A 66,005-nucleotide genomic window follows, 5' to 3' on the forward strand; every position below is an offset into this window, starting at 1 on the left:
AAGTCCAAATGTTGATTATTTTCCTCCTCAGTGTCATATTGCTTCTTGACACTGCTGAGGATTAAAACAATGTTAGTTGTACTCATGGAGTTCTCACCAGCATCTTCACCATCAGTACCTGCAGCTTCAGGAGCAAGGCAAGGAGAGAAGGTGGAGGAAATTCCCATCTTCTCATCTTTCCCTTTGGTTCTTAAGCTTAGATGTACATTTCTGGAAACAAAGCTGAAAACTGTCCAAGCATGAACTCCATGTTCTTCCATTATTAGCATGATTTAATGTACATTACGTGGTGACACTTACAGAGCTCAGCCAGGTTGTCACCCATCGTTTGAGGCATTAAAAGAGAACCCAGCTGGCCACAGTGGCCATGACAGGGATCTGGGGACAATAGCAGCCAGGGGAGGCTCACAGAACACAAAGCCTGGAAAACAGATTTCATTTATTGCAGTGCTCATGGAAAAGGTTTTTTATTTAGGGTTTTGGTAGCCAGTTTTTAAGATTCTGTTCTCTGGTCTTTTCACTTAGGCAACTGCTTACAATTTTCAACTGACCAGAATATATATGGCCTTACAGTTTTCTTTCTCCTCCTGTCTAATATGAAGCATTTGGCCTTTTGTTCTGGACTGTTTCTTGCCCTCATTGCTTTCTTCCATTAATCTATTTCAGTACTGTTTTTCCCTCTCTTAAGTGCAACATTTTCACTGTCTTGAGCAATGGACTGAACCTTTGCTTTTAACAAATTGGATTTTATAACATTGTGACTTTTTGATAGGTTTTAGGCAACTCTTAGATAAAGAGAATTTGGGGGAGTTTCAGATATCCTAGGTTAAGTGAGGCAAGGGAGGAAGAAAATATTTGAACGAGCTGTTGCAGAAACAACTGCAACCTGATTGTTTGGAGGCAAAATTGATCCTAAAGGGTTGTTACTGTACTGACTCTGTAGGAAATATAACAGCAGATCTGAGTTTTAATTTAGTTGGTTCTCCTGTCTCCTCAAGTAAATTTTCAGCTTCTTTTTCAGCTATATTTTTATTACTTATTTGTCTAGCCTCATTAGTATCAGTGCCCCTTCATCTCCTAAAAGCTTTTTAAGGTTGGTTGGTTTTGGCAGGTTGGTAACAGCCTCCTGAGGATAAACTTGAGCAAAGAGGTGCATATTTGTGTATTATTGGGTCTGTCCCCATTCCTTCTCTGTGGTAGGAGGGTTTTTGTGAGCACAACACAGGCTGGTTGTGTCCACTGAGACCAAAGCTTGGGGAGATCACCTGAGCTGCAAATGCCCAAAGCACAATGTTGCAAAGAGCTTAAAACTTCCTCCCCTGCTCTTTCCTTATCGCTGTTCCCAAAGGCAGGAACAGAAGAAATCAGAACCAAGATTAACAAGGGCACACTTAGTGGCCACGCTAGCTGATGGAATGAATGAAAGTTGCCTTCAAGGTGATCAGCAGAGCAACTGCTCAAAGCCTCACTAAGATAATTTAGTTCATGGACCAAGTTATCCATGGGGCAGGTAGGAGGCAGCTACAGATCCAGGAATTTAAGGCTAGTTTGTTTCATAGTTGTTCCTGCAACACTTGGATTATCAACCAGAGCTTTCACCTCTCCCTTGCACTTGTCAGTGCTGACTGTAGGTTGAATGCATTTAAATCTCTTTGTGATTTATTTGTGTTTTAAGACTTTTGATCTCTCCTGAAATGCTTGGTGGGACCCAAATCTGTCAGTGCTGGCTGCAGGAGATCTGCCAGATTTTACTCTCTTTTCCTGAGCAGTTGTTTTATATCCTTTCAGCCTGCACCCTTCTTTTAAAATTTGTTGGCCAGGAAAGTTCAGGCTCAGAAAAAGAACAATTTCCACTTTGACATATTTAAGGGCTGGTTTATGGATGAGGGACAAGGAACTTGCAATTTGACCAGGGTATCATATAGATACCACCCCAAAAAAGATTTCAAATGAACAAATATAGGCGTGTTCTGTAATTGGCATTCTGTATTCTTTATTCAATAAAGTGTAAAGGGGTTGTCTTACATAGAAAAACTACCCTAGCACAGAATAACAGAATTAATAGCAAATAGCTAGTATTTATTTATTAGAGTCTTCTTCCTTCCTCCCTAGGATTTGAATTTCTATATTTGAGTCATTCCTTCTATCCTTCCTAAGGAGCTGTTTGACTGACAGCAGGGAAAGGTGTATTTTAAATAGTTCAAGCAGTTGTCATTGCATGTATCTGCAGTGCACTAACAAGCAATATCAAGAGCTGTTCTAGGCAGGATGGGGGGCTTCCCTGTTCCAGGAGCTCTTCCAAGGCTGGTAACAAAAGAGGATAATGAAGGCTGAAGTCTGCTGGCTGCTGCCACAGCCCAGCCCTGTGTGTCACATACTGCCCTACCTGACAGGTAGAACATTCACAGCTCCAAACTGTATCATAGGGGGCAGGAAACAAGATCATCTGGGGGGAGAAAGGAGCTCTGGAAACAAACAGGCAAAGACTTAAAGGTTTAGAAGGCCCTTGAGTAAATGAACTGCCTTTTCTGAAGTGTGATAGTGATCAAAAGAAGACAACCCGAGCAGCAGAGCTGTCGTCTCCCACCAAATGGACTGTCACATCATTTAACTGGCTGCTTGCTGGCAGCAGGCACTCTGTCACAGCCTGCAGCCCAGAGACACAGGGAAGGGAGAGGAATAGCAGGCATCTGACAACTGAAATGATGCTCGCTGTGTTGCCGTTGTCCCTGAATTTTGAAAGGCCAACATCAAAATATTATGACTCCCCAAATGTCATAATTTCAGTATCTCAACTCACTTGTCTTCCCTCTGTGCCTCAGAACTTGTGTTTAATCTCTTTAACATTCTACAATTACGTCTTCAGTGTGGATCAGTTATCTCAGAGTATGGAAACAAGTTACCATCATTATCTTCAATTGTTCTTTACATTTTCTTTGTCCTTTTTTGTTTTCTGGCTTTCTTTACAAGTGTCAAAAATGTAGCTCGCATTTGTGCTTCTTTGTCATGAATATATAATTGGCAGTAAATCATCTGCCGAGCAAGGATTTGTTCTTCCCTTTGCTGTTATTTCCCAGTTCTCCTTGTTGGGCAACTCACTACTTTCTGCATATTAAAATAGGTTTATTAGAGGTACAGTTCTCTAAGAAAGACTAAAGATTGGTAGCAGACTCTTTTTAGTTTTTCAGGTTCCTCACTAAAATACTTGCTTCAAATTAACATAGGCTACATCCCTAAGAATAATACTGGTATCTGCAGGAGTGGAGTTTATTGTGACAGTAATTCACTGCTCAAAGCTGGCTTCATCTGCACTGATGGGGCAGCTAATGGCTCCTATTACATGAGTGATGGGTGAATTATAGAGTGACTTGTAACCATTCCACCACAACCATAAATAAATCTAATGAAGTTAGTGCTTTGGAAAAAAAAATGCATTAAGCTACAGCTGTGGTTGGGCTGCAATCCACTAAAGCAGAGAAACAGAAATTTTGAATTTCAGCAGCACGTTCTGATTTGATTGTTAGAGAGAAACTGATCTAACACCAAGTATGGTGCTGCTTCATTCTGCACTCCCAAAGGGAAAATCAGCTCTTAAAATTCAGTCTTTGTCGTCCTTTTTGCCTAAATTTTTAACTTCTGTCTCCAGGACAATCTATCTGATTAAGATACACTAGATGTGTATATTATTTGGAATTTGGTGAGGAAATTGTGTCTTGTGTGACACTGGTATATTATTGACTGTTTGGGTCTCAGCTAGAATCTGTGAATGCAGCTGAGGTAACCAAGCTGTGCAGAATTCTAAGTTAGGACATTTTTTTAAGGTGATGGCTTTGCTATAGGGATCATGTCTTATTTCTTCTGAATTGACCAGGCTTTCTTTCAAAATGCTGCACTGAAAATCAAGTTTCATACAATAGGTATTTCTACCAAGAATGGCTTACAGTGGTAACTCTCTTGTAAAACAAATCATGTCTTCCTGCCCTCCTCTCTCCATTTTATGAGGCACCTTTCCCCTTCTTACTGTCTTATTTTCTGTTCCTCACTGTCTCTGCTGCACACCAAGGCAATAAACTACTGAGGTGCAAAAAAAAAGGCAAGTACTCAGTCCAGAATTGTATCCAAACCTGGCTGCTGCTTGTAATTTCCATCAACTGTATTTCAAATTAAAATGCTAAAGTGCTAGAGAAATGGGGTGTGGAAATACTTAATTTGATAGCAAATTATATTTACGGGTTGAGAAAATGATGTCTTTTAAAAATGGGCCCCAGTGTTTGATGCATACCTGTTTTAATTACCCAGGTGTGGAAAATAAAAAAATTATGCTTTGTTGGGAACATTTCAACGACTGCTGATGTCAACAAAAGGTAAGAGGCAGCACAAGCCCAGATGGTTGGCTGTAGGCTTTTCTTAGCCATCCAGACAGATTTACTCAAAACTCCTACAAATCAAGAATCCAGCACAAAGATGAAAGCTCTGTTTTCTTGTGCAGCTCTTTATTAGCTAGTGTTGCAAGGCGTGGTTTTAAAACCGAGGCAATGCACAAGATCTGGGGAAATTATGAACTGCATTTCTGGTTTTCATGTTTCTCTGCTGGTCTGTGGTCCTGTGGGTGAGAATTTGATATGCAAGATGGCACTAAAATCAGCCCTGATCACATTGCAGCATCAGAGGCTGTAGTAAGGAGTCAGCCTTTGAGTTCCCGAAATTAACTTTTTACCAACACTGGGCTGAGCTGCAGCTTCAGAACCCATGAAGTCACAGCGGAAGCAGGGCCACTCCATAGTGGGACTACACAGGAGAGAAAGTGTGGGGTTTTCTCTTTTGCAAAGCTTATAACTTCTGATCTAGAATGTTCTTTAGTGAATTACTTGTTGTGATAGATGTCTGTGATGTCCTGCTGTGCAGTGTCTGTGGCTGTGTCCTAAGGGAGCAGCAGGGATGATGTGAGCCCACTGCACTTATCTCACAGAGGTTAGCCAGTTGTCTTCTGTGCCAGGGAAGACTTTTAATTTCATGATTATAAAGGAAGCTTGGAAACTTGGTATTTGGCAGTCTCAGAACTCCAGTGTTTGGCTCCCACCACAGTGGTGATTCTCCAGGGTGCTCAAGATCAGCTTCTCCTGGATGAGCGGGAGGATGGAGCTCACCCTGTACCACCAGACCCTGCACCCGAGACAGGAGAGGATATCAAATGCTGCCTTCCATTGTGTCTCTTTCTGTACAGGGACTCTTCTCCAAGATTAGTGAGTGCTCTGCTGTGGGGTGGAGTTTGGCCTCTTTTATCTTTAGTATTGCCATGTCTTTATAAATCACCATCCCCTTGCTGCAGGAAGTTCCTTGCACTTAGACTAATTTTGTGAACACAGTCTGTATGACAGCTAATGGAGATGAAGCTCTAATGCCTCTCCAGCATTCTGAAGAGTATTTTTCCCTCAGCCTGCACCTGAACTGACAAACACTTGAGGGTTCTTCTGAGATCAGTAGATGGTATCTGCAGTAGCCCCTTACAGGAACAGCAATGCCAAGGGGACCTTACCAAATCTCCCTGATGAACAGTGCACCAACATGAAATTGCTGGACTTGGATTTTAGGGAACATGAACTGCTTCATGGCTCCAGAATCAGAGCTGACTGGTGGTATCTTTAAATACCTTTGGCATTTATTACTTTCTGCAATGGAAAGGGTAGTTACCAGCATTAAAATAACTGTCACATATTAGGGTCATGGAGAACAATCACATTAGAGAAGTAAGAGAGAGAGAAGCCAGAAAAGCCCAAGCTTAATCTGAAAAATCTCTCTGTAATGAGCTCCTGTTACTTCAGGGATGAATCCATGTGGAAGCACTGATGTTAGTGCAAGTTTTCACTAATAAACAAAATATTATTATTAATAATTGTGTGAATTACTGTACTTGAGCTGCCTTTGTTTTCTAGTGCTCAGTAATACCGGCTGCCAGGCTTTCCAAGGAGCCTGAGGGTTAAGTATTTGTCTTGGGGAAGCTTCCTGAGAGTAGTTGTCTAATAAACACTCTGAGCTGGAGGGTAAAACAAGTGATATATGCTGCAGTACAGCAGTATAATGAATTAGTTAAAAGCGAACAACCCCCAAAACAGTATATTGCCAGGGCAGGCCTGTGTCTGCCAGCCAATATTTCTGTGCCAGCTTTCCAAAGGAAACGCAGCCAAAAATAGGAGTGCTATAACTCATCATGAAGGAAGAAAGCTATTACAGAGTGGATGAAACAGCAGCAGTCTCTCAGTACTAACCCCAGATTATGAGGCTGATTCTCAGTCCTTTACGTGGTGTAGTAACTTATAAACAAGTGCAAACTATGTCACATGCTGAATCAGAGCACTCTCTTGCCTCTCTGCGTAAGTGCAGAGCTGGGACAAGTGGTCAGGAAAGGCCTGGACTCGGTGCTTGTTTGGCTCTCAGGAATGCTGGCAGCTGTAATGGGAATATCTTCCCTGTGCTTACAGGTTTAGTGGGTGAAACAGCACTGGCACCATTCAAGTGACATAAGGAACACCTTTTTAAAGCATTTTACGCCACGGGAGATAAAGTTGTCTAAGGCAAAATAGGGCAGGTGTAAAGCCTGACTTCTGCAGTCTACTTTTTTGCCTGAGCCTGCAAGCCTGGCTGGCTCCCGTGTCAGAAAATTAAGGTGAAACAGGAGAGACACTGGTCAAACACAGCTGATTTTTAGTCACCCTACCAAAGCCAGATGTCCCCATTCACTTCGTAACAGAGAAATGCCCTGTCATGCCCAACAACTAAAATAAGATTCATCAGCAAGATGAAATTCAATTTATTACACGCCTGAGTGGCCATTAGAAGAGGAGAAGGTGATGGTTGATTGCTGCTTGCAAGTGGGTGCTTAGCAAGGAAGAAATGCTGGTACTCCAAGAGTGGGCAATAATGACAAACATCTGCCTCATTTGCAGTTTCACAGACATGCAGGGCATGTCCTCTGACATCTGCACTCAGAGCCAGGCCGTTCTTTTCATCAAGCTCCTTTGCACCATCTGGATTAGTTGAGAAATAATTTTGCAAGGGAAAAAACAGTGGGGATCAGGGAGGATCATTACTCAGTTCTCTCCAGTGGATAATACCCATCTATGCTGGAAAGGTCACAAAAATTGAAGTATTAAGGGTCTGCTATGATGTGAGACACACAGCCAGGCTTCCTGGTCATCACTTGGAAGTTTCACAGTCCTTGCTAGACCTACTGAAATTGAAAACTATTTACAGATATGTGGAAAAAAAGATTGCCTTGGGAATTTTGACTAGTAGTATAGTGGAGTTAAAATGAACTTAGATTGCTTTTCTTTTTCCTTTAATTCTTATTTTTTTCTGAGCCTTACACTCTCTTAGTCATGAAGACTGCTGTTGAGCATTGCACAGGTAACTGCTGCTTCAGAAGTGAACTGAGGCCTCAGCACAGACAGAGGGATTCCTTAATCCAGGGAGGCACCTGAAATAATCCCTTAAATATATGTTTCAGGACCAAAATGTCAAAATTTCAGATGTTTCCCTTAAGTTTAGATTTCTTAAACCAACACACTGAACATCGTGTATTCTGCTTCTTCCACTGCTTTAAGCAGAAGTGGGTTTCAACAGCATAAAGGACTGACATTTTAATGACCCTGCTTTGAGTAGAGGTTGTCAAAATCCAGTCCTTTCTGCAGAGCAAATATAGAGCTCCTGTTCCCCATTATGCACTTTTAAGGGTATTTTCTATGTGATGCTACAGCAGAAATAAACAGATACCTGGTTCCTCCTGTGCTGTTGCAGAGAGCAGGTCACACACAGTGGCTGATCTGAATCAGGTGATTCCTGACTGCATAGGGCTGGGTTGTGTCTCTTGACTCACCCATCACATATTCAGTACAAATACCAAGTCCATTGCCATTGTTTAGATACATCTGGCAGGTATTTTTGTCAAGAGGTCATGACTTTGACCTTCTGCTCCATAAACAGTGCTTTTAAAGCAAAAACAGAAATCCATTTGCCCTCCAATTTTCACTTTGGTTTGCTTTGTTTTCCTACATTTATTCCTGTCTTCACCATTGTAATGGTTCTGTTCAAATTATCACTAACTTATTTACTTTCTGTGAGATAAGAATTAGGAGAAAGCAAAGCAGGCACAAACTTAAAAGAATATAATGTTTATTAACAGACCTAAAAGGAAGGAAAAAAAAAAAATCATACCACACCTGCAGAACACTTCTCCTCCCCCCACCTCTCCCCTTTCTCCCACTGTAAAAAGACTACCCTTGAGATTTTTCAGTCTGTTTACCACTTCCATAATAACCTTGTTCAGTTCACTTAGGGAGAGGAGTCTCTCTTGCTCATGCTATGGAGACATCTCCACAAGAAGTTCTCTCATGGCTTCAGTGTCACAGTGAGACAGCTCCCTGGGTTGGTTCTCTGCTCGCATGTGAGAGTCCCTTCCCCCGACTTACAGCTTTTCCCACAACTGTTTTCGAGGGTCCAGTCTTGAGCTACTGGGGTACCATTTTAAGGATGAGCTCTTCAAAAACAAAAGTTCTCTTCACCCATCTCTGGGAGCATCTTCATCTCTAAGAATAGAGGCCCTCCTCCTTCCCTGGGAGAAAAAGGGTCCTCATCATCTTCATCTCTAGGACTATCTCTGGGAGCATCTCTAGGAACTGAGGTCTTTTCCTTCCGATTTGGAGCAAAAGGGTCCTCATCACTTCCATCTCTCCCTGTTCAAACTTCTCATTAAATTACAGCTGCTTCAGCATTTGCTTATTCTAGCACAGGTGCTTTTGCTCACAAGTACAAGTTGAACGCTCCACCCCCCATGCTGTCGTGATATTACAACGGGTACTCTGATACATCATAGTCCATCACCACCATAGCTTTACAACAGAATTTCAGCTTTAAGCATCTCCTCTTCCTCCTCCCTCAGGTTTTCAGCTCTTCTTTCTTTACTTAATGTCTGCAGCACTTACAGCACTAAAAGGGTTAATCTCACCTGGGCCTTGCAGCTGGAATTTCGCTTATCGCTGTTGGTCACATGATCTTTTCCGGACGCGGTGCAGCTTCAGCTGAATCTTCGGCCGCACCGGGGGTGTGGAGCTGGGCTGCGCCGTCTGCACAGAGCAGGACTGTGGGGGGCTGTGGGTGGAACAGGCCCATCGGCTCCAGGATGGCCATGTACTGGCCCGGCCCTGGCCGAGCAGGTCCCAGCCCAGACCGAGCAGGGCCCAGGCTGGGCCCACTGAGGCCCACATGGGTCGGGCCCAGTTACCTGTCCCAAGACCAGAAGCAAGAGAGGGCTTCCCGGGGTTTGTCCGTTCTTAAATGTGGACCACAGAGGCAGTCAAAATTTTAAGTGGCTTAAAAAATTGTCAATATTCAAACTAGCCAGTTGATAGGTTCTGTCAGGTCATGGAGGAAGCTGTAAGCACCTCTTTGCAAGAAATCACTTCCAGGGCTATGCTTGCTAACCCATGACAACCATGAACAAGCCTGAGAGCTGCAGGATGTGAATTTTAAGAGTCCATGTTTTAATTTTCAACTTTCAAGGCAGGCTGCATTTCTCTGTACATCTTTCAGTGCTTCATCTCCGCCCAGGGTGGGAGCCGTTCACGAGGCGCTGCTCTCCCCGCTCCCCAAGGGCATTAACTCATTGACAGCAGCATTGTAATTAGAGAAGGCTGAAAATCGCCCCCCTGGGCTGCCACCCTGTTAGGAAATATCCAGATGCTGTGTGTGGAAATGCCAACGGGGAGCTGCTTAGCCAAACCCGCAGAAATTGGCATAGTACTCTGTTGCTTTGGATCTTTGCTGTGATTCCATGTGAGGGTGAGCAAGGTTGGGAGACTGGAACAAGCTGCCAAATTCTTTCCACACCTCCTAAGCCAAAACTTAGTCTGAGGACTGGCCTGTGTTCCCAGCAGGGTACAAGCATAGAGAGTGCACCGTGCTCTTCACCACAGCAGACTGGGATCTGTCCTGCTCATAAGGGGCTGTGCCAGCACATCCCAGCCTAGCCGCTGGGATTCTGGTCCACTGTACTTAATTGAAACGCAAAATAGCATGATAGGGTTTTTAAATTTTGTTCCATGTCTGAGAATGATATGGGGAGAGCAGGAAGGATGATCCATACCCTGACAGTAAAAGAGTGGAGAAATGTTCTTAAGAACTATTCCCATGTATATTGTGGCATTAAACCTCCACCAGGGAGTGAGCAGAGCACCAAAGACAGGACTCTGTGGTTCCTCTCCTGCCACTGACTCCTTGCAGAGCCACGGGCCACTCAGTTATGTCTCTGTGCTATAAAGATCATCCCCACTCTGGATAGCAGGTGACTACAGCTGTAAATCCAAATGCAGCCGTTTCATTGTGATGCTGGTTGTCATCCAGGACACTGCAATGTGAAAGGTGCTGTGGCAGCTGTGATGTATTTTTACGCATATTTTGTCTGGCAAGCAGTAAGTTAGTCCTAAATTAATGGGAGAAACATGAGCAGAATTAGAAATTACAGTAGAGCTGGCACCAAACTTGGGCTAAAACCATGGGAGGTCTCAAGCTAGAACCACCCTGAAGGAGAAGGGATATGTCACACTGCCACTAAAGGAGTGTCACTTAAAGATGTGTACATGATGAACCAAGAGATATGTACTGCTGTGCTGGAGAGTTAAATACCTGAAGTGTTTTCTAGCTAAGTACTTTCTTCAGGATCACAGCTAATTGACATGCCTGTTTTTAGATCTATGGCAACATCTTTTATATCTTCTATGACTCCTTTTAAATCCTAGGAATCCTTTATAGAGCCTTTCATGCAAACAGATATGGCCAGAGTGAGTTTATGCAATATGCTCTGAAATCCAGAAGAGAGATTTTCTATTTTCCTTTTTATGTTTGGGGTTTTTTCCTCTATCTGTATCCCTGCTGTTTAGCAAGAAACGGTAGAGTTTGTCACGTAAAATTAAACCTACTTTTACTTACCAGGCACTGAAACACCAGGGCATTCGGGTATTCTTAGCTAGGGTATTCTTAGCTGTGTTTGGAAATGCACCTAAGATACTAGGTAAACACTACAAATGAGATGTAAATGGAATCAGAGAAACAGCTGCCACCTCTTTTGCTAGCTGATTAATTTTTTTCTGAGTCACAACAATTGCATTTCGGCATGGCACACCCATCTGCAGTAGTTGCCACTGCTGCTTGTTGATGGGCTGGGGGGGGGCATCTCCCCAGCAGTGAATTTCGATTAATCTCAGCCCGTTTAAAATGCCCTGCAACACTTCCCCTGTCCCCCCGGGAATCCCTCTGGCTGGATGTACCTGCTGCACTCGGGATCGCAACGAGATGAGACAGGGGTGGGCAGATATTTACAGACTGAAGTTCCTGCACCAAATTTCTCCCGATCTCCAGCTTATTTCCCAGCACCATGGGCTCTGCCATGCATTTTTGAGCTTCCACTGTCCTCTAGTGGTGCTTTGTTTGCAAAAGGAAGATGCTCAGAGGACTGGAGCACCTGTGGAGGCAGGATGAGCTGGGGATGTTCACCTGGAGAAGAGAAGGCTCCGGGGAGACTTTAGAGCCCTTCCAGTGCCTAAAAGTACTCCAAGAGAGCTGGAAAAGGACTTTGAACAAGAGATGGAGTGACAGGAAGGGGGGGAATGGTTTTAAATTGACAGGGGGCAGGGTTAGATGGGATATTGGGTAGAAATTCTTCCCTGTGAGGGTGGGGAGGCCCTGGCAGAGGTTGCCCAGAGAAGCTGTGGCTGCCCCATCCCTGGAAGTGTCCAAGGCCAGGCTGGAGCAGCTTGGGATAGCAGAAGGTGTCCCAGTCTAGCAAATGTAAAGCTTGAATGTGTGTCTCTGCCTCTTCTCCAAACCTTCTCTCCTGTAGTGGTTCCCAAGCCATCACTTTGAATATCCATATGTGCACCCCCGTGCAGACACCAGCACATCCACCCTTCCTGCTTTCCCTTCATTTCAGCAGGAGCAGTTATTTGGTTTTTTGACCAGCCTTTATTTTTTGAATTAGCCTGGATGTCAGCAGTAATATTTAGATGAAATTTAATGGGTTTATTTTTTGCCTCACAAAGGGGCTGCCAATGTGTGGGAGGCAGCTGGGTATTCAGCTGAGAGCTTTGCAACTGGGGTGCACAGGAGGAGGGATTGTACTTAAGATGTTGTCTGCGTGTAGCTTGCAAAATGCTTTAGGGCATTAGTGGGAAAAGATGTTTGCAAATATAAAATATTAACCAGCCTTTGTTTTTAATAAACTTGATTACTCCAAGGGAACAAATAACATTTGTTATAATGTGACTGTTTGTCCTATTTCCTGAGTTCATTTTATGAGTATGTCTTATCCCTCACCTGTAATAGGAGACCAGCTGAATATTTTATAAAATCAGTATTTCGGTAATATTCATATTACTGTATCAGTATTCCTACAGATGGTGCAATATATAACAAAATGAATAATTCTCAGAAAGCTATTTATTCAAGAAATCTAAGCCCAAAGTCCACAGAGACTCAGGTGCACACTTACCATTTCTCAGGGGAGTAATCATATTGGATTCGATGTCAATATTTGCATGAGTGAATGTTAACAAGTTTAAGGCTTTTTTCTTCTCTGATGTCTATTTACATAATATAACAACCTTGAATTAATTGGATGACTGATTCTTTGAAAATCGTCTTTATTTCCTCCTTTGAGGTGCCTGTGGCTGAGCTGTGATTTGGGTTGGTTGGCTGTGATAGCTTAGCTGTGATCTTGCTGATTTGTAATGGGATAAACATACCAACACTTCTAATGAAAATTGTTGTGTGAGAGCGGCTTTTTGCATGGTTTTGGTTGGCTGGGTTTTGTTGTAAAAGCAGACATGGAGAGGAAGGTAAGCCAATCATTTGCCTTGTGTTGAACAAAGGATAAGGTGTTCTTCTCCCATCCTTTATCTGGCTTTCCCAGTGCACAGGCTCTGCAGTGGAGACATTCTCTCCCCATCTAGGCTTTGTATCCTACCTTAAGCCTTTATTATAGAACTTATCCTCTAGCAATAATGAATTTTTTATATTGGCTGTCTTTCTCTGAAATTCCTTTTCTTGAGTACTGGCAAGGAGTGAGATTCAGCAGTGTGACTGGAGGAGACTGGTTTAAGGATACAGTGATCCAAATGCTCATGGCAGTAAAAAAAAGCAGGAGGATATTGACATCATCTGACTTCCAGTACCTGAGGCTGCAGGTTTTTTAACTGCTTTAGGGTGCTCTAAACACAAACTGCTACTGAGCCATCACCTGCCCTGTACCAGTGCTGGCACCTGGGTGCTTGTGTGGGCAGTTCAGTCCAGCCCAGCCAGATGAAAAGCAATTAAAAATTAAAAATAAAATTAAAAAAAAAAAACCAAAGTAGAAACACTGGTGTTGTCTTGCACCAGGCAAGAAAAGACACCCAAATCAAGTGTCCTAAATCCCTTTCTGAAATGGCCTGAAGGTCATAGTCAATGTAGGACCAAGACTCCCAACTTTGCATACTCTGAATTGTATCCAGGTCTGAACTTGGTGAGTGAACTGAGCAAAGTGAAGGCTGTGCAGCCCCTGTTCACTGCCGGTGATGTACCTATTATAGTTAATGATCAAGATCCTGCACTTCAGAGAAAGAGCTTAATTTAGCTCCTCAGACTTATCATCTGGGAGGGCCAATCCTTCTTTATTGTGAAGAGGAGCCTGGAGAGTTTAACCTCAGCAGGCTGCAGCAGTCCTTTTGAACCCCCACTGTGTCTGCATTGCCTCAACTGATGATTAGTTTACTTTTTTGGGTGTCTTTCTACAGTGCACTCCCTATTTGTAATGGAAATTATGTCCTTGGGAACTGCAACAAGTTCTTGCAAGACTGAATACCAGGAATGCAATGGAGATACCCAGCCACAGCACATCAACAGGTACAAGAAAGGAAAAAAACAAGCTGTGCTACTCTGACCATGCTGTTTACCCTCCTGCACTGCTGTTTGCATGTGAATATGAGAGATATTTGTTATGCCCTTCAGCAAATATTGTTCTCGTCAATACTGACAGGTATATCACCTGTGGATTAACAGCACTCATCCTCTCTGGAATGATGTTTTCAGTTCTCACTGGAGAGCCTTCAAAAGGAAGTTCTTTCACCTCTGCAAGCAGCTTCTAAGAAGAGAAAAAGAGCACATGAGTTTTGATTTCAAACAAATTAATCTTTGGGTGTAAATCCACATTTCTGGAAAGGAATCTTGTCGTGAAAGTCCCCAGCTGTACTGCAGAAGCAGTGTCTCCTCTACGAAAATATAGATCTTTAAAATGTGCAATGGAATCTGTCTCACTCGACGAGATGATGACCCCCAGGGGGGTGTCCCCCTGCACTAAGGATTGGTGTCTGTCTGAAGGGTCCATGGTATTTCTTACTTCAGCCTCCAAAATTGTCTTGAACACAAGAAGAAAAACACCCAGATATTTCAGTGTTAAATGCAGACCTGTGTTTTCAGTTTTCTTATTTGCACTTTTCATGCTGCATTTCAAGGAGAATTAAATATGAAATATATCTTGTTATTTAGCCAACACTTTAATGTGCCACCCTTAGCAGCAAAATACTGCTCAGGAGAGTGCTCACCTGCATGTGTGTGTGAACTTTCGTCCAATGTCTATAGATGGGGAGGTAGTTTAGGAGGAATAACAGTAATTTCCCTCACAGTTTCATTCCAGTGGTTTATTTCTCCAGCTTATGCCATAAGCTTCTTCAGGGGAATCTGAAGAGCCAGATTTATAAAGAGAATGGATAATTTCATTGCAAAAAGACAAAACTAGCATTATGCATGTTAAGTTAAGGGTAAACAAATCTCATGCTTCAGGGCACAAAGTGATTTCCTATTGGGCTCAGGAAAGATGTTTTTCTTCATGTAAAGCATTGTATGGTTGGCTAGACATATTGCTAAGAGGTTTATTTATTCTGTTGCCCTCTGAAGCATCAGTTTAGGAGGCTTCGTTTTAGGTTGTGCTAGAGGCAGAATGCCAGACGTTGTTATAATTTTACTTAGCATGGAGAGCCTGCTCTATAAACTTCCTGCTCCAGCAGACCTGTGGTGCCCTGCAGTGGAGTCCATCCAAAGCAGCCCAGGCTCTCCAACCACCTTACCCAGTATCAGTGGGACCAAATGAGGGTAGAGCTGCTACTTCCTTGTACTCAGAAAAAAACCAACGTAGGATTCATCTAATTTCCATCCTATAATACTTATCTGCTGCTTCCATAGTGCAAGCAGTCACTGTAGAGATGTGATTCTCAGGATATGCTCTCAGGGCAGTGGAAATCAGCCACTCTCCGGAGTCTGCCTGCCAGTAAAACTGAAATACCCCACAAAAAAAACACATCCCAGGGAAGGAGCAAGCAACGTTGTGAGACAACTTTTCAGCTGAGGGCAGGGAGCCTCCCTGTCTGCATCCTGCCTGCTCTGTGCAGGGAAAGTGCCTGTGGCTGCTGCCCGAGAACACCTCCACACTGCCTGGATCCAGGCTCTGCCCATCCTCCCGTTCCAGCAGTAATTCAGCCTGTTACTTCAGCACAAAGAGCAGCAGACATGAAAGCAGCTTTGAAAGTCCCCACAAGAACTGCCTTTGTATTTGATGCCTGGAGTCAGGTTCCCTTAAGGAAATGGAAAGAGAGAGAAATAAGTTCTAACAGCCTTGGTAGATTTTCTTATTAGTGGAAAGCCTATGTAATTTGGTAGAAACAGAAGGAATCCAAATCTGTGAATCCAGTGAAAGCCACAGGAACTTAGGTGTATGCATTTGGGAAATTCACTGACAGGAAAGGGAAGGCTTTCAGTTAAAACATTCCAATACACCATCTGAGCTCAAATTCAGTTAATGTGTTTGTCGTGCTTGTTTTGTAAAGCCACCTCTTCTCTCTGTGACTGTATCTTGCATCTGTAAAATAAGGGTGACAACCACCACTTTTTCTCAATTTAGGATGCAAGCTGCTATGGCCTGGAGCAGGTGCTTTATACAGAGTTTAACACAATATTTAATATAAATAGTCACAGTGCTTTCCAGACAGAAATTATTTTATTGTGAATAAGGCTGAAACATTTTTTTCCCATTTGAAATGTCTGGGGTCGTCTTGTTGTCTGTCATTTCCTCCTCTCTCTAGCCTGACTTATGTTTTTGAAAGCTCTGACAGTTCCATGAGTTAATTGCAACCATCATATTGGGTGCATCTATTTTATAATGAATTAATCTGCTGGGTGAGGGGAGCTCTGTCTGTAGGTCACTGGCATTTTGTTTGGGTGACAGATGACAAGTCTGACAGGTGTGTGTGTCTCAGGGTCTGTAATGGTGAGGATCAGTCATGTCGAGCTGTAATTGCATCCTTTGAGATCAAGCCACCCTTCACAAGGGAGCCAGGGAGGTCTCTGCTCTCTGGGATCTCATGGCTGTGGTTCTGCAGCTCAGCCAAGGCTCTCTCTGCTCTGCCAGCTCAGGGTACAGCTGTGTGACAGCTGGAGCAGGGGACACAGCTCTGAGCTTCTTCAGGTGAAAAACAAACTCAAGCTTCACTGCTGGTTTTCTGTGTACAAGCTGAGGTGGTGATGGGACATCACCCCTTGTAGCCTGGTGGAAAAAATTTCATTTTCCACATCTTCACTACCCCTACAGGAGTCTGCAGGAAGAGATCTGGTTTTTCTGGGCACTGGAGGAAGAAGAGATGAGGTCCTTTGGCATGAGGATGCTGCAGAATGTTTCCTCATGGAGATAATGTCTGGGAGATTTAAGACTGTTTCTAAATGTCTGCCTCATAATTATCCCCACATTCCATTTTGCTACACAGCAGAATTGGGGTGAGGAACTGGAAAAGATTTGGTTTGAGAATGGGAAGTACAACTGCAGGTAACAGGATTTACATGCTATGAAGGGAGGTGGCCATGAAATAAGATCAACAGCTGCTTTACTGGGAGGCTGCTGGTGGCTGGAAGAGGCGCCTTGCTTGAAGGTTATATGGGTTACCTTTTTTATTTGAAACATATGTATATCCTCTGTTAGGCACTTCTGGTATCATAAAACTACTTTTTTTTTTTTTTAAACAAGGTAAAAAGCTATAATTTCCTGAAATTTAAAACTTCTGAAGAGCAGCAGATTGCAATTTCAGGGGCACCTTGTCCTTAATAGAGACAAATACTGCATCTCCATTGAGAATTGCTCTTCAAATTAGAAATTCAAGCCTTAATCTCTCAATCAAACAGCACTAAATAAAAACAGCATTTAACTTTTGCTGTCACTCTTCCTTGAAATAGAAGATGAAAAGAAGAAACTGTGCTGTTGGAAGCTCCTCTAGAAATTCCACATTACTTTGTCAAAGCCTTTTAATGTTGTAACACAAGCTTCTGAATTGCAAATAGCTGGGCTCAGAAGTAATTAAAGAATTCCTACAATACTCCAACCATGTGCAAAAATGTTACTTTTGCACATGCCGCTGAGATAAGGAGGAAATTGGGGGGTAGAAGACAAGGTCATCCTTGGAGGAGTTTTATTATCCCTTGAGGCCAGAACTGGAACATCCTTCAGCACAGTGTGATGTAATCACAAATAAAAAATAGTTCCTGTCCAGTGTGGACATTGCCATCCTCACTGACAACGGGACATGGGAGAATTCCAGTTGTCAGGTTATAGGTGGGAAAATGAGGCATGTGGCAAACTCCTGACAAGCGTCTGTAGCAAGAGTCATTCTTTCCTCATGGAATTTACCAGCACGTTAATCACAAGATCTGTTTTGTTGCTTCCGCTTGGGGCACAACTCTTCTGTAAAAAAATGGGTAATATGTAGCCTCCAGAAAATTGGCTTCCAGTATAGAGGATTAAAAGTGTCCATCAGTAGGTGTCTCTATGTAATTGATGTCTAGGAAAACCTTTTAATTACTTGTGGAAACCCATAAATTTACCTCATTTTTATCTCACCTTTCTCTTTGCTCCTAGGCTGGACTCCATAGCAAAACCTGCCAGTCAAAATTCCCACAGCAGCCGCTGTGAGCTCACTGGGGGTCAGGTTTTCCAAGCAGGCCCCTCTCATTTTGAGGCCACACGTTCTGCCTTTACTCATAGTCAGAGCTTAGTAGCTCCTGCTCAGGAAAACACAGTAATGTCTTCTCCACGGTGGTAGAATGAGGCCATAACTGCAGCAGATGTGCCCAGCAGGAAACAACTTCAGTGCATGGAAATACCAGAAACATAGATGAGTAACAGCAGCCCTGGTTAGAGCTCTGCAGCTCCAGCTGCTGCCAAAGTTCCTGCAGCTTTGCCAGAGCAGAGTAAGTTAAATCAGCTCTGACTCGGAGTTTCTTTGTGCCATAAATCAGGGAGGCACTTGGAGACGTGCAGAAGCAAGGGCTGCTGTAAACTTGTCTGCCTTCAGCACAGCTTGGATAGACGAGAAAACTGACATTTTTTCCATTATTATGCAATGCTGTTCTGGATGTTTTTTGCACAGAATTGGTTCTGTATGCAGGAAAAATCAGCTCTGAGATGCAAATGTCTCCCAGTGTAAGAATTTACCTGAAGCAGGAGGGAAACCATTAGGTCAGGAACAAGCCCTGTCTTTTTCTTCTGCCAGATTTTGATGATAAAGGCTTCTTTCAGGAGATGTCAAACCAATTTGACTTCATTTTGCAAACATAAGGAGACTGCTCAGTGTGTGATAGGAGTTGTCTGGAAAATGCTGTTCCAGGAGGATTAGAAAGCATCGAGCAGCCGTGCCAGGTGGCACATTCAGGGGACATTTGCTGCCTGCTAATGTGGAGGGCTTGAGGAGTCCATCCCAGGCATGCAGACGTTTGCAGCTCAGCACTGGGCTCTGTGTGGAAAGCTTGGTTTCTTGTGGGTTTTGGTATTTTTTTCATGTTTCCCTTCAGTTTAAAAAACAATGAACAAAACAAATGGGTTTGAAATACTTATCATGGGATCAGCACTATAAGGAGCAGTACAGGCAGATTTTTAGTAATAAAAGGCTTTCACACAAAGAGTGTGACTGATGCCAGGTAAAATCCACTCTCCAGACTTCCAGTCAGGGACAGGGTGAGTTCCCCAAACCCATACATCCAATCAAAATGGGGAACATGCAAATTTATTTACATTTTTAAGATGTCTTCATGGGTGAAGTCAAACCTCACTGTATTGCTGAGGTGAGAGTCCTTACCTTGGGTCCATCTTCAAGCTCCCTGGAGCAGGACTGGCCTCAGCAGGGACACAGCTTCTGAATTCCTCCTCCAACAAGTGTATTTATTGATTTCTTCTTTTCCTTAACATGATTTTAAAAGAGCCTTCAGGGAAGAAGCTGTTAAATTCTTCCCACTGAAGGAACTCTCTTCTAGTTTGTAACTACCCACAGTAAGAGCTGTTCCTTGTAAGCACAGAGAGCTTAAATTAGTGTGGTCTGGATCCTTCTGGGGTTCGCACATCATCAAAAGCATTTCTTCTGTGCTCTAATTCTTTTTCAGTGTCAGCACCCAGAAGAGATGGCATAGCTGCAGGCCATGTGATGGGCTCCGTGGGCAGACATAGAGCATCTTTTGTTTTGTTACTGGCAAGCAGAATGAAGTTGAGATTTGATTTCCAAAATGGAAAAGTTGATGGCTTGCCTGAAGATTTATGAAACAAAGCACTCCAAAGAAAAATTGAATGGCTCCTTTGGTCATTTCTTCCTGAGTGTTCATTCACTTGACTCTTGCTGTGGTAATCACCCTTGGAAGTGCTCTGTTACCTTCACAGTGTCTTCAGAAATCCTGGTGCTGCTCGTGAGAGCCTTGAGATGTTTTTGGGGAATGGGAGAGTTGTCCTTGTTTCCCCTCTGTGCCAGCAGCTGCCAAACAAACTTCACACAAAGAGCTTTTACAAGATCAGGAGGAATTCTTTGTCAGTGGCAATGAATTGAAGAAAAACAGTCCCAAAAAGAGCCTTTCATCAGAACTCCCTCTTACTCTGCTGGTTTGGGGCAGAGAAATCAGAGCTTGGATGTTCTGGCTGGAGGCATGGAAATTTATTACATCTGCCATCTACTGTGACTGCAATTTTCTGGGAGTCTGCTGTGTGCTGCAAACAGCTCCATCTTGGTTTTGCTCCAAATGTATTAAAAGAAACCCACTGTGCTTTGTCATTGTATTTACTCCTGCATCTCACAATCTAAAAATAACTTAAGCTGAAAGGATATGAATTTTGTTTGTGCATGGAAAAAAACCCCCAAGAAACGACAGAATGGTTTCAACTACCTGTGATTTCAGGGAAACAAGGACGACAATAACTTAGAAAGTTTGTCTGCCTATGTTATCTATGGGTTCAAGAAGTGTTTAAAGCAGTGAAATTTAAAGCCATTTTTTCCATCACTTACACCTAATCAAGTGAAGTCAAAAGCAAGTATAAATCAGTGCAGAACTGTACCAAAGCAAGCAGCTTGAGAAAACAGAAGAAACTGGCAATTATCTCAAAAAGAAAATGGCTTTAGATTTAAATTCAGTAACAGAAGTTGGTGGCAGTCATGGTGGAAAGCCTGTAGTTTTGTTTTAAGCCTCTATTCTTTTTCTTTGCCACTGTAGCAACTCTTTAGGAAGCAATATACTGTAGATGAAGCTTGCTGAACTGGAGAATGGAGTATTCCCCTAGTGTCTCTGAGAAACTGTGGAACAAATTGGACTGAGTATGACAAGCTGCAGAGTGTTATTTTAGTGGCTGCAGATAACTGGATTTCTCCTTCTAGGCATTAAGTGTCACTAGTTCATGTATTAAGAGTCAGATCCTGCTGCTTGCCACAGAAGTGAAGGATCTCCAGTGGAGACTCAGCAGTGACTGGGTAAACTTGGAATTTATTGCTGTGCCACCCCGAGCAGGGGCTGCCCCTCAGGGCTCTGGTACCAGCAAACATGGCTGTGTGTAGTCAACCAAAAACTGCATTTATTAAACAAAATTCTCCACTGTTTAGTACAGGTGTGACTTATTTGTACAGATCCATCATGGTGATAGAGGCAAAGGGCCAGATTTTCCATGGTCCTGGATTAGGACAGTTTGTTGGTGGAGTGATGCTCTGGTGATTAAGTTTCACCTGTGCTGCTTTTTCTCTGCCTGTGTTACAAGTTGTGCAGCTTCTCCAACACTTTATGCGTGCTGGGAAAAGGGGGTGGTTGTGCTTGGGAAGGAGAACATCTGGTCACTGCGGTGAATTAAAGACAGCTGGGCTCTTTTCATGCTTCTGCCATTGATTTCTGGTATGACCTTGAGCAGGGAATTCTACACACTGTTCTAAGCAAGCCTATGGGGAGGCTGCAAGTCAGCTCCAAAACCAGGAGCAAAATAGCTGTGCCAGGGCAATTACCCCTAACTACCCCTGGTTCTTTGAACGTGAGTTGTGTTTTGACATAGCACCATGTGTTGGGCGAAACAGCTTGTGGCACCTTATTAGGCACAAACAGAGATTCCCTAAAACTGGTTTTACCATGCTCCACTGCAAAGTGCAGGCATGTCCTTAATCTCTGTGTAGCTCAATCCCAGGTTATTCTGATCATCCTCTGGTTTGTTATGAGGGGAAGTAAAAGGGTGGTTAAGTGTCTCACAAGCAAGGGTGAGGGGGAGTTAACAGAAATACACAGCAAAATGTACCAGAGAACAACTCCCTGCCCCACTGTTTAAACAGGGCTATATATATGTGCCAAGGGACCATACAGGAAGAAACACGGGACATAATGAGCAATACTTTGAAAATGGATTTTAAAAATTCACAGAAAGCCCTATTGGCCATATTTATAACCATGCCATTGGTCTGTTATAGCAGTGACAGTGTTTAAAAGGCAACACATGTTTACTTGTGCTTAATGGTTGCCTCCAGCAATTTACATCTGCTGATGCAAAATGGATAAAGGTGTCTCACAAACACTGGTGACAAAACCCAGCATCCACTTCTTCTTTAGTACCTAAACACATGCAAGATTTTATGAATCGAGAACAGTGTATGCCATTTCCAAATAAAGACTGCACTGAGTGGAGCCAAATTTTTTCTTTATTGCACCTTGAAGTACTATTTCATTAGTGAAGGAAAGAACAAATTTGCTTTTTATCTCTATTGAATTAAACCAGGTACTTTTAAATTATGGGCCTGAAATTACCAACACTTTGGACTTGTGCAGTTTCCCATTAAATGTGCTAATACTGAATTATGTAATGTGTATTATTTCAGGTGGATTAATACATCAAATCTGTCTGCATCCACTTAGTGTCTCTTAAAAGTGCAAATGTATTTGATCTGGGAGAAGTCATACATTTTATGTGTAATGGTGAGATGGCAAAATTTCTCAAATCTTTCACATGCATTTATCTCTCAGAATGACTAAGGTCAAATAGAAGTTACTGCCACATCTCTCACCAAATAACAATTGAGTGCAAAATTAAATATTTGCAACCAGAACCTACCAAAAACTTGGCTCTGTGTGTAGTGTTCAGACAGAACTGTTTGCTCTGCTCTTGAATTTGTTTTTAGGGCAGACTGATGTTTAAAGTTTTTTAGCCACTGGACTGTGAGAATTTGATAGTTAACAGTGCTTGTTCTCTAATTAACTGTCACTTTTGTGATCGCATGCATCAGGAAAAAAAAAGTTAAAAAAAATTTTTAAAAAAATTCTAAAATTCAAAGAGGCCTTAATAATATAAAATTTCCTCTGTAAATAATAAAGAGAGCTCACACGTAAACAAGAGCTCACCTCCTGGGTGTGCAATAACTCAGGCACAAGCAGGTGGGCCAGTTCCCTTTTTGGGTGATCATCTGGTTTCCCTGAACCACCTTCAAATGTGTCTGTGTCATACAAGACCATGAAGGTACCACAGCCATGGGACCTCTGTGTTGCATCCCATTGTAAATGCACGCTCAGGGAGGGGGGTGGGATGTTAACGCCAGCAACCAGGGGAGCAGCAAAACAGGAATGAGCTTTCCAAAGGTTTATACTTTGCTTGTCATTATTAACTGCTGCTGTTGAAACTTTTAACAGTCACTGTGGAAATTGGATGGACAACAGGGAAAAGCAGCCAGGATCATAATCTTCTGAAGGACGCCATAAAGATGGAACTAAAACTCCTCCTGAATTACCTTCCTCACACATGCACATATTATAATAGAATTAGTAATTCTCATGATTCACTGAAATGACAGTTTCTTGCCCAGCATGATTTAACGGGGTGGTTGTTCCCTGCCAAGGGCTGCCACCTGAAGTACTGGATTTATGAGCTGGCTCAGTAGCTGAAACTCTGTAAGGTCTCATTTTTAAAATCTAAGATCCTTGAATAATCTAGGCTGGCTCTCTCACATTTGAGAGGCGTGGTGGAGAGGTAAAATGAGTTGCATAGAGTAGACCTGCAGAAATGTTTCTGACATCAATATCCTTCCAATAACCAGTATAGCCATTACTGATAACAAGGTATCAGGAAACTGTATTATTTTTCATTTCTGTCCATAAGAATTTAATCAAAAAGCCACTGGAACTTATTTCTTTTCTCTGAAGGACTTCCACCAGGTGCTGTTAGCCCAGCTTTATCTCCTGAAGGTCTGTTACAGTATTAAAAAAGACTGATGAGAAGAGGGAATTTTCCTACTAAAATGAGAATAAATCATCATTTTTCATTCTGTAAGACCTGTTCATACAAATGGGACACTGCTTCCACACAAAGACAAATCACTCTGTGTTACTGCTTTAGTCACTGAGTCCAAATTACCTCTGGAAGGGCAGGTCCCACCCTCCAGGTCCTCCTTCAGCCAAGCTCACAAGCTCAGTGAGCCAGATGGAGAAGAGTAATTTGCTTTTTGCTGCTGCAGAACACTAATGGCTGTTAATGGAATGAGCAGTGGGTCTTGTCTCTTGCTCTGCTTGGCTTGAAGGAATGAGTCTGAGCAAAAGCAACCTCAGACCAGTGCCAGGTGATGAGTCTGAGTACGAGCAGCCTCAGATGAGTCCCAGGTGACACAAAGGCTCCTGCTCTCCTTAGGAATGATGAAATCTGGAGGGGAAGTGGCTTTAACACAGAAGGGAGTTACAGAGTGCGGTGGGTCTGCCATCACTTGCTGTGTAGCCCTGCACAGACATTGCCACGCACAGTCCTCTTCCTTCATTATTTTTCCCTGTAACATCCCCTTCCTCCTCACGACTAGGTGCTGCAAATGGTTATTAATATTTATAAACTGCTTTGTTGTTTTCTGGTGGGGCAGCTGGATTCCAGCTCAGCAGTCACCCGTGACTGTCTCCGTGCCGTCCTTAATTAGTGTTACCCAGCTATACCCTGGATCTCCCCATTACCATGGCAACGTTATTTAATTGCAGAGTCAACTGGTCCCTCTCACAGAGTATGGCCTGGCTCCTTTGTGTATTCTGCTCTCAGTGCTATCAGGGGTAATTTCATGTTTTATTCTACATCAGTAATAATTATAATTTCAAATTATGAAACAAAAAAGTACTGAGAGAAAGGAAAATAAGAATAATTAGCTCCTTGTCAATGTTAGGGATAAAAACTGGGCTTTAAAATAGTAAAATAGCACAAGTGGGTTGTAATTCCTGGTGCCTAAGAGATGTCACAGGGGGGTACAATTCTAAAGAAATACAAACAAGAGGCTTTGAGACTCCATAAATTTAATGGAAAAGTCCCATTAGTTTCAATGGGAGAAAGAAAATGACTGTGTGTCAGAATATTACTAAATTAAAATTAATTTGGGCTAGAGCATTACCTGTGTCTGTTGCTGACCTTGGCTGTGGGGAAGCATTGCATTTTGCAGTACCATAAGATAATTTTTTCAGTAGCATCCACCTTGCACATAGTTACCTTTCCTCTTCTTCTGGCAGGAAAACTGTCACAAGGATTATTTTAATGTCATTTTTCCTTTCTGGAGATATGAAGTTTTTGAAGCAGTATTTTATAAGTTGTTTTTTCTTGCTTTGGATCAGAATCAGCCACCCCAGTTAGGCATAAATGCACATGCAGGGGAACATTGCAGGCAGATTCAGCCTGGGACAGAGTCAAAAAGGGAATTTCAGCTCAAATGGTTTAAATCTGGCAAAGTTACTAGCAACAGAAAATGGCCTTGTAATAAAGAGTCTGACCTGCCTAAGGTGGATATTTTACATATCCAAATAACAAGATAGGCATTGTTGTTATTGCTATTGGATGTGCTGATGCAGACTTGCAGTGGGAGTTGACAGAAGAGTTTTTTTCCCACTCTGTACCAAACCTTCTGAAATCTCATTGGCTCCCCCAAAGGAGAGGAAAAGAAGAAAACTCTTCCCCAGTATTTGTGGTATATTTAAAGAGTTATTTTCCTTTCTTTGTACCTATCTCAGGACTGTCTTCTCTTCAGACAATGCCAGTTCTTCTGCCTGTCCTGATCTTCTGTCCAGAACACGGTGTTATTTCAGATAGAGTGGGAGTTCTCCTAATTAAAGTAGCTATTTGATTTGAACTCGCATCCAGTTGAAACCCAACCAATATGCCCAGAGAAACTAGAATTGCAGGAAAACACTGAGTTTGTCCCTACTCCTAATTTCTTATTTTTCCTCCCCTCCCTTCCATAGTATTTTAATCAGACCCCAATTTGACCCAATATAATACAGCAGGAACATGTGCAGCACCTTGTTCTGCAGTTCCCCATACGAGGGAAGGAAAGCTGGTGCCAATTGCAGATCCTATTATAGCCAAGCAAGGTTGCTCCATTACTGCATTTGAAGCCATAATTAAATTTGCTAACTGTGAAGAGGTGCCAAACCTGCCATTTCTTTGGAACATGGGACATCTGTTTAGTGCTAATGCTAACATGGCTTTGAGAGGAAACATCAAAACTTCCATCAGTTTCTGCTGTTTCATTTCTTCATTTAAAAAAATAAATTCTAATTCATATCTCCTTGGTTTCAGTCTGGCACTTCTGGAGGCATTTCTAGTGCAGACACCCACTCCACCAGTTGCTGTCCAAGCAAATGCCCTGCAATGAGAGTTGCCCCTTGGCATTTCAGCAACCAGGTCCTTTATGTGGGAGATGAAGCTCTGTTCTTTGATGCTCAGTTCTAACATAATTTAAAACAGATTTAATACATGTATCTGTCTTTACATTTTCTTCTTCACAAGCCTTCTACTTCCCTTGCAGTGGTTCAGAGCTGAAATGACTCACTCTTAAAATGGTAACACCATTTGCTAAATGGAATGTCAAAACACATAGGGAGTTGGATGCACTCTCATGGTATAATTTTACCCCAATGAGTTAATGTTTTTATGAGTTAATGTTCTTATTGTTAATATACAGTGTGGTTATAAAAAGTGAAAACAGAGCAAGTCTGTGTAGGAGGGAGAAAAAAAGCAGCAAGGTTCAGGTAACATGCCTCTGGAGATTCAATTGGAGACAGGATGATGGATTCAGCTGTTCATTCCCAAAATACATAATGGCTGTAAGAACAGGCATTGAAAATATTAAAAATTAAAACACGGATTTCCTTTATTATCTTCAAATGGCAGTTGAGAAATTGGTGAGGTTTAAGGTTGCCGAGTGCACGTGTTATGATCTGGCCTGTGTGAACGCCATTGGCTGGCATCAAAAGGGAATGTAATTATACTTCTAATCAGAAATTCATGTTTCATAATCACATCATACTTCCAAATGCATTTTTCCTTTTAGAGTTTTAGGGAGAAAAAGAGAGACAACCCAAGAGAATGCTCCGCAGATATGTTTATAACTATTTCCACACATGCATTTGGTTGGCAGCTGCTGAAGGGGAAACAAAAGTGTCTGGTGGTGTGGAGCACCTGCCTGTAAACCAGGATTTCCTGGTTCTCTTCTCACCTGTCCCTCAATGAATGAGTCCACAGACAAACCAGGTAACACCTTGGGTCTTTTTACTGGTCAACCAGAAATTCTAGTTAATCACCGGTGTCTGAGTAGTTAAATAATAACAGTCTCTAAAATCACAGCAAATGCTTCGCAATTCTTTACAGTATTAGAAATACTTGGGGACTACAATGAACAGACACATGGCACATCACAGGTGAATTACTGAGTGCTATTCTGAATGAGGTCTGGAAGGGGTTCATTGAGTTTAGAGTGGGTCTTTTGCCCTGTCCTGTTTCAAGAGGTTGTAATAAATGGTTAAAAAGGTCTTTTTTTTTGGTTGAGAAGAAGTTAAAAGTTGCTTGTTAGAGAAGTGGGGTATGCAGTTAATGAGTTAATTGTTACTGTGATTGTATGGGTGTAATGTTGCCATGTACCCACTAGATGGGGACACCAATGGGGGAAAGTAGTGGGTCTATAGAAAGGAGGAGAATGTTCTAGAATGTTCTCAAGACAACTCAATAATCATGATGTAAACATTTTGAAGGATTATTGATCAAGGGGCCAACCAATCATGCGACGCCCCAGAGACTGACAGAATTGAACACCAATGAGGACCCTAGCAACGAGCCATCAGAGGAGGATCTGAGCTGCACCAATCACAGCATCAAAAGAGACTCTAAGAACTGCTCCGGGGCTCAGCCCCTGGTCTTCCTGAGGAACCTGAGTCCAAGGGAATCCCTGTGCGACACACAGTTTGGTTTTTCTGGGTTGTCGAGTGGGACTTGGGCTTACCTCGAGTCTCTGCTCCTGGTTTTCTTTTTAATAAACGAGTAGACTTTTATTCCACCCAAAAGGTCCAAGCCTCGTTTATAACAGTTTTCTGGGGACTCGTCCAGGATAAGCCACGCCCCCTGGGCGGTCCTGGAGAAGGACAAGTCCAGGGAAGATGCGTCCAGCAGAATTTTTGCCGCCTGGACTCTGGATTTCTTCGCAACCGTCGGGAGGACTGTCGGCTGTCCCGAGAGAATATCAGGGGCCCGACAACCCAGAGGATTCCCCTCTGAGGAGCGGGACTCGCTGTCAGGTTGGTGTTGTGAGTGGGGTTGAGGCATTAGGGGGTACGAGTGTGCGTGTAGTGGCGACTGAGTGAGACGGGGGCTGCATAGAGCGGACTCCCGAAGCGAGTGAGGAGTACCGCGGTTCCAGTCCTCCACGAGGAGCCCAGCCGGGAAAGGAGGGAAGCGAGTGAAAAACGTGTGAGTGCTGTACCCCTAGGGACCCTTAAAGGTGGGAGACGGAGGAGTACCCTACTTCTAGCCGCCCCGTGCAGGCTCCAGTTAGAAGTGGCTTGGTCATCGCCAGATCGGGGGTGGAATCGCTAGGAGTCCCAGACAGGGAAGTAGCGATTCCATCAGCCAGGATCACCTGGGAGGAGGGGGTTCCTTAGGGCAGACCCCAGAGAGTCTGTGCCTAGGGAACTAGGACCCTTGTGGGCTGGAAGGAAGACTCTTAACTGGAGATTTTCAAAGTTAAGGGGACTTTCATTGACCTCCATTCCGTAGGGAAGAAATTTTTGGTGTCACGGCCATTTTAAGATCTGGGCTGTAGAGGAGAAGTGTCTAGTGGCGTCTGGCGGGCACCATCTTAATTTTTGAGGAAACTCCCCGGAGGAGGGAGGGTCCCTCACTCCAGCGAGGGGTGGAGTCTGTAATTGGGTCCCAGAAGGGGGAAGGGCCGAAAGGGCCTGATAGGGTTCATCCGGTTTCCGGTTGGGTCACCATTTAGGTTGTAGTTTCTGAGGTTTCCTGTTGGATTTCCCACGGGCAGCCATTTAATTCCCACAGTTAAGAAATTTTCCCACGAGTAGTTGTATTATTACAGTTACTGCTTTTAAAAAACCCCTTGTTTAAAAATTAAAAGATACTGTTATTTTCCCGTGACCTTCACTCCTTTTATCAGAACCTTACCTGTTCTCTCTTAGCTTTGCCTGGTTTCCTAGAACTTGTGGTAGCTCGCCTTGGTTTTGTTGGTTCATTCAAATACGATTATTTGTTAGGTAGATGTTAATAAGTTTGTGCGTTGTGTGTACTAAATTTTGTTGGTAATGAGGTAATTTTAGGAGAGGTTTTTCGGATTAGCAACCAAGAGTTCTCCTTAGTTGTGTACGAACTTTTGTTTGAGCTTCACAGTAGTGTGGCTCACTTAGTGGGTATTTAAGAAGTAATGATCATTGAGTTTCCTGGTTGAGGAGCCTAATATAGATTAAAGCTAATTCCTTTCTGAAGCAGGGACTATCTACTGCCATAAATTTGTAAGAGAGAGAGAAAAAGAAAGGGTTTTATTTATAGTTCGTTTTATTCTGATTTAAGTAATAATTAATTTAAAGAACTCTGTTGACACTTAGGTACACTCTATAAACATTACCAAAAATCATGGGCCAGTGTGCGGGAAAGAATAAAAGGACAAAGAAAGACAAAACCGAATTAAAAGACAGTCCTCCCGAAAGCCCATTGGGAGAAATGCTCGAAAATTTGGATTTGAATGAAAATTTAAAGAAATTGGACAAAATTAAAATGATCAGTTATAGTATTGAGATCTGGTCAAAGGAAGTGATTCAGGAAGGGCCTGTCTATTGGCCCTGGTACGGATCCAAAGAAAAGTGGATGTGCAGAGCTTTAAACAGACGCGTTAATTTAAAGGAGACCCAAAATGAGGAAGAAATCTTACACGCAGCCTGCTGGCTTGAAAATGAGATCTGGGACAAGAAAGTAAGAGTGTACAAAGTAACAAAAGAGAAGGAAGTGGATAAGAAAGAAGCACAGGAAGTAGGAGAGAAAAGTAATTCAAAAGGGTGGGACCCTCTTGATTGTCTTCCACCCCCTTCACCACCTACTCTACCCATAGCTCACCCTCCTACTCCTCCGGTACTTCCCCCTACTCAGCCAATACCTCTCCCACCACCTCCACTACCTGCCCCAACCTCCTCCGCTGCACCCTATTCCATCACCTGAGACTCCATCTGCTTCCCCTACACCTGTGCCAATTTCTCCTGTACATCAACCTTGTATCCCGAATGTCCCAACCATACCACAGAACCTTCCTATGCCTCTCCTTATCCCTCCTACATTTCAAAGTACACCCCTTAGTTTCTCCCTGATACACAATGTCTCTGCTGAAGGAAGTATAGTGCAAGGTTGCAGCTGTGGGGGGGAAAAGGAATCAGAGATGAAAAAGGACTCAGATGAGATGGTAAGACACCCTGGTTACAATACTAGGTTTCAAACCCAGAAGTGTGTGCCTCAAGGAGAGACAGTGGACCAATTATTCCCCTTGAGAGAAGTGCCCATGGGAGGTGCTAGAGGGGGAATTGGGTTTGTTAATGCGCCGTTGATGGCTTCTGAGGTGAGGAATTTTAAGAAGGAGTTAAAAGGTTTACTGAAGGATCCACTAGGTATATCTAATCAGGTTGACCAATTCTTGGGTCCTAGCATTCATACATGGGAAGAGTTGAATTCTATCATGGGTATACTTTTCTCCCCAGAAGAAATCCAACTAATTAGGGCAGCTGGCATGCGGATCTGGGAGCGAGAGAATAGGAATGGACCCCGGGGGGAGGAGAAAATGCCGCATGTGCAACCAGACTGGGACCTAAATGATGAACTAGAAAGAAGAAATATGAGAGATTATAGGGCGCTCATACTAAAACGTATACGAGAGGCTGTGCCCAGGACAAACAACGCGAGGCTGGCTTTTGACAGCCAGCAGGAAAAGGACGAGACCCCGAGTGTGTGGTTGGAAAGGTTAAAAAGGAATTTTCAATTATATTCTGTGTGGATCCAGATAGCCCGGAAGGGCAAGTATTCGTGAAGATCCAGTTTGTTACCAAGGCATGGACAGATATTAGAAGAAAATTAGAGAAGATAGATGACTAGCAGGAAAACAGCCTGAACGAATTGTTGAGGGAGGCGCAGAAGGTATACTTGAGAAGAGAGGAGGAGAAGACAAAAACTGAAGCAAAGATCATGATAGCGATAGCTAGAGAAAGCACTGGAGTTGGAAGGGGAGAGTCAAAAGGAGATGGGGAGGAGAAGGAAAATATATACAGGCAGAGAAAACAGAACTGGGTCAAAATCATATGCTATTGTTGTGGTGAAGGGGGACATACAAAGAGATACTGTAAGAAAAGAAGTTTGGATGAGGCAATTGCTAGGGAACAAGATACATTGGAAAAGATTTTAAAGGGAAATGGTTAGGGGTGTCAGGGGCTCTTTGCTCTGGGGGGAGGTTTTGAAAATCACACAGAGCCCTTGGTAAATCTGGAAGTTGGCCCCCAGAGTGAAGAATATGAGTTTCTTGTTGATACTGGAGCAGACAGATTGCGTATATCAAAGCTTCCAGAAGGTTGTAGGTTAAGTGATAGAAAATGTAAGGTTAAGGGAGCTAAGAATGACCCATTTGATGTGGCCATGATTGAACAAAAACTGATGTGATAAAATTGTTAGGGTTGATCGGGTACTGTAAACTATGGATAGAGGGACATACCAAGCTAGTAAAATTCTTGTATGACAAATTAGTAGAGCAAGAACCCTTAACCTGGAATGAGGAAGATAATAAAAGGTTGGAATAATTGAAAGAGAAACTGGTAACTGCTCCAGTGTTGAGTTTGCCCAATTTAGACAGATTATATGAATTATTTGTGAATGTTGAAGAAGGAGTGGCCTATGGAGTGCTTGTACAGGAATGTTGTGTGGAGTAAAGAAACCTATTGCTTATGTGTCAAGGTTATTAGACCCAGTGGTAAGGGGATGGCCAACCTGTCTCCAGGCCGTGGCAGCCACGGTAACTCTGGTGGAGGAGGGATATAAGTTGACTTTTGGTAAGAAGATTAGAGTGTACACTCCATATGATTTTAAAACCATATTAAGTAAAAAGGCTAGCCAATGCATCTCTGACAGCAGGCTTTTAAAATATGAATTGATCCTGAACAATATGGAAAATTTAGAGTTAACTACAACCCGAGCAATAAACCCTGCCCAATTTTTATATGAAGAACCAGATGGAGAACTTGAGCATATCTGCATCGAAACCATTGACTTACAAACTAAAGTAAGGGAGGACTTATTGGAACACCCCTTACCAGAGGGAAAGATCCTTTTTGTGGACTGTTCGTCTAGAGTAGTAGCAGGAAAACGGGTTTCGGGGTATGCGGTGATAAATAGAAAGGACATGACCATTATAGAAAAAGGGAAACTTTCAGGACAATGGTCGGCGCAGTGCTGTGAACTCTATGCTTTATTACGAGGACTACTGTGGCTTAATTATCTGAAAGGAACTATTTATACTGACTCGAAATATGCATACGGAGTGGTACACACTTTTGGTAAAATCTGGACGGAGAGAGAATTTGTAAATTCAAAAGGAAAAACGTTAGTGCATGAGAATTTAATCAAGGAGGTACTTGAAGCTTTAAGAGGTCCGGTGGAGATAGCCGTAGTGCATGTAAGAGGACATCAAAGAGGAGACTCCCTGGAGATAAAAGGAAATAACTTGGCCGACCAGATAGCGAAGAAAGCAGCCTTAGGAGATGAAGGAACCATCCTACATACAACGAGTTTGAGAGACAAGGGCAAGGATGGAGAGATCTCACACATTAGAGAGAGCTATAAGAATTCCAGAAGCATGGGGCAATCAAAAATGAGAAGGGTGAGTGGAGGATGCCAGATGGGAGACAAGTATTAAACAAGGCCCTAGCTAGAGAAGTGTTAGAAGAGTTACACGCCTCAACACATTGGGGGACGCAAGCATTGTGTGACCACTTTCTGAGGACATATGTGTGTATTGGAATTTTTACAATTTCAAAAGTGGTAACACGAGACTGTATAACTTGTCAGTGAGTGAATAGAAAAGTGATGCGGAAAATGCCTCTTGGGGGAAGGGAATTAGCAAGAAGACCCTTTCAGAGTATTAAAGTTGATTTCACCAAGTTGCCCCAGGTGCAAAGATTTAAATATCTGCTAGTCATAGTCGACCACCTAACCCATTGGGTGGAGGCTTATCCTACAACAAGAACAACAGCTGAAGTAGTTGGGAAGATTCTGTTAGAGCAGATAATACCTTGGTATGGTATACTACACACTAAGATAGAGGTCCTCATTTTACAGCCTAAGTGTTACAACTGCTAGTTGAGGCCCTAAACATCACATGGAAATTACACACTCCATGGAGACCACAAAGCTCCGGAACGGTGGAAAGTAAATCAAACACTGAAAGTAGCCCTTACAAAGTTAGTAGAAGAGACTAAAATGAACTGGTTAAAATGTCTTCCCCTGGCCCTAATGAGGATCCGAACAAAACCTAGAGCAGACATAGGGGTTTCCCCCTATGAAATGATGTTTTGGACTACCTTTTCTAACTACTCCGGGCTATCTTGGAACTTATGAAGAGAGAGAACAGAGTGTAAGGAAATATATACAGACTGTCGCAAATACTCTCAAAGAACTGAGAGAAAAGGGGTATCTCCCCCAAACTATGCCCATTGATTTCGACATTCATAAATTCCAGCCTGGTGATTGGGTATTAATTAGAACCTGGAAGGATCAGCCATTGACCCCGAAATGGGAAGGTCCTTTTCAAATTTTGCTGACCACAGCAACAGCAATGAGAACCCAAGAGAAAGGATGGACTCATGTCTCCAGGGTGAAAGGACCTGTACAAGCCCCAACCGAGTGGACAGTAGTTAACCCAACCAACACCAAGCTGACACTGAAGAAGAAGCCATGAAAGGACAGATAAAGATGGAGTTTTTAAGATGATTTGAACTTTATTAACTGTTTTGGTGATATTACAAGTCTTTAGAATTAGAAGTCGTTTATTTATTGAAATACCTAGTGTTACTTATTAATATTTAAAGTTTAAAATAGTTATTTATTGAAAAATTTAAAAGAGCCTTTTCTAATTTTTGATGTGTCTCATTACAGATCCAAAGAACTCTGAAGGAATAGAGTATCCTCCCATGCACCTAGCAAATCAGACCCTAAAAAGGAAGGAAAATAAGTTGACACAAAAGGGAGAGTATCACCGCAGCAAGCGGGTAACAGTAACCAATGGGTAAGAATATTGAGAGGGGGCAAGACCGGATCAGGATACACTCTTGCCACAGATAGGAAGTCGTGGATCCTCTAACAGGGATTAGAGGGGAGACATGGGTGGGAGAGTGCCCTGTACCGGACCCCCACTAATATGGGTTCTCCTCATGATCAACATCCAAGCGGGAGGAGCACCATCCTGCGATAAATGTCACCACCCCTTGTATGCGGGAGACTCTCGGACGGCCATCCTAAGAACCCATTCGAATCCGAGCCCTAATTGTGCCAGCTTTTTAGAACTGCAAACCTGCATAGAGGATGGCCGAACCTATTGGTTTTTGAAAATGTAGGGAGTTGTAAACAAAAATTGCTGGGGGAATGCCCTATGAAAGAGAAATGTATCTGCTCTGAGAAAGACCCGGCAAAGCAGAAAGCAGAAGCAGGGAACTGGGAGCCAGACTTGATTAGAGAAAAAGAGGTAGAAGGGGTAATCAAAAAGGGACCTGAGATCAGAATGATGGGAGGAAAGAACTTGTTCCTAGATCTAGTTGAGAAAAGTCATGAATGGAATATAACTGATTGCTGGATTTGTGGAGATACCCGGATGGCACAGGTTTGGCCTTGGGAGGGGATTGCTTTGACCCCACAGGAGATCCTAAAGATAAGGGAGAAGGAATCACCAGGACCAGATGAGAGGGAGGAAGAAGAAGCATGGAGCTTGAGGTCAGGAGTCATTGGAGAAGAATGTCTGTGGAGGAGAGGTCCTAAATACACAGCATATGTGGGTGAGCTTCCCTGTAAAAGGTATTTTATAACAAATAGTACACATCAGTGGTGGATCCCTAAGGCTAAGGATTTATATTGGGCAAGAAAACAAAAACAAGGATGTACATATGTAGAATGAGAAAAGTTATATAAATGTTTTACCAGGGAACCTAACCCCTTCCAAGATGAACCAAAGATCTCAAAATTTTGAAGTAAGATTGGCATAAACAATGTAAAATTTCACAATTATTGGCGAGCACCAAAAGGACTCTTCTGGTTATGTGGTGTCTTGGTTTCAAAGACAGGTGTCTGCTAAAGAAGGCAGGAGCCTCCCTTGGAATGGCAGATGCGACCCCCCTTCCCTCCAAGTTATTATAATTTTGAAATCAAGGGGCTTTTAGGCAAAGATGTGGGAAATAGGAATAACAGTTCTTTACTATATATATTTATATGTGTATAACCAGTCAAACAAACAGCAATAACCATGGCAGTAACAGCAAACAACCACAAACCCAGTGCCAGCCTTTCGGCTGTCAGGCCCTTTCCCCTCGGGTGCAGTTCCGCTCGCAGCCGGCAGGGGCGCTGGCGGCTCCCGGTGAGCAGGGCAGGTGCGATGGTTCCCCCGCGGCTGCAGGGGGCGCTCCGGAGCGAGCTCGGGGAGCACGCGGCTCTGGTGCCCTGGGATCCCAGGGAGGGATGGAACAAAGGCTTCACAAACCGCTGGGCAGCTGATCCCGGTGTCCGGCCGGACCCTCAGGAACGGCAGGCTGGAACAGCAGGCTGGAATGGCAGGGACGAGCACAAATCCCGGATGGCAGATGAGGTGTATCCAAAAGGGGAACCCCCCCGGAGGTCTGGGCAGGCAGGGTGAGCACAGCTACAACATAGCGAAGGCTCGAAGCAATGGTGGGGCAGGGCGGCCACGGCCCGGCTCCGAGCGCGGCAGGGAAAGCGGCTTGGGATCCCGGGCTTTTCTCCAGCAGAAGGAAAAGTGGCCGAAGAAAAAACCAGCTTCCCTCTCTGTCCGAACGCCGAGACCAACTGCCCCCACACACTCAGGTGAAAACAAAAGAGTAGCCAGATGCGCCCCACTCTGCAGACAGCTCTTTTGTTTTTCTTAAGTACCCAGCCATTTGCTTCCCTAGCAACATGTATGGGCAAAATTCCTTTAACAGAAGAAAAACCAGGAGAGCTCCTAAAACCCCAACATGTGGGAAGATGGCCTACGTTATGCTCCAAAAAGACTGGGCTGGAAGCTGTACCCTAGGCATAATTAGACCCTCCTTTTTCCTACTTCCACAAATCGAGGGACAAAATCTTGGGTTTCCTCTATATGACGAGTTGGTCCGAAAGAAAAGAAACATCCAGATAGGGGGAACCCAGAAGTGGGGGAAGGATGAGTGGCCACCTGAGTGGATCATAGCCACCTATGGTCCTGCTACTTGGGCCCAGGATGGATCATGGGGGTACAGGACTCCAGTATATATGTTGAACAGAATTACCCATCTCCAAGCACTGGGTGGAAATAATATCTAATCAATCCACCCTAGCTCTGGATTTATCTTCTGCGCAATCTAGACAAATGAGAACTATGATATAACAAAATAGGCTGGCACTGGACTATCTGCTAGCAGAGGAAGGTGGTGTATGTGGGAAGTTTAATTCATCAGAGTGCTGTGTAGAAATTGATGACCACAGTGAAGCTATCAAGAATATAACTACTAACATCAGAAGATTGGCCCATGTTCCCGTACAAAGGTGGACCCCGCTGTTTAAGTCTAACTGGTGGGACAACCTACTAACCAGAGAGTGGTGGAAGAAGGCATTGGTAATTGCTGGACTCTCGTTTGCCAGTTTGATATTCCTGCCGTCTTTAATCCCGTTTTGTTAGACTTATAACCTCTGTTGTGCAGAATATGCCCCTCATTCAGGAGTTACAGACACAAAACCGGGAGAAAATTGAAAGAATTAGAGTGCTGCAGGCAGATGAATTGGAAGAGGATCAAGAAGAAGAGAAAGCCCCTGGAGCGGTGGAAGAAATTTACGAGAAATACCAGAGACTACGAAAGATTTATAGGGTTTATGAGGACACTGTTTAATGGAAAAATTGTTAAGCTGTAAGTTGGTTGATGTGGGCAAAGACCGTATCAAAGTTTTAGAGGGGAGAGTTGTAATAAATGGTTAAAAAGTTCTCTTTTTTTGGTTGAGAAGAAGTTAAAAGTTGCTTGTTAGAGAAGTGGGGTATGCAGTTAATGAGTTAATTGTTACTGCGATTGTACGGGCGTAATGTTGCCAGGTACCCACTAGATGGGGACACCAATGGGGGAAAGTAGTGGGTCTACAGGAACGAGGGGAATGCTCTAGAACGTTCTCAAGACAACCCAATAATCATGATGTAAACATTTTGAAGGATTATTGATCAAGGGGCCAGCCAATCACGCGATGCCCCAGAGACTGACAGAATTGAACACCAATGAGGACCCTAGCAACGAGCCATCAGAGGAGGATCTGAGCTGCACCAATCACAGCATCAAAAGAGACTCTAAGAACTGCTCCGGGGCTCAGCCCCTGGTCTTCCTGAGGAACCTGAGTCCAAGGGAATCCCTGTGCGACACACAGTTTGGTTTTTCTGGGTTGTCGAGTGGGACTTGGGCTTACCTCGAGTCTCTGCTCCTGGTTTTCTTTTTAATAAACGAGTAGACTTTTATTCCACCCAAAAGGTCCAAGCCTCATTTATAACAAGGTAGCTTTACCAACACTCACCTGTGTCAGATCATGGTCATCCAAATCAAACTGAAGTTTTCTCTCTGCCTCTGGAAAAAGCTGTGCAAAGCTTCAGAGAACTCCAAATAGCTCAAATGAATAATAATTTATTTTGATTACACTAGCCCTTGCACTGATTTCTCTGAACGCTGGCTCCAGGATATAATTCTCTTTATACTTACATATAACCTGCTTCAAAGAGTCTTTGGAGCTGGGTACATAATTCAGTTATATTGTTGGTAAGACAATAGATCCAGGTCTGTGCTTCCCTTTGCTCATTTCACAAATTCTGTTGGGTTTTTTTTCCTTAGACCAAGAAAAAGAACACACCTCAGTAAAGAGACTTGTACAAATAGAATTGGATATGAGTTTTATACAAGGACATCTTCTGGACCAGTGAAGTGCAGCTGATGCTCTTAGAGCTTAAGAGGGCACTTTCAGGTAAGCAGTGTTTCTCTGCCAGGCCATCTGCTCTTCCTTGAAGGACTCTTAACAAATTCTTGATGTAGAGATGATGCTTAGTTTAAAGTAGTTTAACTCATCCTCATTACCACCATCTCAAAATCAGTCATGTAGCGGTTCTGGACTCTTGCAAGGTGTGGATTTTCCTTCATTGGAGATTACATGGACATAATAAGGTGTCACTCATGGAGACATGAAGCAACATTTTCAAGTTTATAGTGTCTTACACAGCAACAGGGTTGTTCTCAGGAGCACTGAGGTCACTGGAGCTTGAATGAAAAAGGCTGCAAGGGATTTCCATTTTTTAAATGACCTTGCAGAGAAGACAGCGCATATGGACATGAATGTCTTACCTGTACGTTCAGGGTTTTCTACTAACCAGACATTTCTGATTTGAGTATTTGTTTTAATGGAATCCCACAAAGTCTGTGCCAGTGCCAGGACCTGGTGCATTGTCAATACTTCTGGGCTGTGTTTTATAACACAGATTTGCAGCATAGATTAGCTTTTGAGGCTTTTCTTTACCTCTGACAGCTTTTATTTTATTGTGGGATAGTCAGGGTTTGGTAAATCCAGTGTTACAGAGCTGAATGGCATTAAGCTGCTGGGGGTATTTTCAGCTTATGTGTTTGATGCAGTTTCAGGGAAGTGGCTCAGTGACCTAAAGGATCCTACCCTGTCAGCAAGACAAATGCTTCCAGATTGAACCTGTAAAGTTCTGATTTCATGTAATGAATCATTGCTACAAGCCTGGCATGAAACATAAAAAATGCAAGAGAACAAACGTGTTAAATGATATACCAAACAGCAATTTTCATACTCAATTTCTTTCATTTCCAGGACATTTGAGTGTTTTTCTTGTGTTTTTGTTTCTATCTATTAATAGATTAATAGGTGTTTAGAAATGTTTTGCAACATTTGTAGAAGTTCTGGGATTTGATGAACTCTTTGAAGTAAAGAAAGGAGGTTTGACATTTGTATGGTGAGACACAGCCCAAGTTAGATTCAGTGTGGTTCCTGCTAGAGAAGTGGTACTTCAAATATGGTATTTTACCTCTCTGATCATTTGTTCTAAAGTATCCATTCCTGTGGTTTCCACAAAGCAAAAGCAGCAAAGGATTATGCACCTTCTTACTAATTTGGTGTTAACTTATGAAAGAGTGTTTTGGAATAAAGATTCCTCTTGTAATCAGGCTCTAAGATCACAGTTGCTGGCATTCTGCAGCATTAACCTACAAAATTAATGTACATCTTGCTTCCCAGAGGAGTTTGGGCAAGTGTTCAGGGCAGTGAGTGAGGCTGGGTTTGCATGGGTCTGATAGGAACAGAGACCCATTGAGCACTGAGGGGATTTGAGTTCCTAATCACTCTTACGCCTCTGAAAATCCTGCCCGGAGCTCTGTGGGACAATTTACACAGTAACATCTGGCTGTTAGCAAATGAAATGTAAGTGCTAAAAATCCCATCTTCTCATCTTTCCCCCTTCCCCCCCCCCCCCCCGCAAAATACTGTCCTTAGAGCAGATGCAAGTCAGCAGATTAAAAGGGATTGTTCCCAACAAGAAGTCTAACAGGAGGAACTTCCCAGGAATGAGCTGTTCTGGGAGGAAGCCAAGTTAATAGTTTTTTGTAGCAGTATGACAGCAAGGGAGCAGGGTTACTGTAATGACCTGAGCTTAACAAGCAACCCAACACTATGTCAGGAAGGATAACTCAGTCTTGAGGTTATCAAGGATGTAGTTTTTAAGTAATTTTTGGGTTTCAGTACTTCAGCCTTTCAATGGGACTTGCTTCCCACCAAGCCAATGCTGCCACAGGAGCATCATTCTCATTAACCCTTGGAGGATCCAAACAAGAGCTGAACTTCAAGGCACACATTTCTAGAAATCAAACTTCAGTGTTTCAGCTTTTCACAAAGCTACAGATTTTTCAGTCAAAAATAAAAAGTTGCCTAAATGGTAGAGTGAGAACATGATTTGATCAGCTCTAGAGCTGGGCTAAAGACAGAGACCATTGATGTGTGTCAATGAAAATATCAGCTCAATATGAAGTGCAATTGCAGACAAAAATATTTTCAAGTAACCACACAAGCCTTAAAGAGCAAACACCAGTAATGACTTCCAGAAAGATGAAGACCTTCCTCTTAGGAAGAATGTTTAATTTGCTGACAAGTTTGTATACTGGTTTTTTGGAGAATGGTGGCCAGTGTGTTCTTCAGCTGGACAGTCTTCTCAGGCACATCAGTTCTTGCAGGTGAATTTATGGTCACACTTCACCCATGGCTTCATCAGGGGATTTGGATTTTTCTCTCTTGGAAGGCAGGGAACAGAAGTACTTGGATTTCATAGAGAAATGAGGAACAGAGAAACAATTTCTGTGAGCTTATATGTAATGGACTCTGATAGGTATTGGATAGTATTATTGTTTCATCTATGAAGCTTCGTGAAATGGATTATCCAAACTTTTGTTTAATTGCCTGGTGTACTGGATTTGTTCAGCCTGGTTTTTGGTAGCAGGGGGACCACAGAGGTGGCTCCTGTGAGAACCTCCTGGAAGTTTCCACCATGTCCAGCAGAGCCGGCTGATGGCTCTGAAGATGGACATGATGCTGGCCAAACCTGGGCCAGTGAGAGAGGTTGGTAACGCCTCTGTGATGACATATTTAAGAAGAAAATCAAAACAAAGTGAACACAGTTGTTTTCCCAGTCAGAGAAGAGGAGGAGGTGAGAACATGTGAGGGAAACACCATGGTGACACAAAGGTCAGTGAAGAAGGAGGGGGAGGAGGTGCTCCAGGCACCGGAGCTGAGATGCCTCTGCGGGCCGTGGTGAGACCAGGGTGGAGCAGCTGTGCCCCTGCAGCCCCTGGGGATCCCCGGGGGATGCAGAGATCCACCCGCAGCCCCTGGGGATCCATAGGGGGATGCAGAGATCCACCCGCAGCCCTGGGGATCCCCGGGGGATGCAGAGATCCACCCGCAGCCCTGGGGATCCATAGGGGGATGCAGAGATCCACCCGCAGCCCCTGGGGATCCCCAGGGGATGCAGAGATCCACCCGCAGCCCCTGGGGATCCATAGGGGGATGCAGAGATCCACCCGCAGCCCCTGGGGATCCCCGGGGGATGCAGAGATCCACCCGCAGCCCTGGGGATCCCCGGGGGATGCAGAGATCCACCCGCAGCCCTGCGGGAGGTGCCCGTGCCGGAGCGGGTGGGTGCCTGCAGGAGGCTGGGATCCAGGGGCAGTCCCGGTGCAGAGAGGGCCCTGCTCCCAGGCTGGAGCAGCCTGGCCTTGGAGCGCTGCACCCTGTGGCAGACAGAGCCCGGCGCAGCAGTTTTGGGGGGCTGTGTGCCCGAGGGAGGGGCTCACGCTGCAGCAGGGGCGGTGGGGCTGCTGCTCCTGAGAGCGGACCCACGCCGGGGAAGTTCAGGAGAGCTGTCTCCCGTGGGAGGGAGCCCACGGCCTCCCAGGGGAAGATTCCTCTCCCGGAGCAGCGAAGGAAATCTCGGTGATGGACTGAGCAAACCCCCGTGCCCTGTCCCCCTGCGCTGTTGGGGGGAAGGAGGGAGGGGCTGGGGGGAAAAGGTGTTTTTGAGGGGTTATTTTATTTCTCAGTACCCTCCTCTGATTCTGTTAGGAATAAATTCACTTTGTAACTTTAAGTTAAGCCTGTTTTGCCCTTGAAATGTTTCTCCCGGTCCTTGTGGAGGCCGGTAGACCTACCAATCAAGAGACCTTGAAGGTCCCCTGGATGAACAGCTTTGAGCCTATTTGTTACCTCACAGTTGTGGAGACCAAAGAAACCTCTCCCAGGATGCTTTGTTTAATTATGTTAATGTACCCTAGTTCTGTTTCCCTGACTGGTCCATTGGCCTCCCTGCCCCTTTTCTACCCTGTATGTCCCCGATCCAGAAAGTTCTCCTTTTCCCATTCTCCCATCGGCCCTTTTCCTTTTGCCACTCCCTCACTGTTCCCCTGTTGGCTCCCATACCCTAACCCCGCCTATGTGCCGCCCCTGGGCTCTCAGATCATTGGTCCCTGATGCTCTCCCCGCCCCGTATATAACCCTGGACCCTTGCCTGGTTCCTGACTCTTCGTCCCCGGACCCCTTCGTGTGGCTGGAATAAACTCCTCCCATGGAACCCCATACAAAGACCCTTCCTGCTTCTTCTATCATCGGTGTGCTTGGAGCTATCCGGTGTGGTGAGCGTGCGTGGTGGCCTTGCCGAGCGGCTTCCTAAGGAGATGCTTCCGGGAAGGTCGCAGCACCTTACCATGAGCCCCTGCTGCGACAGTTCTTATCTCAGCTAATGGAGCCTTAGTTAATATTTTTTTCTCCCCCCTCTCCTCTGCCTGGCTGTGACAGGGGAGGGTGAGCAAGCGACACTTGTGGGTGCCTGGTGTCGGGCCAGTGCCAAACCACGACACCTGGTTAAAAAAAATGTCCTGAGAGCAAACAGTATCTCACTACACCAAGTCAGATAAAATTATAATAAAATCGATGTGAAGAATATTAAGGATCCATTTTTATGCCTGGAATTAATTTTCTGAACAGGGAACCACTGAACACTGCCCTAATTAGTGCATTCTTAGAACCTATTTGAACATTGTTTTCAGGGCTGAACTTACTATGGAGTTGCACTTTCATTTTTAAATGCTCACCATCGTCAGCTGCAGCCAGAATTCCGAGGACACAGTTTCAATGTTGACACCACGAACTTGGAGAATCCATTTCTAGGTCTAAGAATAAGCTCACTGTGTTTGTTTTTTTAATTTCAACTGGTCCTCACCTCATTAAGCAAAAATAAAATACCTAGTGGATTTTTTCTGGGCTTACAGGACCCTAAACAAAGGCCTAAGACTCCTGTGCTCAGTCCTGGCTGCTGGAATAGGAAGACATCAGAGGTTTTCTCACACAGGTTTTCAGTGGGCTTGTGAAGTTGGGCATTGATTGTAAATTCTGCCCCCATGCCATCTTTGTCTACAGGAGAGTTAGCATTCATGGTGTCACTCAAAGTGAACTTTTACTGCCCACAACAACCTATTTCTGTAGCAAAGGTCACATTTGTTATCTATCAGGATGTAGCAGCACAGTGGAATAATGAGTTGCCACAATGAACTGGCCTTTTTACATTCTGAATGGGCTTCTAAATCAAGCAGAGGGAGCATTGACTGAAAATCATTGGGTCTGTCTACTTGAAAGGTCATAGTCTGAAATACTGCAGGATCATTACACCCTGGTTTATACAGTGAAGCAGCTTCTGGTACAGAGCCCACCACCTACACCAGTTGTGCAGGTGTCTGGCCTTCTTGGGATTTGAGATGGTAATGGGAAAAAAGAAAGGCTACTTGGATCTGTCACAGCCCTTCATCAAGGAAAGATGCAAATCAGTAATGGTTTGGTGCTTCCTTCAACTCCAAGCAGAGCTGCCTTTCTCAGCCAGCAGTGGATCTTACACAGCCATGTGTGGGCAGTACATCTTCCCAGGCATTTATTTTATCCTGCTCAGTGCTCAATTAATTGTATCCATTTCCTTCCAGCCCTGCTTTCCAGTTCTAAATCTCTTCACTCCTCAGTCAAGACAGGGCATTTCCTAAACTCAGGGCTGTCATTTCCAGTGTAGCTAAAGGAATTCACATGTTCTTGTGGCCTGTGACAGCAATTTCTTGTTTGCAGACAGTCTGAAATTCATCAGCTTTGTCAAATGGAGATGCTACATAAAAGCAATACTCAACATTATACAAGTAAAATATAAACTTTGGTGTCTGGCAAATTAGGCTCTTAATAAATACAGCTGCTGCTTGATTTATTTTGGAAGGATGTTTGGCCCTTGGCATATCAGTGAGGATCCAATGTTAGGCAAAATTCTCTCTTTCCTCACTCACATTTCTTTTACAGATGGGCCAAAGTTCATTGTCAGTAGTGTTTGAAACAATCAAAATGCTGCTGTTTAAGTGAAGAATATTAGTGTAGACATGGTCCAGTTCTCTACCTGAAATTGGCTTTGCACTGCTGTGCTATTTACCCTTATGATGTCATGTCAATATACTCAGGTTTTCCCAGGAGCCATAAAAATATTTAGTTTTACTGCTGCAAGACATTGCTATGACTTAAAAATACCCTGAGCTCCTGGGCCTGAGAATTTGACCTGACTGTCTTTGTCCTCCTGACACAAATCCCTCTGTGGTGCAAGGCGATGTCCCCTCTTTGGTGCGGAAGGCAGAGCTTTTTTGGCTGCTGCTCTGACACTGCAAAGCAATGTACTGAGAGTAAATGATTCCCACAGACCTTTCCATCTTCCCTACTGAAACCCACCAGGCATCTCTGAGTATCTTTTCCTCACTGAATACAGAGCAGATGATAAAAAAAATCTAAAAGCACATGCACTCCATGAAAGTAAAGCAGAGCACTCCACATTTCACATGGTGCTCTCCGGAGGCAGGACAAAAAAAAAATGAATAAACTGTGTCTGATAAATGTTAATGAAGCACAAAGACCCATTTTAATGAGGTGCTGGAGAGTGGCCAGTCTGTTGTAGCTGGGACATCATGAGCCACACAGAAAAAGGACAGGACATGAAGAATGTCTTCACTTTTCTCTAAAGTGTCCTTCTTTAAAGATTTTTGGGAGTTCTTTGTGGTTGTCACAGGGCATGCTCATGGATGCAGCAGGAGAACCCCCAGCTCCCGAGAGGCAGAAGAGGTGCTGTGCTGACTGGACTTTCTTGGATCTGCCTGTTAAATCCTCCTGCAGCTGCTTGGGGAACACTTTTAAAAGGTCAGGAAGCACCACAAATTCCAAATGACAGTTCTTGAATTTGGCTCAGAATAACGTGGCTGGATCTGTCTCTGTTCTGCTGTAAATTCTGCTCAAGCAGGTTAGAGGGATGCTGCAGAACAGCTCTTCCCAGGGGTGCCCAAAAAACCTCTGGCCTTCCTCAGCAAACGAATCAGCTGGTGACAAGGCTGCTGCTGCTTGCAGCAATAGGAGACTGGGCCTGGCTGCTCTGAAGCAGAATTTGTGTTTTGTGCAGCTTTTATTTTATCTGCCATTACCCAGAGAGATTGGGATATATAAATGTATTACATTTGAAACAGGAATAAAATATTAAACTGAATGCAATACAGAGATAAAGAAACACGTGCACAAGGTAAAATGCCAACTTTAGATACTAAAAATATCTTAAACCAAATGAGTTGGGGGAACTTGTGGACCAGCAGTCTTAAGATGTATTCCATATTATTAAATTAACCTCAGAATGTAAATTTGGCTTTTGTTTCAAGCAGACTTCTTAAGGAGTTGTGGCTAATTTTCAACATATTTAAGGATGTACACTGAGCCCTCCCCAAAGAGAAATTTCATTAATTGCTTGGTACTGCTGCTGCTTGGACTTAGAATCCTTTTTTTTAAATTACAAAGAATATTCAAGCCATGACATTTTCCTTACATGAAGCATGACAGAAGATTCCCCTCCATGATTCTGCTGTGGCTGTTGACACAGTCCTCCTCTACAAATTTCAGGGTATTTCTGGAAAGGGATCTGTTTGTAATAATATTTGTGTGCACATGATCCCTACAGGCCTTCACTTTAATCTTGGTTAAATAGCCAAGTCATTAAATAGTAATTCCTGGTGCTGGAAAAACATCATCCTCCCGTGAGACAAAACAGGAACAGGGAATGCGTACAGCACTGGCATTTTAAAGCTAATTTAAAGAGGATTTATCACAATTAGAAAAAGAGTTATTGAGGCATATATACACATTGTCTGGCTAATAGTGATTCACATTCCACCACTGTCATCAAGCTGAAGCAGAGGTTGGAAGGGCCAACTCCTGCCTGCCTGCAAACATCCACGTGGCTGCCAGGGCTCCAGCACAGCATCTCCAGCATCACTTCTCAAAGAACTAGTGTGAGAGCAGCTGTAAGAAGTATTTAATAGCCCAAGACAACTGAGAAGTTATTGAAAAGAGAAATCCTGTGGCTTAAGGCAATATAATTAACCCTGCCTTCCAGTTTGGTTTATCTATAGAAAAAAGGCCAATGAAAATTTCATCAACTGTGCTGATGATCTGTGGGAAGAAACGTTTGTAGAAATGTGAATGCTGGCACGGTCGTGAGAACCTGAGTACATCTCAGAGGTGTCTCCTGCTGATGTTGAACACATCACAGTGCACGTACCAAGTTCAATGTCATTAATATTCCACAGGCTCCAACCTCAGCCTTCCAAGACCTCTGGTTCTTTGTCCCCTTTAGTGATTATATAGACATTGTCCCTGTCCACGCTCAGACTGGGTTTTCCTCTAAAAGTGCGTGTGCATGTGGATAGAAAATGGGTGAATGAAAGAAAAAAAGTCAAGCAAATCAAGTGAGGACAGAGGCCAAATGGCAGGGGTTGAGCTCTCTCCAGAAGTGGCTTTCATATTATGTGGATATGGCAGCTGTGCTTGGTAAGGGCTGACCTGAAATCTGATCGGGGTAGAGAAAAAAAGGAATTAGGCCATAAAAAGCAACCAATCGGATGGATGTGAGAGAGGTGGCTATTCGAGGAGCTTAATCCTAATAGAGAAGGCAACAAAACATACGAAAATAATTTAATGTGTACTAATTTCCAGGGAAAAAAACACTTTTAATAGCCATTTTGCTAGAGTGGCAAGCTCCACAGAAAGGGCAAGAAGTGACTACGATCTGGCAGACTACATCTTCTCGCCAGCAACACAAAACATACTGCTTATAGAAAAGAAATTAGTAAAAGAACCTGATGCTCCAAATTTTTTTACTTTTGGCTAGTGGGTAGTTGAAGGTGACACATTGCAGCAGACTCCTGGTCTGGGGATCCATGTGAAATAAGTTTAAAGTCTAATGAAAACCCCAAGTAAATTACCTAAATATTGCCCCCAGATGATTGCTAAATTTGGTGCCAATGTTAGCAGTGGGGGTTTTTTCAGTGTCACATTTTGATGTGTGTTTCTCTTGGGATCATAAAGAGAAAGTACCAGGATCTTTAAAATACATTAGTCCAAATTTGGAATACTTATTTTATCCACTGCCTCCATGTGGAAAATTAAATTTCAGAGTGTCCCATCCCACTGTGAAAGGGGAGTCAGGTAGGATTCTTTTTGAATAGATTTCTCGGATGAAAATGAAGTACAAATACGGAAATATTACATCTGAGAACTGTTTACTGATAAAAAAGAGTAAGTGTTCTTACCAAAGGAGGACAGCGAAGAGAGCAGAGAAGGATAAAAAGAGACAGAGAGAGGAGCAGAGGACAGGGACAGCGTTACGGCAAGAACCCGCTCTGTCCCTGTCGGCTCGGCAGACGGAGCGTGCGTGCTGCGAGCTGCAGTGAGTCTGCGTGCCTCCCGTGGCGGGCCGGGAGCCATTTCCAAACAGCAGCAGGCCGCGTGTCCCTTCCGTGGGCCGAGGACAGACTGCCGTGGCCACGGGCACACTGCTGCAGCAGCTGCAGGGCCCCGGGGTCCGGGCGCAGGGTGGCGGTGGCCGTGGTCTGGGTGCAGGCAGCGTCCGCTCCGTCGGGGAACAGCGGAGCACCGGCTGTCGCGGGGACGAGCTGCCTCAGGGTGTGGACAGGGAAGACAGCCAGGGAAGAAGCAGGACCGCGGAGAAGAAAAGGCGAGGGGGAAAGGCGGGCCAAGCAAACCCTCCAGGTGAGCCCCCGCGCCCTCCCAGAAACACAAAGAAAATGGCCCCGTCTGTGTGGCAGTTCACCGCTTTTATGGGCTAAAGCTCCTCCCGTAGCCCGATTTCCCGGACGTGTTTTCCCGGGCACCCGGGACGCTGCTGGCAAGTGCAGGGCTGCGCTCGCAGCCCGATCGTGGAAGGTTGATTCCCCCTGACTGGTTCTCAGGGAAGCCTCCTGAGGGACAGGGCTGCCAGCACGTGTACAGCCCCTTACAGGAATTCTTTGCCTCATGTGTAACATAGGTTGAGGCATAAATAAAAATCAGATTAATCAGATTGATCCCTCTCACATGGGTATCTAAATTAGATTTTGGAGTAAAGGGTCAGCCTGAGGGTCTATAACCCCATCAATAATGGAGTTTCTGTTCTAATATGGAAGTAATTCAGCACATCCTGTTTCATGTGTGTTAAAAACGAGGCCAGCAACCTTTAAAAGGTAAGCCTGTTTATGGTGAACAGAGAACAATTGGAAATGAGGCCCCAGGATAAGCCCAGGACCTGCACGACAAGCCAGAGTAAAGACAAACAGTGTATCGCACTGGGCGCTCCCCTAAACTTCGAGTTCCGCAGGAGGTCCAAGTGCAGAGCACCTGGTGGCTTTTAAAGTCCTTGGTACCACTGGATTGGTGCGTTTCTTAATCCTCGTGCTGATTGGTCCCTTTCCTGTTCGCTGGTTGGTCTATACCTCCGTGCATTCCTGACCAATCATTTCTGAGTAAGTCCATTTCATTGGCTGGCTCGTTCTCCAATCACAGTCTAGGGCGTCGTCCTCATCCCTTGTACCCTATGAGGTAATGTGCTGGAAGGTTCCTTCTATTAAACCCATTGGGTCCTTGTTATACCCCCATCTAGTGGTTACATTCAGTATTACACCTGTACATCAGCACATTTAACTTAATAACTCATAACTCTTTAATATTACACTAATTATATCATTAACTCTTGAATAGCCACCTACGAAAGCCAACTTACCCATAACGTGGATAATTTAACACAGCAATTTCTCTGAGACTGAAGGCTGAAACCCAGTAAGTAATTTAAAATTTTTTTTAAAAAATTGAGATGTAGTTGTTTTTCAGCTTACCCGACTCACAACCAGGCTTTGTGCCAAAACACTGGAATAGAATCATTTCACTCCTGCACTATTTAGAACACGTACTAGTTTAATTTTTTTCAAGTGCAACTATAAATTGTTGGCTGTGACTGATAAGCAGGGCAGCAAGAAACACACTGTCTTTGTAGCTTCCAAGTGTGTTTACTGCTATAAAAAACACCTTGATCAGCTTGATGCAGACTTAAACCCAAGCTGCTGATGCAGACTCTTAGCAGGAAAACCCTCAGAGGAAGCATGTGCACAGAGGAAAAGCAGTTGATTGAAACAAGGAGGTCTGAAATTAAATGTGATGTTTCTGGTTTTTGTTACAGAACCAGGAGATGTGTCTGGCCTTATTCTTCTCCCACTGCCCAGCTGTTTGGATATATCCTTTCTTCTGTGCAATCATCCAGAAATTTTTCAGGAAGGTTTTACTTGTGTTTGTGGGATGTCATAGATTAGATAAAAATTCCATGTGTGTTTCAAATGCATTTCAAATAAATTTAAAACGTGAAAGAGTTTGATCTTTCATCACCTTTCTGTATTAACTCTGTTGCTTAATTCTTCTTGTTGTTCTAGTAAAGCTGAATTTGCCCTGTCAGTACTTCAGGAGAACTAAAAGTAGGGGTAAGGCAGAAGCAGTATTAATTTTCTTATGCCAAGGGGAAAGCAAGTGTCTGCCCCTGTGGTCCATCTGTAGGCTAGAGCTAGAAGAGCTCCTACTTATTTTAATGCAGTTTAAATGTGTCACTATGAGTGGGTTTTTGCCACTCTGGTCTCTTAAGTCAGTCCCTGCTTCGTCTTGCATCTTCAGTTCCCGTTCTCTTTTTTAGAGATCCTAAAACCATTTTCCTCACTTTAGGATTCTCTAGTACTGCACTAAGTTCCACAACTAACATCTCTCTGTTTGTTTCTTCAGTCTGTATCAGGAGGTGGAAGTCAGAAATAGAAGATCACTTGCAGTGCCACAAGGAGAACGTGGTGGAGTGAATGCAGTCTCCAGCTCCTTTTCTTTGTGGGATTTTCTCTCCATCCTCCTGCCCCCACACTCTGTAACCGTGTAGTGAATAATAGGAAAAACAGGTAACCAACACAAAGCAAACATTCCAAAGGAAACACACAGTGAGAGAAGTCTGAAATGACCTAGTCTGGACATGAATTCACCCACCAGGTGAGCAAAGCCAGTTGCCCTTAGCAAGTAAGGGGTAATGCACTGCACATCTTACTCTGAGCAAGACTAATTACTATAACAAGCCTGGAAAACAAGTCCAGTGCCACAGATGTATTCTGCTTTTAGGCTATTTCAGTTGTTCCTTCACCAAATTAGCTCTCTGGATTCAAGAGAAAGATGCAGCTGTTTGGGGGGTACATCAAAGCTCTGTGACCCACTCTGTTCCACACCATAGACCTGCAGTGCTCTGTGTGAAGATGCCAATTCAAGTCCCAAAAGCTGCATCTGAGCCTGGTTTGGCAAAAGTGCCCAGCACAGGATGGGAGTGCAGCGTGGAGCTCTGCAATTCCACAGTCCAACTGGCCCCAGATATGGACAGAACTCCACATGGACTCATTTGAGACTAGTTTTCCAACGAGTTTTGGTTCTGAATTGAAGCCTTTTCATGTCTGTTGTGGAATGGGATCGATTTCACACAGTCACAGAATGGTTGGGGTTGGAAGAGACCTCTGAAGAGCCTCTAATCCAACCCCCTGCTAAAGCAGGTTTACCTACAGCAGGAAAAATGAAGCATTGCTTTCAATTCTAGCATTTTCCTAAGATTTCCTAAGATTTTCTAGATGAAAATTTGTTTTGAAATAAAAGTAAATGCTCTGATTTAAAGAGAATTGTTGAGCATTTGATAACTTTTGATTGGTTTTTTATTCCCTAAAATCTACTGGCCAAAATCATCGTTTCCACAGCACCTTAAAGGCATTCAGAAGGACTGAAAGCAGACAGAAAATACTGCACCACAGGCCAGATGCTTACTTAGTGTTCAAAAAAAGACAAATAGACATAACCAAAAATCAGAATAAAAGGGACAACATTCACAGCTGCAGCACATGGCAGTGCTGGAAGAGAAGCTGCTGCCTGTGGAAGGAGCTGTGTGAGGACTGCAGAGTGGAATGACCTTGTGGGACACGGGGAAAAGGAAAAGGCAGCCTGAAGTTCTTGCCACGATTCTGAGGAAGAGTGTCTTCACATGCCCTTTCATTACTCACACAGCTGCCACATGTGGAGATGACTTCTTTCCCAAATGTACATTAATCAAAATGGTTAAATCTGCCACTTTTTTGAAAAATGCAAGACATATCAGGAATTTCTACCCCTGAATAGTATCCTGCTGTGCACAGTAAGTAAATCTTCCACTAGATTTGACTTCCCGCAGGAGCCTGTGAAAGGACATGGCACTGTAACCACACACTTGCTTCTGCATAGCAGGTTTGTGCCTTCCTGGAACAGACCTGCTTGTCAGCAGCAGCAGCTGAAATCATCAGAAGTTCTAAACAAATACAGTATTAGATCAATTTTAAAAAATTTTAGCTCCTTTTGATGTTTCTGTTTATGGGACCATTGTTCTTTTACCATGTAGAGCTTGCGAAGGGATATGGATAAAGCAGGAGAACAAAGAACTTTTGAGGTTAGGTTTTTTTCATTTAACAATTTAGGTTAGTTTTTTTCCATTTAAGAATCTAAATTACTAAACTGTATGCCTAAACTCAGTGAATTTTAATAGGATTAAACCACATGCCAATGCTGAGTTCTTAATGCCTTGTCAAGAATGAGACCACCCTTGATGTTGATTAAAAATTAACAACTGTTTTATTAAAAGAATAATTTTAAAAAATTAATTAAAGCTAAAATAATTGTCCAAAAAAATTCACTAGTAAGGAAACCCAAGTAATAATCCCAAAACCCAGGTCTGCAGCGATTAGAGACCTTTAGGCCTAACCGGCACAAGGCCCCAGTGCAAGAAGCCTGCAATGCTGGGTTAACTTTGGCTAGTCCAAAGTTAGATAATTAAAATGGTCTCTCTGGGAGAGAGAGGCCTGAGTCACCAGCGTTGAGCTACGCCCACAGCTAATCTGAGGTAAAAAGCGAGTGCCAGTGCTGTGCACTGAGTTTTATAGCATCCATGCTCCGCCCAGGTCCGCCCACAATCCAGCCCTCATGGTCTGGTGCGATTGGTGGAGTCTTGAAGTGAGGTCATCTGATCCTGCCAATGGCTGGCTGTCGTCTAGGTTAAAGTTTGGGGATGATGTCACTTGCTTGAAAGGTGGGAAAATGTCCTCATTGACATTCATGTTGCCATGGAGCTGAGTTGCAGGTTAAGGGACAGGAGACTAAAAATAGCCCTTGACAGTTAAAAGTCTTCTTCTTGGAGCTGAGCTTAGAAACTTGTAGAACTTAAGGACAATTAACAAAAGCATTAAACTGCACTACAAACACTTCAAAAAAACCTTTTAAAACAGAACAATCAACATTTTAAGGAACTTTTAAAACAGAACTATAAACACTTTAAGGAACTTTTAAAACATACTAATTAACTTGGATAACTTGGGTATGTGCAGGAAACAATACATTTGTAAGTTTAAAGCTTAAGGAAGGGATTAAATTTGGGAATATTTTATTAACAGGGATTTTTAACTAGGAACTGTGTGATTAAGTGATTCTGAGAATTAATAACTTTAACTAGTTTGATGGGCATTTTAAGTATGTAAAGACTAATTTGGCAATTAAAACACTTAATATGCAAAATGTAAAACCAGAACATTTAACATCTTATCATGCAAAATCAGGGCACTTAACATGCAAAGGCCAATTTGGTGGATTTCATATATAACATGCCTTATGGAAAAAAAGATATTTAAGGAAAACACCCAGTGATATAGCAGGACCTTTCTTCTGTATTTCGGAGGCTCAAGTTCAACACTCAACTATGGTATTAAGCTTCTGAAATTAATCTAGTTAGTTCTTTAGCATGCTGTAGAAAGAGAGAGAGAGAGATGTGGTCGTCCATGTTTTTAGATTTTACAGCAGTAATGATCCTTCATTTTCCTGTCCTCACCTAAAGTCTTCCCCATCCTTTCTGGCAGCCCTGGGGGTGTACCTGGACAACCACAACTCCTCCAGTTCCACACCAAGCTGCTTCAAAAGCTGATTATTTTCCTCTGTGTGTGATATCACAGCTATTTGGGTACTCTAATTTCATGGCCAGTGGGAAGCCTCATGAATAAAATCTCCTCGCAGTGGCCTGGCCTGGGAATGCTCCATCCTGTCTCCCCTCCAGCCCTGCAGCAGGTGAGGGATGGCGTGAGTGAAGCTCCTGTTCCCTCCCAGCTGAAGGGTATCAGCTCTGACAGCATTTGCTGATGGCCACTGAACCATAAGCCATACTATAAAAGTACTTACACTTTACTCACTGCCAAGGCAATTCATGAGCAGGTTGTGAGGGGAAAAATATTGAAAAGTGAGCAGGGTTAAGGAGGATGTATGAAAGTTTGGAGGGAGGAAAAAAGTATTAGGCAATGCTAACTCATCAAAATAGGCCCTGAAATAGATCATAAAGGAGATGAAACAGTAAGAGAGGCATCATAGTGGAAATAACTACAGCACCATCCATGTCTGTCTGGTGCACACTTTTCACTCACTCCCTGATTTAAAAGCAATTTTTGACATTTGGGCTCCATCAGAACACTTCTTGCCAAGAGATCACTGTATAGTTTCACAAGTGTTATTGAGGACTCACACAGTGTCTGTGGAGTAGATCAGTGAAGTTATCTCTTTTTTTCAGGTGAGTAAATTGCATCATAGAAGTGAGTGATTGTTAGGGACCGAGTCTGGAGAGCTGACCGGATAAAGGACACATACACCAATACGATTAAGCATCGTTCTCCCTTTATTGTTCAACTATGCAAGCTTATATCTACTTTTGCAGATTCACGCCCCGTCTCTCTAGATGGCCTCTAATCTGCAGAGGAGCCGACCAGTGTATAACTTTGCCAAGGATTCTCAGGGCTACCTGCAGCCAGGGGCCTGTTCAGGGACTTTTCCTCAGCAACGCTGGGTTGTCCAATCTTTCCAGGGGTATCATATGCCCCTGTTCCATAAGGAATCCCTCTACACATGCCCATTTTCTTTTTGGGCAACCCAGGCCTGGTTGATAATCTTTCGCAGCCCTGCTTTGACACAGGAAAAAATGCACACAAATACTATAAGCCTAATATAACTACAAATAGCAATCGGCAGCCTTCTACTACCAAGGTACACAGCCATCCGGTGATACCCAGACCCTTAAGCCAATCCCCTACAGGGTCATCTGTCTTCCGAAGGTTGTGCAGGCCCCTCTTCACCGCATTGGTAACAGGCTACTCCGCCCGTCCGGGGACCAGGAGGTGGGCCAGCGGCCTTCACCCCCTTTTTACTTTGCGCCCCTCCTGTCAGTGCTGTGGCGATGACTTGTCCCTGCTTTTGCAGGACATTCTGCAGCGTTGCGGTAAATGCAGCTGTTTGAGACGACTGCTCCGCGTGGCTAGCACGCACAAGCATCTCGTCTACTCCTGCTCCCTGGGGCAGCGTGGCAAGAATCGTCTTAGTTTGCCTATTAGCATTTTCAAAAGCAAGGGTCCGGAACATTTGCTCCTGGAGCTCTTCGGAGAGCTCAGTTGCATCCTTCAAGGCTGCTGACAGACAGTCGATGAACTGACCATATGGCTCTGACAGCCCCTGTCGGACTGCCACATATGGAGGAGACTTCTTTTTGGGTACTGACAACAAGGCTTTGTGGGCAAAAGTCTGTGACAACTGATGAATGATTGTGGGCATGGTCAGCTGTACGTTCAAAAATGCTGCTAGCGAGGATTTTCTTGCTATTTTCTAAGTCCGTGAGAGATTTTTCTCTCTCACAGAAGAGGTAGCAGGGAATGTAAACAACCAAGCCACCTGCAACCTTGAAAAGTCTTGTTTATGGTATAGTAGAAAAATATTTTGACAATGGATGTTTTAGGATTTTGGCCAATCACCCCCAAGGGGTGGCTGGTCCTTTGTCCAATTAGACTATGAAGAAAAAAGTCTATAAAAGAGTTTGTAAAATAATTAAATCAATCAATCTTGCTGCACAATTCCTGCCTGCTGGATCTTCTCTCCTCCTCCTCCCTATGGTTGTGGGACACGGTGATATACCGTAGGAACCAGGCCTGCGGTAATAGTCAGCTGCATCACCGTCGCTCCATAAGCCTCGCTCCCAGTTAGCATGTCGGCTTGGATCGCATACAGTGGGTCTTGCATACCACCTTGGTGTTTGCTAGTTTCTTCTTGTGCTAGCCGCTTCCACGTTCGCTCCCAGAGCAGGAACTCTGAAGAGGTCAACAACAATTGTGCGATGTTGATGCAATCATTAGGACACAGGACATCTGCTGTAAAGATAAACTGCAGGATGCTCCATGTAGCTTTGGACCAGAGGCCGTGCATGGTGACCGTTTGCTTCGCTTGCTGCAAGGTCTTCCAGTCATGGGGCTCCCACCTTGCAGTGTCCCCCTGTATCAGTACAGGGCAGGCTAGGGCATCTACGGCTTGCCAATCTCCTTCAGTGTTTGCGTTACAGACAACTCCATTCCATCTCCTTCGCAATGGAACAGTTCTCGCCGTTGGGGCGGGGCTGACAGAGGCAATGGCTGCACGTCCTCTTGCGGGAAGGGAAGGGCCATAGGCCCTGTGCCCAGTTCTCCCAACGGGAACGGAGGAATTCTGGTGGCCATCTTGACCAGTGGGTCCACAGGATGCCACATTGCTGATGGTGTGGTTTCACAAGCCTTAGACTCCAGCGCGTCCTGATGTGTAGACAATTCAGCAAGCTTCTTCATTACTTCATGCATCATCTCTTGGTGCTTCTCCTCCTCTTGGGGCTGACCCCCGGCAGCCCTGGCTGGCTCTGTCTCTGCGGGCGACAAAGCCGTAGAGGCTGCTTCACCATTGGATGATGATTCGCTGTCCAGCAGAGGGGGGTGGCGCACTGCCGTTTTCGGCCGGCAGCTAGGACCACTCATTTCTCCTCTGCTCGCCTGCGCCCCACCCCCAGACTCAGGAGGGTCTACTTCCGCTTTTGCTACCAGTTCTCCCTCAAGCTTCTGTGGGGTAACTTCCTTCCCTGCCGGGTCCAGCAGCTCCCGCAGTGAGCATACAGGCACTGATGTCCCCTTCATCGGTCGACCTGCAGTCAGCCCAAAGAATTGCACAACCCTGGACTCCGCCCTGGCCTCCAGCCACCGCTCCGTGAGCCCTCCCTCTCTTTCCTTTCTGGGGCCGCCACCCCCCAGCACTTCCATGGCTGCCGCGGCCACCTTCCTCTCTGCTTTCATTTCTGCGAGGGTATTAGTCACAGCTTTCCAAGTTAATCCCAGAGCTTTTGCTTCTTTACCTTCCTTTCCACCCCCAATTGTGAACTGCCATAGTCTGTTTCCAACTTCCCACCACTCTTTGGTCAAAAACAAAAGCGAAGTGCATTTCAAAAACTCTTGTTCCTGGGCCCACATTATTAGGGCATAGAGATCTTGATTTTTTACAGTCTCGCCTCTCTTAGAGAGGATACTGGCTAGGACATGAGTGCCAGCCTCGTATTCCATAGCTTCTTACCTGCGGGGCCTTGCTCGGTCGTGCGAGCTCCAGTCTCCGGCACCACTCAGCTTTCTGCCGGGACACTCCCGCTCCAGCTCTCCAGGCTCCTCACTGTCGGTGCGATCATTCGGAGTCTTGCTGCGTTTAGGCAAACTGCATTTAAGCAAAACAAGCCATGTTTAGGCGAACCGCATTTAAGCAAAACGAACCACATTTAAGCGAGTAAAATCACTCGAGTCCCTGTTCGGGCGCCAGGTGTTAGGGACCAAGTCTGGAGAGCTGGCCGGATAAAGGACACATACACCGATACGATTAAGCATCGTTCTCCCTTTATTGTTCAACTATGCAAGCTTATATCTACTTTGCAAAGATTCACGCCCAGTCCCTCTAGACAACCTCTAATCTGCAGAGGAGCCGACCAGTGTATAACTTTGCCAAGGACTCTCAGGGCTGCCTGCAGCCAGGTGCTTTCCAGGCCTGCCTGCAGCCAGGGGCCTGTTCAGGGACTTTTCCTCAGCAACGCTGGGTTGTCCAATCTTTCCAGGGGTATCATATGCCCCTATTCCATAAGGAATCCCTCTACAAGTGATTATTTTTTTTCTATTTTCCCTGAGACCACAGCAAGCCAGCTTTAAAGGAAGATCCCAAGAATCCTGGCTCCTGCATCCTGGTTTTATAACCTGCACTGCACTACCTCTGATTTAACAGAGTCCTGGTAAGTAATGTTGGGGCATTAAATACCATTTCTGATTATAAGTTGGATTTGTCTATATTTGGAGGTAGTCCTGGTGCATTAAGAGAGGAAGAGAAGGTGCTGCACAACAGGTTTGTATTTGCTAATGTTTTGCCAATCAGCCTAAAATATTCTTTCGTAGTCAGGGGCTGCTGTTCTTACTTTGATGTCAGGAATATAGAGAAATATTTGGAAAATCATTGGTAATGCTGAAAGGTTGAAGAGTTTTCCATGTTACCATGCTCATGGATATCCCACAATTTCATGTGATGCCTCATCCTGAGGAAAAGCTGTGATTTTTGAGGATAGTCCAAAGACTCCTCAATCCCCAAACAAGAATTTGTGAATATCTGAAGTGTAACTCCTAAGAGGTGTAGCAGTGCTTCCCCCAGCTACAAAAATGCATATTGACTAAAAAAAAAATTCATTTTACATTAAGTAAAGTGCACATTAAGCAAAACATTTTTGTTTGTGAATGTAGAGAACATACTGAATGACTGACTATTTATAGAAGTTTGTTGGATGATGGTCCTAATCCAAATTAAATCCCTGATAAGTTTCTTTTTAAAAAGAAAAAGGACTAAGCACTAAGATTTTCTGGTTAAAAATATAAAATCATTCTGTGGAATGTATGTTTACAACCAGTCATTAGAAATATAGAACGAACTGAAAAAAAAATTACAGGGGAATAAAGATTGACTCAACTGATAGCTAAGTATTAACTGTGTTCATAAGGAGAAGGGAAATTACAAAGGACTTGGCAAACTGAGTTGTCCAAACTGACTGACTAAATCAGGAAGTTAAACATCCTTGGGCAAAGCAAACTATGCACCAGCAAAGGTCATTACTGTTTCCTCAAACGGTTTGGCTCTTTCACTTTGCAATCGAGCTGGGGTTTTAAATATAGCTTTAATATGCAGACGTAAGGGTCTTGGTCTCTGTTGAACAGAGAGGCTTTGAAGTGAATTCCCTCACACAGGTGTTAATGAACACAAGCAGGTTATTGGGGTGTTACTTGCAGCGGCTTCCCTTTGTGATGTGTGTGAGGGCTCCACCAGCCACGCAGTGGTTAGAGATAAGAGGTCTAATTAGCTATGCTCTAGTGGGCTTGCCTTTAGGCTTTAGAAATAAAAGGGTTAAAAGAATAGCAGTGGAAAGATTCCTATTTTTTTTTTTGTCTTCCATGGAGCAGTCTCAGGATCAACAGTATGCTGTGTGCTGCATCTGTGCTGTGGCACCTCTCACCATTGCATTGCTGTTTCAGGTTGTTGCAGTAGAGTTAATTTCCTTTATTATATTTGTATTCCATTGCCACAGGAGTTACTTAGAAACCTAGAACTGGTGAGAAACACTGAGAAACCAGCGATCACCTTGCTGGTGTGCAGGTAAACACATCTGTATTCAAAAATCTGTTGACAATATGGCACATTTTCTGCAATTGATTTGAGCAACGGGAACAACGAGGGTCTAACTGCTGCTTAAGTGCCACGTTCACAAGATGATGGTGCATTGTTAACCAAATCAAAGCTAAGACTAAGCAGCACTTGAAGCTTAATACCATTCAAGTGAGCCCAGTTAAAAGCAAGCACCAATTTCCAGGTAGTGACCTTGAGCTGTGGGTGTTGCATTATCAGCTGCAGCTGAAAGGGATTTGGTTCAGCTGAGGGCTAGGCACAGACTCACAGAAAAGAAATTATAAGTAACAAGGCACTGCATGAGAGGCTTTGTCTGCCTTGCTCTCAGTCCCCATTCCCCACAAAGTCAGAAAATTGATGGTAAATGCACATCATCTTATCGTTCATGGGTGGTTAGAGAATTCCAGTTTGAAAGGGGCTGAGGTTATTCTTGCCTAGCGGAATAAATGCTAACTATATTCCAGTCCATTTGTCTATAGCAAAGGAAAACGTGATTTATCTGGGATGTCAGGAATGACATTGCCTTTCATTATCCTTAAATAATGTTATGAGGCTCTGCTCTCCTACTAGGTAGGTTCATGTACTATCAATTTCTGTGCATTTATACACATGCAGAATTAGGAAGGTGGAAATTCCTCAAAACCTTGCTAGGAGAAACCTGTTAAGAGCTTATAGGAGATATTTATTTTATGTTTTAAAATTCAATAGACTTCAGTTAATCTGCCCTCTGGTAATCCACAGAACAGTGATTGAGCCAAACACTAAGCTGGTATCATGTGAATCACTCCAAATTGAGTCTAGAGACACTTCAGAGACAGAGTCAGAGAAGTGGGTATTTGCTTTATTCAGGGAGCCAGGTGTGTAGGGGATTGCTCCTCCTAACATGCACACACAGCACTCCACACAGCACAGTATATGGTTACAGTCATGAATATTCATTGCATTCCTTGGGATAGGAGTGGTTATACAAATTCTTCTCTGAAGTCATTAATATCATTAGCATATGTGCCACGCAGGTGCTGTGTACCCCAGTGGTCGCACTGAGGAAGGCTCTGTGTCTTCCTTAGGGGTCTTTCTGATGAAGGCCACTGGTCTTCCTCACAATGCACTTTTCACCTTTCCTCTCTGGAGCATGTGCAGTCCTTCGTTGGCTGACTCAGCGGTTTCTGTGCTGGTTTCAACAGGTTCTGTTCCTCTTATCTTGACAAGGTGCATTCTGTTTATCTTACCCTGACAAGGCTAAGGTGTATTTGTGGATACAAAAATGCTGCTAGCAAGAATTTTCTTGCTATTTTCTAAGTCCATAAGAGACTTTTCTCTCTCACAGAAGACAGTAGCAGAGTTCTATAAACAATGAAACACATGCAACCTTGAGAAGCCTTGTTTATGGTACAGTAGAAAAATATTTTGACAATGGATGTTTTAGGATTTTAGCCAATCACCCCCAAGGGGTGGCTGATCCCTTGTCCAATTAGACTATGAAGAAAGTAGTCTATAAAAGAGTTTGTAAAATAATTAAATCAATCAATCTTGCTGCACAATTCCTGCCTGCTGGATCTTCTCTCCCCCTCCCTACAGCTGCAGGACGTGATAATATTTTATGGCATTAATACGCATCCTGCTTCTTAAGCTTGTGATTAACATTTGCTGACTCTTAATAGTTAACTCGTGCTTACAGGAGTTACTATTGATCAATCCCTCTCAAATCTACCAAAGCTCTTCTGAAAGCAGCAGTCAGGCTGCTCCTCTAAGATGTAAGAGACTCAATTCCCTAATTTACAACAGGTCTCTTGTGTAACTTTGGCCAAATTCCTTCTATCTAGATAAAAACAAGGGTTTACAAACCTTAGGGTAAGGTAAGGGTAGCAAACAAAGTTCAAATCCCAATGATGCTCAGACTTCCTACACAATGCTTAAGAGAGAAAGGCTCAATGGATGGAGTGCAGAATTAAAAACACAGGGGCTGCATACTAAGGAGGCACCCTCAGCACCTCACCTTCTATGTGCTTTAGGAAGCCAATTCTATGAAAGAAGGCATAAATCTCCTTGTGAGAATCCTCTGTTGCTGTTTACTGCAACAGCAGAGCACCAGTTTCTTACTGCTCCTGAAGGCAGGTGGAAATTAGGGGCTAAGCAATTCAGTTCAGTCATGACAAAAGACTTTGTGGGCAGGCATGGAAGCAAAATTTTTCAGTCTCTGGTCAAGCCACAGCTGAGAACATTTCAAGCATCAGTTCCCTGGAAATAGGCATCAGAAGAGGGACTTTGGAGAAATTAACAACTCCAACATTTAATCTTCCTATTTGTTGGGGTTTTAGTTTAGTCTTAGGCTTTCCTGTTAAAGGAATTTTCTCCCATATGCATGTTGCTAGGGGACAAATAGCTGTACTTAAGAAAGACAAAAAGGGGAGTGGGGCAGGCCTGGCTACTCCTTTGTCTACACCTGGGTGTGGGGGCAGTTCGCTCTGAGCGTCCGGAGAGAGAAGCTGCAGAGAAAGGAGCTGCTGCTTCTTTCTTTTTGGCCGTTCTTTCTTCCTGCTGGAAACAACGCCGGGACCCCGAAAGCCGCTATCCCTGCCCTGCTGGAGACCGGGCTGTGGCTGCCCTGCCCCGCTGCTGCTTCGAGCTTTCGCTACGCTGTAGCCCTGCTCGCCCTGCCTGCCTGGGCCTCCGTGGTTTTTCCCATCTGGATACATCTCGTCTGCCACCCGGGATTTGCATCCGTCCCTGCCGTTCCAGCCTGCCGTTCTAGCCTGCCGTTCCAGCCTGCTGTTCCTGAGAGTCCGGGATCGGCTGCCCAGGGTTTGTGAAGCCTTTGTCCCATCCCTCCCGGGATCCCAGGGCACCAGAGCCGCGTGCTCCCCGAGCTCGCTCCGGAGCGCCCCCTGCAGCCGCGGGGGAACCATCGCACCTGCCCTGCTCACCGGGGAGCCGCCAGCGCCCCTGCCGGCTGCGAGCAGAACTGCACCCGAGGGGAAAGGGCCTGACAGCCGAGAAGGCTGGCACTGGGTTTGAGATGGCTGTTACTGCCATAGTTGTTGTTGTTTTGTTTGACTGGTTATATACATATATATATATGTATATATATATATATATATAGTAAAGAACTGTTATTCCTATTTCCCACATCTTCGCCTAAAGGCTCTTGATTTCAAAATATAATAACTTGGAGGGAAAAGGGGTTATATCTGCCACTTCAAGGGGGGCCTCTGCCTTCCTTAGCAGACACCTGTCTTTCAAAACCGAGACACTATTGTTGCTTCAGAACCTCAGTGTGGGATTGAAAGGTAAATGGATTAAGGACTGTAAAGCATTCAGTTATTGTAGCAATGGGGATCATCTAAGCAGCTAAAATTGATAGGTGCTGTCATTTATAATTGCTGAGAGCTTGAGCACCAGAGTGTGTTACAAGTGAGTATAGTGGGAAGGTTTGAGGCCTTCAGGAGTAATGGTCTGATCTCTGATCCATACAGGTACAGCTGTCTGGGGGGCAACTGTGTGCAGATAGGCCAGCCTGGAAAGGTCTGCCCTGCAGACAAGACTGCGGAACAGGCACTTCCACAGCAGTGATGTAAAGACTGGGTGTAGGTGCTCTGTAAGCAACTGGTCAAAAAAGCAATGGTGTCAGTGCCTTTTTGTAGCTTTGTGTTTCAGTTCATTACGGAAGAAATCTTTATTGTGGACATAGTTCCAGGAGTAAGTGAATGGAAAACATTTTAGGGGATGATTCTGCCACAAGAAAGGGTGGAGAAGTGGGCCAGGCAAAGATTCTAGAGGTCAAAAGTAACTGAGAAACAAGGCGAGGAAATAGTAAATCAAATAAGGAATGTATGGTTGGCCCTCTGTGAAATGAGAGAAATTTTGGGGGGCAAATTCTGCAGAATTACCAGAGGACAAGTATCTGAGGAAGGTGAGTGTGTGAGCATGCATGCAGTACATCAGGAAACAAGTTTCATGCTTCTCTCCTGCAGGATGTTGCCTTCTCAAATGACATCTCACCATGAGCTAAAAAGTTATATGCTTCCTGTTACAATTCATAGCATTTTCTTCATTCTCATCTTCTCCCCTTCTTCCCATTTGACCCATGACAGGTGTTAATATTCACTTTGACTATTCAGGAGCATTTTCTGACACAAAATCTCAGCTTGAGAAAAGTGTGGCAATTTATAGTTGAGTTACTTATTGCTGGATCTCAAAAGCTCCTTAAAGCAGGGCTGCCAGAAGACAGTGGTCTGTCAAGTGTGTCAGTGTGAGCCCGGGGTTGTCCTCAGTGATGAGAACAACCTGCACCAAACCGTGAATAGTTAGTTCCTGGCTTTGGGCTTTGTATGGAACCAAACATGCAGGGAGAGCCCCAGCCATCTTTCCTTATCCACTGGATGTGTAAATCCCTACCAAAATTCAGCAGTGGTGCTTAGAAAGCATCAATGCAAAGCCAAGGATTGTGATTCTCTTAAGCTGAGAGGCCAGAAGTACAGTTCAACTCTGCATTTCTTTTTGAGCAGAGCTATGTGTACTGTTTAGGAGTCTTTCTGCTCATAAGATCAGAAGTAGGGAATGCAGATAAATGACTGCCATTGCAAGGAAAAATGAGTGTCCTGAATTAGTAGAAAATACGGAATAACTGCCTGTTTCCAGGAACGACTATATTAGCAAGCAGCAGCAGACTTGGTGTGGTGGTCTAGTAGGGGAAGACCTCTGACATATTGATTGTGGTGGAAAAAGCAAATAATCAAATAATTTTGATACTCTTCTGTATTAAATATTTCAGTAAAAAAACCCTCCACTGCTGACATTACTGCATCATTACCCAGACATAGCTGTGGTGAAAGATGAAGTACAGACAAGCAGAAATTTCCAGTTTGTCTACGGGTCTTGTGCTGTCTCTTAAAGTGAGCATGCACAGTGCCTCCCAAACCATCCTCTGCTGTTGGAAATACCAGTGGGATTCCTGCAGCGTGTGAACTATGCCTTTTAGACATAATGATAATTGTTTCACACTACATTAAATTACTTGTAGCTGCACTTGCAAACACCAGTGCTCCAGCTCCCTGGGTAAAATGTACTGCACTGTTTGCCAAAAACACCACTGTGGAGGTGCAGCCAAAGCAGGGAGTGTATTCTGAGGTTTACAGCTGTTCTGAACAGAGATTCAGAGATCTTGACCTTATGTTTCAGAGCAGCAACCAGCCCTAATTCCACCCTAATACAGAGGATGTACCTTCTGCAATCTCTCCTTACTGAAGTTAATTTCAGTGAGCTCAGGCTCCATAACAGGTAACTGTCAAACAGTTTCTATAAGCCTGCAGTGCAAAGGAGCTCTGAGAAATGTGTGTGTTCCTCTGTTCCACAAACTCGAGGCTCAGGATGGCACAGAGGTAACAGTGCCACAAGTCTCCATTTAGGCCATGTGTTAATCTGTGAGCCCCAGATCAACAGCTGGGGCTGTGTAGCAGCCCCACAGGTCAGAGCCACCTGCACTGACCATGTGCAGGTGTGATGGAAGTTAAATCTGAATCCTTTGTACTCAGAAGGAGGTTCAGTCCAACCACAAGCAGCCTTTGTTTCTGTGTCCAGATTAAGAACCAGATGAACATTGGCCTCCCTTAGAAACAGGGGAAGATTTTCTTCAGCTTTCACTGAGTTACAGCATGAAAATCTGCATTTATTTGTTTATTCTATTAACTGGCAGATATATGGCCATTTCTTTCCATTAAACAAGTTGCAAAATTTTCCTCTACATCCTGCTCTCCAATAGGAGGAAAATCACTGCCTTTCAAGTGGGGTCTTTTGGCAGGTCCTCATAACTGTCTCCACTAGTAGAAAGAGGTTTTTGGGTTGGATTTTTCACTTCCTAGCTGTGAGGCAATTAATGTGTGATAAAACCTATAGCCAAGTGGAAATTTTTCCAACAAAACACCTCTGATGAGCAAATACTGACTTGTCAAAATCAAAACTGTCCAAAATTCTAGTTCTGAAATTGTTAGCATATCTGGTTCTGCATGCTCAAAATGAAACCTAACGATTTTTTGTCTTTGAATAATTTTTGGATACACTTGGACGAGAAGTGTAGTTTAAATTGTTGTTTTGTTAAAGAAAAACCAGAAACATTAGGAAAATCCCAACACTTTCTCATTTTTATATGGATCTAACACATGACAAAAACACAAAATGGATTTCTGAAGAGGATCGAGCCATAAATTGCATATGTATGTTCAGTTTAAAAAACAACAAAACAAAAAATAAAACACAAAGCATACAAACCCTGTAACCTTTTCTTCCCAAGCAGAAAACCACCACAACAGAGACAGAACCTGCATCCAAATGACCTCACTGTCTACTGAAAGCCTCTTTCCTCAGTTCACCTGACACTCTCCATATCACCACAATGGATGAGACTCACTGAGACTGCAGATAAAGACTCCCATGGAACAGAATAATTGATGGAGAGCTCAGAATCATGGCACTAGTTTCTTCTAGTTTTCCTTAATATCCTGACCTTCGTATCTTTTCAGGCCCTGCTTGTGTTTGCTGTAATGCATTTATTTCATTCAAACTTGTTTCAAAACTGCTTTGTCAGGTAATTGAAGTTATTAGTAAAGTTATGACAACATTTTTTATCCCTTCTAAGAGATGAAAAATAGTGTTTTTCTTCATGAGAGATGCTCAGTGTAACAATAATTGCTGAGTAACCAACTATTTCCATTGTTTACCTTGGCATCACACAATTTTTCTTAAATTAACAACCTAAAAAATAGTGGTTTTTACTTTTGGAGGAAAGAGGAACAAAATTACCCCAGCAAAAGCTAAAAACTAAATTAAGAACACACATTTATAAGCTTTTTTAAAAACCAGAGCCAAACCTGTTGCAATTGTTATTTTTATGCTGAGAAGTCCCCCTGCACTGCAGAAGAGTAACTGGTACTATGAACACTGCTCACTGAAAAGCAGCTAAACCTCCACCACTCACTTGTTTAATCATTCCTGAGTTTTTCTGCCAAGCACCTGCCTTTTAATTTGCTACAACCAACCTGAAACATCTGTCAATTTTTTTTTTCCCCATGAATTAATAATGCTGTAATTAAAATCCAGCAGAGAGCTCAGCTGAGACTCCTGGTTAATTAGCACAGGAAGGGGCCATCTGAGCAGTGTGCCACTACATGGCTTGGAGAAGGCTTGGATTGGAACCAGGGCTCTGTGGGCGATGAGTTTCTGCCAGTCCATGAAGCTTTTGGATGTTTGTTCCAGTAGCCAGCACATCTAATTGTGGGCAATCAAATATTGCTGAAATTATTTAATTTGGATGCAGTGCCCAAAAATTATTTTCTTTAAAGGATCTGAGTTTAGTTATTGTTTCTCTCTGAGCACTAAGAAAATGAGAAGAAGCAGTGCTGAACTAAGCTCTTACTGAGAGATGTTTTGCACTTCAAGTGGCAGTGGGAGTGTCACAAAGAGAAAAATGAACTCCTTGATAAAGGCCATACCTGCTGCCAATGGGCAAAGATTGAGGATTTTAGTTTCTTCCGGGATTGATTTCCACGCTGAT

At 43.8% G+C, this 66,005-nt stretch overlaps 2 long non-coding RNA genes across 3 annotated transcripts; one reads left to right on the forward strand and one right to left on the reverse strand.

Moving 5' to 3' along the window:
* Positions 1-9,472: 9,472 nt before the first annotated feature.
* Positions 9,473-19,785, reverse strand: LOC109145719. The gene is made up of 3 exons (XR_002047374.3): positions 19,197-19,785; positions 14,072-14,167; positions 9,473-10,474 (listed from the first exon to the last, which is right to left on the reverse strand). It is a non-coding gene; the product is annotated as an uncharacterized LOC109145719 (long non-coding RNA).
* Positions 19,786-22,937: 3,152 nt separating this feature from the next.
* LOC109145720 lies at positions 22,938-40,593 on the forward strand. 2 transcript variants are annotated; one of them, XR_002047375.3, is made up of 4 exons: positions 22,938-26,881; positions 27,379-27,918; positions 33,812-34,704; positions 37,759-40,593. It is a non-coding gene; the product is annotated as an uncharacterized LOC109145720 (long non-coding RNA). The 2 variants fall into 2 exon arrangements; XR_002273509.2 differs by lacking the exon at positions 37,759-40,593 and having other exon boundaries at positions 33,812-35,031.
* The last annotated feature ends 25,412 nt before the right edge of the window (positions 40,594-66,005 follow it).

The sequence above is a fragment of the Corvus cornix genome, chromosome 18 (genome assembly GCF_000738735.6).
Source record: "Corvus cornix cornix isolate S_Up_H32 chromosome 18, ASM73873v5, whole genome shotgun sequence".
NCBI classification, from domain to species: Eukaryota; Metazoa; Chordata; class Aves; order Passeriformes; family Corvidae; genus Corvus; species Corvus cornix.